Source organism: Dromiciops gliroides, chromosome 6 (assembly GCF_019393635.1).
Source record: "Dromiciops gliroides isolate mDroGli1 chromosome 6, mDroGli1.pri, whole genome shotgun sequence".
NCBI classification, from domain to species: domain Eukaryota; kingdom Metazoa; phylum Chordata; class Mammalia; order Microbiotheria; family Microbiotheriidae; genus Dromiciops; species Dromiciops gliroides.
Genome location: NC_057866.1, coordinates 105,382,478 through 105,454,566, shown reverse-complemented (window position 1 = coordinate 105,454,566; position 72,089 = coordinate 105,382,478). Strand labels below are relative to the sequence as shown.

The following is a 72,089-nucleotide window of genomic DNA, read 5'->3' as shown; positions in this document are numbered from 1 at the left end:
AGTGAAGACGACTTAAATGTTCAGCTACAATGTTATTTCCAGAAAACCTCTTCCCATTCACACATAAATATCACTCCCATAAAGCTGGAAGGGCCTTTCTTTGGGTAGGCCTCTCCCAAGGCAATTTGGTGGCAACTATTAGCAATACAAAAGTATCATACCTCAGCAAAATCAGGACACATCTCATTCTTCATCTGTCCTTTTCTACTGGGGAAAAAATTAATATCATTCCCTCAAAATTTAATACCTCATAGTTGTTTTGGAAGTAAATTGAGTTCTGAGGAAATTCTCTAGTAGAACTTGGAGGTCTAAGTAGAACTTAAATGACCAGGTTGGATATCCCAAGAACCAAGACAGTTAATTGTAACTATCTTCAAGGTACAACTCTTTTTTTTTTTTCCCCAAGGTACAAAGTTACAACTCTTAACCACACTGGCCATAATCACAGTGGCCTCTTCTTGCTAGATGGAGACTGACAATTTATTCTCTAATAGATCAGGGACTAGGGGTACCTTACCAAAAACAACCACCATCTCTAGAGACATTACTAAAAGACTCCTGGAAGTTCTGGAGGCTAATACAGGTCAGCTTCTTCTGTACTTTCCAACCTTAACTTCAACAAGATCATTCACTTCCAATCCTGAACAGTAATACCAAGCCTTCTGGACTGGGCCTGACTTGGGACCATTCCTTGGCAGTTTTTATTCAATATTAGAATGAAACAAGACACTTGTAAGTCATTCAACAGTTAACTAAAGGAGACTGACCTAGCTATCTCAAGAGAACAATATTCAATAAAGGCACGAATCTAGGATATTGCAAGGTGAATCAGCTCAGTGAAGTTCTGCCTCTGAGTTGCTCATCCTGGTCTACCTGGCCAAGCATCAGAACCCTCCTTGAGCTCCTCTTGGCTGTTTTGTAATCAATTAACCAGGAACTGATGGTGCTAATAGCCTAACCCTGTAGTCTTCTGAGTCAATCAAGTCTCAGGAATAGTTTTAATACCTTTTAAGGAAAAATGCTACCATAGGGGAAGCAAATTAGGCTAATTTTTCTTTAAAAGGTTGACACATAGTAGGCATTTAATAAATGCTTATTGACTTGACTTGGATACCTAGTCCTTGCATAAGATGTATACATGCATGTATATACATAGAGCCCAATATGCGTATGTGTCTATTTACACATATGTGTATATTCACACATATGTATGTATATACAGATATGTCTCCCAGGTATTTATGGATCCCAACATCCCATAGTATATTATGTATGCATGTGTATAAATGAACACATATATACTATGTATCCTAAGCATTCCTGTCATTTTATGAAAGACATATAATATATATGTATACATCATGCACATGTATGTACATATACATCTCTACAATATGTTCTATATTATAATATGTATGTATATACATATTATTTTTCAGTTGTTTCAGTCATGTCTAACTCTTTATGACCCCATTTTGGATTTTCTTAGCAAAGATATTAGAATGATTTCCTTTTTCAGCTCATTTTACAGATGAGGAAACTGAAGCAAATAGGGTTGTGACTTGTCCAAGTTCACACAGCTAGTAAATGTCTGAGACCAGATTTGAACTCAAAAAAATGAGTCTTTCTGATTCTAGTCTCTGCACTCTAACCACTGTACTACCTAGTTGCCCTGTGATACAATTTTTACACATAAATATGTATATCTATGTATATATACATATTGCATTGTCTTTCATAAATGACATTATATATGTATGTGTCTACATAACTGTATGTGTATCATATGTCTTTCATGAAATGACTAGAATCCTTGGGATCTATTTTCCAGCATGGTACAATTTTGCCTCAGTGGGATCTATGAGTCCAGATGGAAAGGATCCAAGAACAGATGGAAAGGCATGCGTTAGGTCTTTCATGGCCTAGGGCAGCCCTCAACCCAAACTATGTCTTACCTTTCAGATGTTGGTGGAATGGAATTCATCTGCTGAAAACATAGTATGAGATTTTTGCCAATCTCAGCAATTCATCTTAGAGGGTTGCCTGGGGTACTTGCTGATGGTCATATGGTCAGTAATCATGCTGCCTTTTCCAAAAATGTATGTTATCTTAACAATCAGGCTCGAGAGGAGAAGAATTTATGACAAAACAAGAGACAGAGAATATTATGAAGTGCAAAATGGATGATTTTGATTACATTAAGTTAAAAAGGTTTTGTACAAACAGAAGCAATGCAGGCAAAATTAGAAGGGAGGCAGAAAGCTGGGAAACAATTTTTATAGTCAGTACTTCTGATAAAGGCCTCATTTCTAAAATATATTGAGAACTGGGGGCAGCTAGGTGGCACAGTGGATAAAGCACCAGCCCTAGATTCAGGAGGACCTGAGTTCAAATCTGGCCTCAGACACTTGACACTTACTAGCTGTGTGACCCTGGGCAAGTCACTTAACCCTCATTGCCCTGCCAAAAAAAAAAATGAATGTAATGAAATCCTATTGTGCTGTAAGAAACAATGAGCAGGCAGATTTCAGAAAAACCTGGAAGGATTTGCATGAACTGATGATGAGATGAGCAGAATCAGGAGAACATTGTTCACTGTATCATCAACATTATGTGTTGATCAACTGTGATAGACTTGATTCTTCTCAGCAATACAATGGTCCAAGATAGTTCCAAAAGACTCATGACGGAAAAGGCTCTCCAAATCCAGAAAAAAAAGAACTGTGGAATATGGATGCAGATTGAACCATACTATTTCTTTTGTTTTTGGTGCTGTTTTTTTTTTGAGGCTTTTCCTTTTTGCTCTGATTCTTTTCTTATAATATGACTAATGCAGAAATATGTTTAATGTTATTGTACATATATAACCTATATCAGATTACTTGCTGTCTTGGGGAGGGAGGGAGGAGGGATGGGAGGGGGAAAAACATTTGAAACTAGAAATCTTATAAAAACAAATGTTGAAAACTATTTCTACATGTAACTGGAAAATAATAAAATACTTTTATAATTAAAAAAAATAAAATTAGTTTGCCATCAAAAAAAGAGCAAAATATATAGGGAACTAAATCAAATTTATAAGAATGCAAGTCATTCCCCAATTGAGAAATGGTCAAAGGATATGAACAGGCAGTTTTCTGATGAAAAAATCAAATCTATCTATTGCCATATGAAAAAAATGCTCTAAATCACTATTGGTTAGAGAAATGCAAATTAAAACAGCACTGAGGTACCACCTCACACCTATCAGATTGGCTAATATGACAAAAAAAAAGGAAGATAAAAAATGTTGGAGAGGATGTGGAAAAATTGGAATACTAATGCATTGTTGGTAGAGTTGGAACTGATCCAACTATTCTAGAGAGCAATTTGAAACTATACCTGAAGGGCTCTGGGGCCCTGCATACCCTTTGACTCAGCAATACCACTACTAGGCCTGTATCCCAAAGAGATCATTAAAAAGGGAAAAGGACCCACAGGTACAAAAATATTTATAGCAGCTCTCTTTGTGGTGGCAAAGAATTGGAAATTGAGGGAATGCCCATAAGTTGGGGAATGGCTGAGCAAGTTGTGGTATATGAATATAATGGAATACTATTGTGCTACAAGAAATGATGAACAGGCAGATTTCAGAAAAGCCTGGAAAGAGTTAAATGGACTGATGCTGAGGGAAGTGAGCAAAACCAGGACAACATTGTACATAGTAACAGCAACATTATGTGATTATCAACTATGATAGACTTAGCTCTCCTCAACAATACAATGATCCAAGACAATTCCAAAGCACTCATGATAGAAAATGCTCTCCACATCTAGAAAAAAAAAACTGTGGAATCTGAATGCAGATTGAACCATACTGTTTCTACTTTTTTGTTTTTTTGTTTTTTGAGGTTTTTCCCTTTTGTTCTGATTCTTCTTTCACAACATGACTAATGCAGAAATATGTTTAATGCGATTGTACATATATAACCTATATCAGATTAGTTTCTGTCTTGGGGAGGGGAAAGAGAAGGAAGGGAGGAAGAAAAATTTGGAACTAAAAATCTTGTAAAAACAAATGTTGAAAACTATCTTTACATGTAACTGGAAAATAAAATACTTTTATGATTAAAAAAATTGAGCTGATATTCAGTGTGTTGGTTAGTTTTGCTGAACTGCTTTTTTTCAGGAGGCCAGTTCATGATTGAGGTTAGAGGTGAATGAACTACATGGAGACCTTGGATGAACAAGTTATCCCTTTGGGTCAGCAGGATCAACTCAAAACCCCAGCTCACAAGGCCATGCTAATGTTCCTTAACCAGACCAATCAAAGGACATATCTTAAAGGAAAAGATAATTAAACAGCTTAGTGTCATGAGGAAAAGGTCTGGGGGTCCTTAGGCATTCCTCAGTAAAGAATTACACTCTCTCACACAGTCCAATTAGAATTAAAATGGTCTTTTATTTGGCGCTAGAGAAAGTGACCAAGGGTTACCCTTGGTAAGTCAAAGACTTCACTCCTGGGTAGGAGGGCTCAGAAACATTCTCCTCCAAGAAGAGAAGGAAGGCAAAAGCTTTTATAGAGGATAGATGGGGAGTCTACTTGAAAATGGAAAGTTCCTTTTTGGGGTGGGGTGAGAAAGCATGGATGCTTGTCATATTCCTGAGAGTCACTGGAAATTTTTTTGAAATGATGGTCCTCACATTTGGGGTTATCTCTGTCTCGTAGCTCTGGTCAGGTAGTAGCCATGCCTAATTGACTTTCCTGCTTTAGAATTTTATCTCCTCTTACTTCTTAGGTATCTGTGTCCCGATATCTAGTTGGTCTAAACTTTGGTATCTAAACTTTAACAGTCCCTTGATTCCTCAATATTTCTGTCTTGTTATCTGGTTATCTTTGGTTTTGTTTCTCACAGAAGAAATTTCTTCTGATTTATCCTAACCCTGTGTTATTAGCAAAAACAATTACAAGAAACTATCAACAAACCCCCACCCCCTTGTATGGTTACACTCTTCCCCTTATCACCACATCACCTTTCTTTACCTTTTTACCTTCAGCACAAGGAAATACATGTAGGGAATGTATGTTAAGGACATACATTAATCACACATATGGAGAGGGCATATTCATGAGACTATATATGGAGTCAGCTAGGGTAGCACAGTGGTTAGTTAGCTAAACCTGACATGGGAAGACCTGAGTTCAAACTCTGCCTTAGGCTAGCTGGGCAAATCACTTAACCTCTTTCAGGCTCAGTTTCCTCATCTGTAAAATGGGAATAATAATATCATCTACTCCCCAGGGTAGTTGTGAGGATAAAGTTAGATAATATTTGTAAAGCACTTTGTAAACCTTAAAGTGCTCTATAAATGTGAGTTGTTGTTGTTATCATTCAGGGTAACACACTCATAATGATGCATCCCTATTGGGACTCATCTCTCCATCTGAAGCCTTTATTGTCTTTTCCTTCTACTGAGGTACTAATGCCATTTGGCTGATTCAGTGTTATAATGGAACTGTGGGCTGCTGGGCCATTTGTATTCTGGTAAGAGAGTTTTTTGTTTTTTGTTTTTTGTTTTTTTTCCCCAGGCCTCCAGTTCTTTTTTTTTTTTTTTTGGTGAGGTCCAGTTCTTTTTGCACACATCAGAGGTATCTTATTCTTTTGTAATTTAAATCAAAGCTATAATTAACCTGTTACTCCATGGGTTCAGTCCTTTATTTTAGAATAAGAAAATTCCTTTAAAAGTCTTTCCATTCTCAGAATACCCATGGTGGTTCACAAAAATAACCATGCTAGGTACTAGTTTGGAGGGTCAGAGAAGAGCTAGCAATAAAATCCCTGTTTCTTTCCCTCTCTCCCACTCCCTCATGGTCTCCCACTCCCTGTTTCTCTTCCTCTTTCTACAAACACACACACACACACACACACACACACACACACACACACACACACACACACCTTTTGAAAATTTGAAGTGCTATATAAATGTTACAAATTAATCCTTTCATGGAATCCCTTTTGTCCACATATTGTTAAATGTATACATGTCTCCCTTAAAAAATCATAAGCTCGGAGCAGCTAGGTGGCGCAGTGGATAGGCCGGTGCCCTGGAGTCAGGAGTACCTGAGTTCGAATTTGACCTCAGACACTTAACACTTACTAGCTGTGTGACCCTGGGCAAGTCACTTAACCCCAATTGCCTCACTAAAAAAAAAAATTAATTAAAAAAAATCATAAGCTCAGGCAGCTAGGTGGCGTAGTGGATAGAGGACCGGCTCTGGAGTCAGGAGGACCTGAGTTCAAATCTGGCCTCAGACACTTAACACTTACTAGCTGTGTGACCCTGGGCAAGTCACTTAATCCCAATTGCCTCACACACACAAAAAAACAAACAAAAAAATCATAAGCTCCTTGAAGGCAGGGACCTTGCTTTTGTATCCTTCTCTAGGCAATGCACATGAAAGATGTTTAATCAGTATTTCTTGAGTAAAAATATACTGTGTGTCCTGTGAGGCAGGCTCTACTGGTTCTCACTTCCTAGTCTGGTTCTCTTTTCTCAGAATGGCATCTGTCTTAGCAGGCCAGCTTGAGAAGTCTGCTTCTATTGCAGGTGATTTCCTGTCAAAGTGCAGGTACCAAGGCAGGTGCCAAGGACTGGGCATGATTTAAGATAGAAGCCATAAGTGGCCCTCCTTTGGCTTGGAGTAATATAAAGACATTTCACCCTCTTTATCAAAGGTGGCTAAAGGTAAAGAAAGTGTTATGGGCCCAGGCCACCCCAGAAATTCTCTGGGGGGGTACATCAAAGAACCTTCTCCTTGAGAAACTAAACCAAAGGACAGACACACCTAAGGAGAAAAGTGGAAACAGATAGAGAGAGGGATCTAGCTTCAGGACCACCACCCTTCCTTCTTCATTCCAGTCTCCCTCACCCCTGGGAAGATAAAAGTGGGTGTGGCTGCTGCCTTTGTGGCAGGAGGAGAGAGATGGCTTGAGAGATCTGCAGCCACCCCTCACCCAATTCCCTGAGTCACCACCAGTGGGGGATGGTCCTCCCTCAATAAGGGAACTTTCCAGTAAGATGATCACCCCCATCAGTCCTCTATAAAAGTACCTGCCAGTCTCCTGCTGGAGGAGATTGGTATCTCAGAGACACGTTCTGTGCCATGCCTTCTCCCCATGAGAAGTCCAAGGATCTCTCTTGGTTTCCCTTCCCAAGCCCTAAATAAACTATTATCTTATTCTATTGGATTTGTGTGCCAGAGGGTTTGATTCTTTAAAGAGGAATTCCTAAGGACCCCAAACCCCTACCCCATCCCAAACTCCTAATCCCTATCCCAAACCCCCTCCCTATTTCCCCATAACAGAAAGGTAACTGAGATTCTATAACTATTATAATATCCTCCCTCCCTCCCCGTGGTCTGCCTGACACCAAATTCTCTGGAGGTGTTTCTGATTTTGATGAAAACCGACCTTCAAACATCATTTTAAAGTTTTCACATCACCCATATCCATTATCTCATCTGATCATTACAGCCGGGGGGTGCAATGGAAAGAGTGGACTACAAGGACCCGAGTTTGCATAAAGACTCTGCCCCCTACTACTTAACTTTTCAGGAGCTCAGTTTCTTCATACGAAAATGAGGGGGTTGGACTAGATGACCTCTAAAGTTCTTTGCAGTTCTAAATCCATGAACCTTTGATTCTGAGATCTCTGCTATGCGGGTAGCTAAGCACTGCAGGGGCTATTATTATACAGTTATGCTCGGTGGTCTTCTACAAAAGAGGGAGAAAACGCCAATGGCTCTTTTTGAACTCTCTTTTCTAGGTCTCTAGATTCTGGGTTGTCTGTAAAGGGGGAGAAGGAAGGGAGTAGCATTCGGTGGCTTTTGGGAGCCTAGGAGGGAAAGGACTTGGTTGGGGGCAGGGGATGGGGGGTGGGGACTGGGCAGGGTAAGGCCCTGTGTGTACAGATCAGCCCTTGTCTGGATAGATCTCTCAGTCAGTCCACATGTGTCTTCCTCCATTAAAGGCCACTTCTCAGTCCTTCCTCCAGGCCCAGCCCAGCCCAGCCCCACCCGATCCACACGTGGGTTCCAGCACGTCCGCTCCCAGCCCCCTTGACGTCAGCTCTTCTCAGACACATATAAGGCCCCGCCCGCCAGCCCGAGTCGCGCGAGTCCGGGAGCAGCAGTCTCACATCTAACTCAGAACTCCTCGCAGCCTGACCAGCAACCTAGGTTTGAGCTCGGGTATTATTGGGAAGCAAATGGGGCAGGGAGGGAACGGTGGAAGAGCAATCGGGAGATCAGCGAATCTGGCTCCCACGACGGGGAGGGACAGGGTCAGTTCTCACTTGCGGGGGTGGAGTGGTGGTGGTCTGACTTAGTGTGCTTTGGGCCTGGGGGTCCAAAGAGACCGACTCGACACTGTCCCCGACCAAGGCATGGGGCGGATCAGATTTGGCCTCACCCTGCCTGTCCAGGAAAGAGTTTGCAAAGCTGGGATGGTCTCTCGGTCTGGATCGTGCAGCCCACTCTGTTAAGGTTGCCATTGCTCCCTGGCCCCTGAGTGCCAAGCTCATCCCACTCCTTTCATTCCCCTGTGGTCAGCCCCTACTTTTCTTGTGTGCCCTTGCTCCAAGCCGGGCCTGCGAGACTGCACCTGGACGGAGTAGGAGTCGGAGACCGGCTGGGATTCCCTTTGGGCCTCAAGGCCACGTGGGGATGAATAGTCGGACCACATTAGTGACCGCTTTTTGTTCCTGTCCCACTGGCGGAACAGGGGACGGGCGGAAAGGCCTTCAGGGACTCGTTGGCCCAATGGCAGTCAGTCCTCCAGAAATTTGGGCAAGGGTGGTGTATTACCCCACCTCGGACGTGCACTGCCAATCCTGAAAGAGCTTCAGCTCCTTGGGAGGAGTCGGAGTACTAGGGGAAAAACCCAATTCAGCTTTCTCAGTCTAATCTGAGAGTGAGAGCTGCCCCGTGGCTTCCAGAGGCAAGCATGCTCAGTTTAGAGGTGGAAGCATGCTCAGAGGGTCAATGAGGTATTGGACCTGGGGCAGAGGCAGTACTAAGAGCACACAGAGGTGGGGGAGGGGGCCTCTAGTCTGAACCCGCTCCCTGCTGGCCGCTCGCAGAAGCTTTGGGCTCGGAGCGTCCTTAAGTCCCAGCAACCAAACAATCAATCAACTGACATGCATTTAAACGTGCCAGATACTGGAGCTCCAGAACCTGTGTGCCGGGAAGATGAGCTCTTTAATTGCAGGTTAATCCCCTTGGCGAGTGTTGCTTTGTAACGAGAGACTTGAAGTGAGGGACTTCTATTTAAGTTCTCCAGGAGGGTTTTCCTGCTGGACTGATTAAGTCCGGGAGGTCCATGGGCTAGAGTTTACCCTTTTCCTTAGAGGAACCGGCCCCCTTTACCCCGCCCCCCGCCTTTTTTCTTTCTTTTTTTTTTTTGTCTAGTGTAACTCCAATATTTTTAACCCCTAGACACAGAAAACCCAAGTCAACATTTTATATTATAGAGAGTCATTTCAAATAAACAAGTCGGTGGCTTTGAATTTTGCAGGCTGCCTTTATATTGTCAGAACTTCAGCAATGAATGTTTTTTTTTAGTCTTTTTTTTTCCACATCGATAATTATGGGTTTTCAGTATAGATTTGAGATTGACCACGCGATTTGGGTTCTAATCACAGCCCTGCAACTATGTTGCGCTGGGCAAGTCACTTAGTCTTTCCAGGATTATTTCTAGTGTTCTGTAAATGGAAGGTTAAACTTCTAATCTTGAAGGACTCTTGGAGTTTTGAGTTGGTTTAGAAATATAGTTTAAGGCTAAGCTGTTGGGTGTTGGGGCTAAACTGCTATGGAAGCAGTTTTTGCTTCTTGATCTTGCCAGTTTTGAACAAGATGCATTTGTCATCAAATAAGAACTCTTTGATTGCCTCCAGTGTGCCAGGAACTGTCTAAGGCTGTAAATGTAATTTATTATATTACTTTTCATAAGTTAATATGTAAAATTATTTACAATATACATACTACATTCATTCTATGTAGGGTTACTTTTCTTAAAGGATTTGTTATAAGGTTACATATAAGATATATGTGGTTATAGGTAACATTATATATGGTGTTATTTTTAACCACACTCGAAAAATGTGCTTCCTGTGTATTAGCTTAGCATTAGATACAACCACAAACTCACAAAATCCTAAAACTGTTAGCTTTTAATTGTAGCTATAGAATTGTATCTGAGATGAAGGATTAGATTTCAAAAGTCCCTTCTGATTCTACCATCGTAAAGGGCCCAGAGTCCTTGCTTATTTGCAAATACACTGTTAGGGGAAAAAATTTAATTTCCTCTTGACTGTTCAAAGCTGGTTCACTTCTTCCACAACTATTTATTTCTGAATTTCCTTTGCAGAATATTGCTTCACTATCAGCCTATATACTGTTGTGGGGTGTGTTGCAATAAAGAAATGATTGCTGAAGAATGAGATGGAGAGTTTATAGATTAGTTTATTATCCTCCTAAACCATTTCCTGGTTGTCCGTCCTAAGTCTAGTTTCAGCCTGCCAGATGTGTTTCACTTGTCTTCTACAATCTGACTTGTGGGGACGCCACTGATTGCTGATAGTCACTGCTTCTGCTTTGGAGTTTATCCAAAAGGAGTGGGATTTTATGGTTAGGGGGGAGGACTCCTTTGAAACCTACTGATTCCAATTCCTTTGTGGTGTCCTGGGTACACGGGTGGGGGTGGGGGCTAGGTATCTCGGGAAGCACTGGGGAGAAGAAAGCTGCCGGATTCTGAAATTGTGTGAAATTTGCTCTTAGCAAGAAAGACACACCACCATTCCCTTCCCTTAGGGCCTTTTCTTAATATCTTGGGAGATAGCGGACCTGGGGTTGGGGGTGGAGCTAATAGGGGGAGGGGGAGGGTTAGAGAAAAGAGGAGGTCCCAGCATAGACAACTTGCTGCTCATCCTCTTTTCTCTAACCCTTCCCCTCCCCTATTAGCTCCACCCCCAACCCCATCCCCACCTGCACAGGCGCAGAGGCAGTCACTTGGGTCTAGCCCCGAGGCGGGAGAGGAAGGAACAAAGATGCGCATGTGCAATGCTGGGGCGGGCTCCCTCCTGGTCCTATGCCCTAGACCGTTAATGGCAGTTCCTCTTTACTCACCCTGTTTCCCACATGAGCGGGCAGGCCGGGCAGTATATTGTCGGCCCTCCTATGCTGAGAGAACTGGAGTGGGAGTCCGTTTCAACTTCTTGGCAGAGACAAAGGCAGCAGTGAAATTCCTTTTAAAAAAGCTGTCCAGAGGTCCATGGGGCAAGATGACTTCAGGAGGCTACACTTATCAACAAACAACCTTTGTCTGTGTGAAGGCAAAGGTGAGGGGTTGGGAGCCTCTCCACTACTGGCCCCCAACTTCTACCTTTCATGTCCTCCTTCAACCTCGGTTTTTTTTCGAACTGGTTATCTTCCCCACTTCCCAGGGGCCCCTTGTTACAATCTCCATGCTTACAAAAGCAAGGACAGACTTGAGCAAGCCTGCCAATAGTTGGTCTAGTGTTAGTATGGTTAAGTAACTCATGATAATGTGATTAGCTCCAAGAGTGAAATTATTTGGGGTTTTTTGTTGTTGTTGTTGTTTTAAATTTTCATTCTCCCACACCCCCAGATTTCCCCCAAAATGGCAACTACTCTCAAGGATCAGCTGATTCTGAATGTCCTAAAGGAAGACCAGGTTCCCCAAAACAAGATCACTGTTGTTGGGGTTGGTGCAGTTGGCATGGCATGTGCCATCAGTATCTTAATGAAGGTAAGTAAGTCAGTCCTGCAAAGGGTCAGAGGCCTGACAGTCAAATAACTTTCAGTTCATTCATAGAAACGGTGCTATGTACTAGTAGGAGTTGATTAATTCCACCAGCATTTTATTAAGAGCCAGGTCAAGAGAAAAAGAAGGGTGGTTTCTGCCCACAAGGAATTTATATTCTTTTGAGGGAAAACAGCATCCATCTGCAGTTGAAAGGGTTTTCAATACCTTGCAAGGGAGTTTGCATTCAAAATTTTTAAGGGAAGGGGGTTAATATGATAAAAATCTACATAGTTTGTATTACCTGTGTAGATTTTTAGATATGTAGGTTTATTTTGTATAAAGTAACTAAGATTTTTTTGTCTAAACTAGAGTGAATTATACTATGTCCCATACTATAATTCTTACTCATTGAAACAGAACCTGCTGACAGCAAAAAGTGCCTCTCCCCAGCTAGGTGGCACAGTGGATAAATCACCAGCCCTGGATTCAGGAGGACATGAGTTCAAATCCGGCATCAGATACTTGACACTAGCTGTGTGAGCCTGGGCAAGTCACTTAACCCTCCTTGCCCTGCCCATAAATAAATAAATAGATAGAATAGACAGATTAATTAAATCTCAGTAGGCTTAATCAATAGAAAGTTAAAATTCAGATCATAACACTCTAAAATTGTTTGAAAAGGAGAAAATAGAGACATTTAATGTAATCAATTACACATTGAGTCCTCAATTTGAAAATGAGTTTGAGTTCTAAGTGTATAAACTAGCTATTTGGAGCTTTGAATTTTTTCCCATAGAAACAATGTTAATAAAAGGTAAATTGGGTTGCCAGAACAGCAAAAGACAATTGAAACATTGCTGCTGAATGGGTCTATATCATCCAAACACCTTTTATAACATTGTTTCTGTAGGAAAGTGGGTTCTGAGTCCCACTTGAAGATTTAAAAAACCCTTAATTCCTGTCACAGTACTAGTCATCAGGGAAGCAGTATGTCCCAGCAGGGGTAGAGGCCACTGGCAGAAAAAGGAAATTTTATACCCCGTGCAACAGAAGCTCCAAGGGTTTGGTAATACGGTTCTACCTCTGGGAGGTACATTGTAGGGTCTTCTAAAACTCTGGTTCCCATAACAGTGGCCATGAGGGCCCTGTGGGCAAGGTTCCAGCTGTGGATGGGAACTAGAGAGACAGAAGGAAAGCAGAAGCATATATAATTTGTAATTAGAAGTTATAATTTGTCAGGTTTTCCTATAGGGGAGGGCTAGCTTGTAGCTTGGATCCAGGTAGTAATATCTGGAAATCTAATAGCACCATACAACTTTCTCAGAGTACTTTAAGACTTCTTTTTCCGTACCTCTTCAACTCTTATTTATACTTATTTATACTTAACATTTGTATAACAATTGGAAGGGCCAGCTTGGTAGATCTGCTGTATGTAACTTGTGGTACACTGAAGCAACTTTCCAGAATCCAAGGTCATGATAGAACATCTATGTAGGATTTGAGTCAAGGGCCATTTATTCAGTAGGGATTTAATCAATATTTGCTAAGTTGAAAATGTCAAGGAACAATTTCCTGAGGGATTATGAGGAAGCATTTCGTCATTGAAAAGATGTATGAGAGAGAGAGCACGTGTGTGTGTGTGTGTGTGTGTGTGTGTGTGTGTATGTATGAATGAGAGAGAGAAATTTTTCTTCCATGTCCTTGAGGAATCTAGAAAATTACTTACTGAATTGAATTTTTTTAATTGAATTTGAATTGAAATTTTAATTGAATATATCTCTTCCAGGATTTGGCTGATGAACTTGCCCTAGTTGATGTCATAGAAGACAAACTAAAGGGAGAGATGATGGATCTCCAACATGGCAGCCTTTTCCTCAAAACGCCAAAGATTGTTTCTGGCAAAGGTAAAATTTTTTTAAACTGGATTTTACTTTTTTCAATTATGAAGTGTATTGCTTCATTCTACTTCCTCCTTGTAAAAAAGGAAAAAACCCTTGTAACAAACAGTCAAACAAAACCAACTCCCACATTAGCCACATCCAAAAATGTGTCTCCTTCCTGTATTAGTCCATCATGTCTTGCTATGTTTCATAATATAATTCACATGACCTAATTGCTGTTATCCTTGTGGAAAATAATTCCTTGGAGTTCAAAGATTTATATTTTTACCCAGAATAGGTGGCATTAGAGCATTTTGGCATTGATCCCTGTTTTTCCCTGTAAACATTTTGAATTGTTTGTCTGTGATGATTATATAATCACTTTTTCTCCAGATGATTATAGATTTCACATGAAATAAAATTTACCAGTTCTTACTGTTCTAAATGCCTGTCCATTTAATTATTTGTAAATGTTTCTTAGCTAATAATTTTCTTGCTGGGTTGACGTGATGTCAGTTTCACTTTGAATTGGAAATAGGAAAAAGTTATTTAAAATTTGAGAAAAGAAACTATGCACACAAGTATAAGACAATCTTTGTGGTTTGGCTCAAGTAGTAATGTAGAGTAAGGCATTAATCTTCAGTTGTCCCTTCCACATAGATCCCAAGGGTTAGGGGCTTCTAAAAATTCTGGCTCTCCCTACCAGAAAAGTCTGAATTTTTTCCCCCCTTTTATGGGGTGTTTAAAGTACCTTATTGTAAAATTTGGGTTAATGTTATACATTTATATACATTTCTGTGTTTCTAAACTCTTTCTGTGGCATCTGCTGGTCTTTGCATGTCTGTAGCTTCCACAAAATTCCCATTTAGTTTCTTATGCTGACTCCATATATCAAAACTGATGGGAAAAGTTGAGTTGTGGAAGGGGTAACTGTATTGTTTCCCTTTTCTTTTAGACTACAGTGTGACTGCAAACTCAAAGTTGGTTGTCGTTACTGCTGGGGCACGTCAACAGGAGGGAGAAAGTCGTCTTAATTTGGTCCAGCGTAATGTGAATATCTTTAAATTTATCATTCCCAATATTGTTAAATACAGCCCTAATTGCAAGCTGCTTATTGTTTCCAATCCAGGTAAGATTTATTTGACTTTTTTTTTTTAAACACATCTTTTAACACAAACTTAGCTAACATTCAAAATTGGTGAACTATACTATAATAAACCTTAAGAAAGTCAGTCACTGTAAAAATATATTTTAGGTTTATTTATGAGTTCATATTTTCCAATATTTCCTTAGTATTTTATTTTTGATTTAAAAAAGTTAAGCCCTGAAAAAACTAATACAGTTTCATGAAGTTCTTAGGAAGATGGTCTCATCATAAACGGTTACTTGTTTAAGGGGAAATTCTGGTGTTAATGTACGATGATTCTGTTATAATCTTTTATGCCAGAGTTACATAGGATTGTAGTAGATCACACCATTATATAACTGTTTGATACATTCATTGTACTATATAAATACTACTTTATATAGACACTGTGTGTGTGTGTGTGTGTATGTGTGTGTGTGTGTGTATACACACAGACATGATACTACATCTATAGATATAGATTCTATAGATACTGCTTTGAGGAGTATTGATTAAGCATGCTTTTTATCCTCAAAGCAATTATCTGTCAGAGGACATTAACATTTACAGTGTCTGTTTTTTCTTCACAGTGGATATTTTGACATATGTGGCCTGGAAGCTAAGTGGCTTTCCTAAAAACCGTGTTATTGGAAGTGGTTGCAATCTGGATTCTGCCCGTTTCCGTTACCTAATGGGGGAGAGACTTGGTGTCCATTCTTCAAGTTGTCATGGATGGGTCCTTGGGGAACATGGAGACTCAAGTGGTAAGGCTAAACCACTATTCCATAGAACTCGGCAAATACTCTAAAAAAAATGTCCAGGGTTCTATTTTAAATAACATTTTAAAGTTGCTTAAAACCAAATCTGTGGGGTCTTGTTTATCTGTAAGGAATGGTTTATTGAGAACTCCACCTTTTGTGAAGGAATGGGCTAAATTTTTTGCATTATTATCTACAATTTAGCTGATAAAAAGTGAAACTTTTACTTACTTGATTGCAATGGTCAGCAACACTGATTTATTTTTTACTTGAACTAGGTAGCTCTAAAAAGATCAACCTTGTAATTCAAGTAGGATATGATTTACGGACTAAATTCTACTCATCTGTCTGTCATAGCTGTTTTTACCAAAGAAACATAATGATGCAATGGAAAGAGTACTTGATTTGGATTCAGAAAAGAGCTAAGTTCAGACCTGGCTGATAATTACTTGCTGTGGGACCATGCATGGCAAGTTAGTTTATATCCTAAAGATCATGTTTATCCATATTCAAAAATGGTATGATAAAGGATTAGAAATATATTTTTTAAGTAATGAACATTTGATGGCAACAAAGATAATACATTTATTTAGTCTAATTGCATACAAATCATACCATTCTTGATTTTAAAAAGTGAGTATGTTGGCATACTATTATGTTTGTTTGGTTTTTTTTTGTGGGGCAATGGGGGTTAAGTGACTTGCCCAGGGTCACACAGCTAGTAAGCGTTAAGTGTCTGAGGCTGGATTTGAATTCGGGTACTCCTGAATCCAGGGCCAGCGCTTTAACCACTACGCCATCTAGCTGCCCCCTTGGCATACTATTATGGAAAAAGGATTATACAGCTTGCTTTTCTCTGAGGGTGTTCTCAGAATGAAATAGTGAGGTAGAATTAAGAGGAAATTATACAATTAAGACATAATTACTAATAGGATGCTTGGGAAATTTTGTATATATGGGGTGCTTCTTTTTTGTTTTTTAGTTCCTGTATGGAGTGGTGTGAATGTTGCTGGTGTGTCTCTGAAGAATCTTTATCCTGCTTTGGGAACTGATACTGATTCAGAGAATTGGAAGGAAGTTCATAAACAGGTGGTTGAAAGGTTGGTAAGGATCTCTTAATACTTTGGCAGCATATTTTATTTTTAATCTTTGTAAAACATGAAATTCTAATTTTCATTTGAATGATTTTATATGAAGAAAAGCAAAAAATCCAGTAAAATACTTTTTAAGAAATGTCAAAGCAAAAACACTTTTAATTTAACAAATCCATTTTATCAGTGATATCACCTCTGCCTTATCCATAAATATTCCAAAGATCCCTGGATCCATCATTGTTCTCAAAGGTCATCATGTAAAAGGAACAAGTAAACTTATTTTGACTTTTTGTACAGCATAGGTTTTATCCTCAACAGAAAAAAATATTCCTAGTTTCTCTGTCTCTACTACTATTACTGTAGGGTCATACTAATATTGATGAACACCAGAAAAAATGACTATAGCATGGAACAAGCACCCCAAATTTTCATTAAAATAGCTTATAAATAATGTCAGCAAAATCCTTTCTTTGAAAGCTGTTTGCTCAATCCCTCCCCCAAATCATGCAATAATTTCTTATTATTGGTAGTGCTTATGAGGTGATCAAGCTGAAGGGCTATACTTCCTGGGCCATTGGATTGTCTGTGGCAGATCTGGCAGAAAGCATTATGAAGAATCTTAGGAGAGTGCATCCAATTTCCACCATGATTAAGGTAGGTATCTGTTAACAGAAATAGTTTTAAGTAGAATTGGTATGCTTTGTTGAGTGCTTCTATATATGGGGGGAAAAAAAAGACTAGTTTTTTTGTGTGATTTTACAACATAGTGAGGAAATGTTTTATTTTGGAAGGATAATGTTCACAGAATGAGAGCACTGGAATACTAATATATTGACAGGGCTTTCCTCTGTCTTGGTTTTTTTTTGGGGGGGGGGTTGTGAGGCAATTGGGGTTAAGTGACTTGCCCAGGGTCACACAGCTAGTAAGTGTCAAGTGTGTCAAGTGTCTGAGGCCGGATTTGAACTCGGGTACGCCTGAGTCCAGGGCCAGTGCTTTATCCACTGCGCCACCTAGCTGCCCCATCTTGTCTTGTGAGGTAGGGAGTGTGAGGATTTTTATTTCCCCATCTTACAGATGAGGAGACTGTTCTGAGGGTAAGTGACTTAATTCAACTAGTAACTTTCTGATTCAAGTATTGAACCTGAGTCTCATGATTCCAAATCTAGCATTTTTTCCACTAGGCCTACAAACAGTTGTAGGTTTTAGTAATAGATATAGTGAGCATCTAGAAGTGAGTGGAGGCGATGAAAATTCTATCATACTCTGCTTGAGACCATGTGTGGAATAATGTATTCAGTTCTGTGTATCATACATTTTAGAGAGTATATGATAACAAGCTCTAGAACATGTCCAAAAGAAGGGGTTAGGAGGGGCAGCTAGGTGGCGCAGTGAATAGAGTACCGGCCCTGGAGTCAGGAGGACCTGAGTTCAAATCTGGCCTCAGACACTTACCACTTACTAGCTGTGTGACCCTGGGCAAGTCACTTAACCCCAACTGCCTCACTTTAAAAAAGGGGGGGGGGGTAGGATGATGATGATATTAAAAAGAAAGCCATCCAAGTATTGGTTGAAGGAATTGTTCAGTGTCATGTGAAAGGATTAGGCTTGTTCCACTTGGTCACAGAGATCAGAACTAGGACAAAGTTAAAGGGAAGTAGGTTTCAGTCCAACATGGATAAAATTCCTAGTAATAAGAGTTGACTAAAATAAAATAAGGTGCTTGGGGCAGACAGAAAGCAGAAGTAGTGATGGTAGTGAATTTTCTAGTTCTTCTATGGATTGTTTGTGAATGGGATTCCTGATTTCGGAAAGGGTTACAGACTATAGATGACTTCAGAGGTTCTCTTTTCAACTTAGGAATAATTAGTTATCCTTTCAAAGTCAGATGGTTATTGCTCAATATCTTCTTTTCATAGGAAACATTTCATTTGGGGTAAAAAAAAAAACCTGCTTGCAGTGCACAAAAAGAAAAATGTCTACCACTTAAAGACAATGTTAGGGTTATGTATAAACCTATCCTTTAAAATGTACTTTAAAAAGAAAACAGTGGGATTCAGTAGGTCTAATTAAGAACAGAAGGCAAAAACCACGTTTGTTTTATGTGGAAATAAAGTATAATAACAATGTTTGTTGAATAGATTGGGAAGGGTGGATAAAGAGGTTAATAGATTTACCTGTCGATGTTGATCTTGCCCACCTTCAAGCCCATCTTAGGCTAACAAGAACAATCAAACAATTCCAGCTGCCTTATTGCTTTTATATTTGACCCATTGGATAGAGCAGAAGACATCAGTGTGTAGTACAAAAGAAAATATGACCTCATTTTGTTTTGTAGGGCCTATACGGCATTCATGAAGACGTCTTCCTTAGTGTCCCCTGTGTCTTGGGGCAGAATGGCATTTCAGATGTGGTGAAGGTAACCCTGAACCCAGATGAGGAGTCCCGTTTAAAGAAGAGTGCAGATACTCTTTGGGGAATCCAGAAGGAGCTGCAATTCTAAAGTCTTTGAATGTGCTGCCACTTTACTGTCTAGAGAACATGACACTGGTTAAGGGATTAGGTATGATGCGCTTTTCATGTAGGTCAAATCTTTCCTCTGATTAGTGACACCAGAAATATAAAACCTATGAACACACTCTTCCTAACCTTAGAAATGGGGGAATAATACAGTGTGGCTACTTGTAAACCCTGTTTGCCTAGTGATGCTGGATATGTACAGTCTGGAAGTAGTTGTTAAACAGAGCCAGCACTGGCTCTCCAAACTCCCCCCCAGGTATATGACTGCCTGCCTTGTAGGTGCTGTAGGTTCTAGTAGGTCCAGAAGACAACATTCCTGGACATGAAACAACATACAGTAGTAAAACTTTGATGCATTGATTACCTTTGTGTTCCCTTCCATTAGGGCTCTCCAGCATGGCCCCATGTATCACCCTTCCAGAGGACCTGATTTTGTCTACCTATATCTCTCTCTCTCTCTCAATAGTTGTAAATTTCCATATTATATAAAAAAATCTATGTACAAAGGTGCAACTGATTCCTCAAGTGTCATACTAACCCTAATACTGAATAAACAACAAATAACTGATCACCTCTTTGTTGAATTATTTTATTCCATTTAGGCTGAAATGTTAGGGTTGGAAGTTTCAGGTGTTAGGATATATCAGTCCTGAGAAAAGAAAAAGACTACAGAGATTAAGGTTAGAGGTACATACTTAGGTCAGTCTTGGCACAGATACTTCAACAGATGTAATCTCATCAATGTAGGTACTCCTTCCCCTTCTGACAGTGTGGCTCACAATAAAGTCATGCCTTCCCCTCAGTTCTTTCTATGACCTTTTGAAAATCTGGGATCTACTTAATATGTTAGGCACCTTCTTTTGGATCTCTTGGTAGCATTTTTGTTTTGTTTTGTTTTTTTGGTGGGGCAGTGAGGGTTAAGTTAACTTGCCCAGGGTCACAAAGCTAGTAAGTGTCAAATGTCTGAGGCTGGCTTTAAACTCAGGTCCTCCTGAATCCAGGGCCAGTGCTGCCCTGTGAATTTTTTTTAAAGCATGTATCGTATGTGTGTATGTTATGACAAACTGCTTTAATTTTGACTCCTGTACTTCCCTTCCATTTGTGTAACTTTTTTCTTTTTTCTTTCCTTTTTTTTTTTTAGTGAGGCAATTGGGTGACTTGCCCAGGGTCACACAACTAGTAAATGTTAAGTGTCTGAGGCCCGATTTGAACTCAGGTACTCCTGACTCCAGGGCCAGTGCTCCATCCACTGTGCCACCTAGCTGCCCCCATTTGTGTAACTTTTAAAATGATTTTTTTTTTCATATCACTGCCAACCAACCCACCAAATACCAACCCATGTTTTCTGGTCATACCTTGTATATAGATGTTAGGTTTTATTAAGTAGGATTTTGGGTGTGGGCACAAGGCAGGGCACACTGGCTAGATAAATAATTTTTTACTACCTGTGTGACCTTGGGTAAGGGACTTAACCTCAGTCTCATTTTCCTCATCTATAAAATGACAAGAGTTGAACTAGATAATCATGGAGGTTCCTTTGAGCTATAGAGCCTGGGAACAAACATCAATTAGTCCACTTAGGCTAGACCCTGTAGTAGCTGTCTCAGAGTGTTAAACCTGCTTTGATTTGGTCTGGACAATGGGAAACCACTATAAAGCTTTACACAGTGGGATATAATTACACAGTCCTAACCCCACATCTTACCACTTAGCTGCCTGAATTGTAGCTCGTGTTGAGCAAAACCTTGGTTTAGAAGTCTTAAGATCAAGGGGCAGCTAGGTGGTGCAGTGGATAAAGCGCTGGTTCTGCATTCAGAAGTTCCTGACTTCAAATCCAGCCTCAGACACCCTGGGCAAGTCACTTAGCCCTCATTGCCCTGCAAAAAAAGAAGTCTAAGATCTCAAGTTTCCTGCAGCTTCTTTTATGAAGGCAAACTAGGCTATCTTTTGCCTCAATTCTTACTTACCCTTTATTGAATGGGTGTTGCATCAAACAAACAGACCTGGGAAAGATCTTAGTTAAAAAAGGCCAAGGTTTCCCACTGCATCCTGGGACATTGCCAGTCGTCTTGGCCTATGTCTTGCCACTGGATTCCGATGACTTGGAGGAAGGAATGAGGCTGATGACTTTGCACTACTGCCTCACTTAAATCCATTTCACCTGCAAGTCTTCACTGGACAAACAAGAAGCTTATGATCCTATAAATAGGAAGAGAAGCATGTTTGGGAGGAAAGATGATGACCTCAGTTTGGGATATCTGGAATTTGAGGTACTGGCTGGTAGGACATCCAATTGATCAATACAAGACAGGTTAAAACGTGAATCTAGGGGGCAGCTACATGGCGCAGCGGATAGAGAACCGGCCCTGGATTCAGGAGGACCTGAGTTCAAATTTGACCTCAAAGACATGACACTAGCTGTGTGACCTTGGGCAAGTCACTTAACCTGCATTGCTCTGCAAAAAACAAAAATTAATCTAAATTTAAGGAGAGAAATAAGGTCTGGGGATGGAGATAATTGAATCATCTGAATAAATGGTTGGAGTACAGGGTTGAATCAATAAGCACTTATTAAGTGTTAACTTTGCTAGGCACTGTGCTAAATACAAAGGCACAAAAGGTCTCTATTCTCTATCACATCACTTCGGACTTGCTGAAAGTTTATACCTCTCTGGCCTGAGCTACCTCGGAGATCTTTGAGGAACACAGCGCTCACACCAACAAATGAAGTGCCAGTGCTTCCAGAGAATACACATCAGAACCATATAAAGCCCCCAAATTCCCTATGGTAGTGCACAGAACTGGGCCCACAGGTGACATGGCCATCAAAAATGTTAGTGTCATTCTTAGGGTCCAAAGCAAAAGAGGTATCATTTTTCTGCTCTTCCCTGGTCAGATTATATTGGGGATATAACATTCCAGGTGAGCCATCTCCAAGAAACTGGGCATGTTTAACCTGAAAACAAAGCAATCTTCAGGATAAGTCTTCAAATAGTTGGAGGGGTATCACGTGTAAGACACTCTTTTTTTGGGGGGGATGGTGCAGAACTATAAGTAACTAGTGTAAGTCACTGTCAGATTTTAGCTTGCTATAAAAGATTCCAAACATAGGAGCTGTCTGAAAGTGGAAATGGGCTGCTTCAGGTGGTAAGGTTTAATTTTAAGAAATTTAGAACCCAACCTATTCCATCTCTGAGGTCCGGAGAGATGTCCAAAGACACATGAGTGGCAGAGTCATCTACATTCCAAGTCAGGTCTTGGACTCAATGACCAAGTGCTCTTCCCACAGCACTACAGTGCTGGATTTAACAGATCGAGTCTCTCAGCAGATGCACAAAAAGTCGACATCTACTATTTATTTGAATATTAATTTTGTGATTTATAGTTTTATGAACTCTATTATCAATTTTCTTCATCTGACAAAGTGATCTATAACTAAGCTTCTTAAACTGGGTTGTGAAAAATTTGGCAACCAGAAGGATTGAGTAAAAATTTCTTGGGGTAAAAAGGGGTCACGAGTGGAAAAATCTTAAGAAGCCCTGCTCTATGACATTACCCCCCCCAGAACCATCATTTCTGTTTCTCTCCCTCCTTTATCTTCACTTAAAATGCTTCTAAAAATTCCTTTCTCTTGGGTTCAAGGATTTCCATATAAATATTCTTTTTTTTACCCCAGGTTATAAAGAAAAAACATTTCATAACAAAAAAGTTTACATTTGCTAAAAAACAAAAACAAAAAACCAAAACCAAACAACCCAAACCTTTACCTTACCATAAACATTGTCAAAAAGGATTTCTCTAAGATCTCATTATGCTGGCAAAAGGCTAAATTAGCTTATGGAAATCATTTCCTGGAACATGATATTTACTGCTCTATTTAGAAAATAATTTGAAAGTTTGTAACAAATCATAAAATATTCTAAAACATCTATATATCTATCTATCAATATATATTTACCGAAAATTACTTTCTAACCCAATTTTTTCTTTTTTTTTTTTTCATTTCTATAACAATTATATGGTGTTTTTTTGTTTGTTTTTTGTGGGGCAATGTGACTTGCCCAGGGTCACACAGCTAGTGTTTGAGGCTGAATTTGAACTCAGGTCCTCCTGAATTTAAGGCCTGTGCTTTATCCACTGTGCCACCTAGCTGCCCCTATTATATGTTTTTGTTTTGTTTTGTTTTGGTGAGGCAATTGGGGTTAAGTGACTTGCCCCGGGTCACACAGCTAGTAAGTGTCAAGTGTCTGAGGCTGGATTTGAACTCAGTTACTCCTGAATCCAGGGCCGGTGCTTTATCCACTGCACCACCTAGCCGCCCCCTATTATATGTTTTTGATAGGCAGAATGTAATTGCTTTAAATTGTTTTACGATTTACAAAATTTGAGCATCTTCATTTTCTTGATTTCTTTTAGGCTTTAATGTTCTTTGCTGTTTGGTTTGCTGTTATTCTGTTTTGAACTTCTGGTAGATAGTACTCTTTTTTTGGAGGGGGGTGGTTGTTTTTTGCAGGGTAATGAGGGTTAAGTGATTTGCCCAGGGTCACACAGCTAGTGTCAAGTGTCTGAGGCTGGATTTGAATTCGGGTCCTCCTGAATCCAAGGCCAGTGCTTTATCCACTGTGCCACCTAGCTGTCCCCATAGTACTCTTTTACAGTATATTTTTATTCTAGAACCAAGAGTTCTTTTTTCCTGTGAGTTGGTATCCTCTTGGTTATTACCTTTTGGACCAAATTTCATTACCTGGTAAAGCATTATTTTCTGAAGCATTATTTTTATTCTTTTTTCTAGACTCTGGTTTGCATTATCTTTACACAGGGTGCTTCCTTCTCTTAGCAAAGCAAGTATAAATGCATTCTTCTTGACATTAATTCTAGGTCTCCTGTCAAATATTTTTATCTACATACTTTAAAATGTGTTTTTTTTGAACAAAGTATATGCTTACATTGGATTTTACTCAATTCCTATCCTATTGAGAATCAATGGTACCTGTAAAGTTAGACTTGTCACTTTGCTAAAAATTTAAGTTAACCTGATAAGAAGTAAAGGAAATAGAACTATGATAACAGAAAATTATATACAAAAGGACTATAACTATGTAAATAGAAAGAATAAAAACATTAAAATTGAACACAGTGCTAAAAAAAAGGACCCACAGGGCTCCAGAGATAGAAAAAAATACCTCCTATCCTTTTTGGAGGTGAAAAGATTATGGGTATATTGTCTGACTTTGATGTTTTGGTTAGTTTTGCTGATTTTTTTCTTCTTTTCAATAGCTATTTGGGCAGGGAAGAACATACTGGAAAATGCAGATGATATAAAAACAAAAGATAACAATTTTTTTGTATCTTTTTCAGGGCAATGAGGGTTATGTGATTTGCCCAGGATCATACAGGTATTAAGTGTCAAGTGCGTAAGGCCTGACTTGAACTCAGGTCCTCCTGAATTCAGGGCTGGTGCTCTATCCATTGCACCACTTAGCTGTCCCCCAATTTTAAAGTTCATATCAATAGTCTGGAGTATGCATTGTCTCAAACCTTTTCTAAGTTATTTGAATTCTGAGTTTGATGGGTTTTTTGTTTGTTTGTTTGTTTGTTTGTTTTAACTGCACAGCAACATTTATTGTTCGAACCTGGAAAAAACATCCCTTTTAAAATTTCACACAACAAAACAAGTTTAAAAACTTCCCTCTTTGGGGCAGCTAGGTGGTGCAGTGGATAAAGCACTGGCCCTAGATTCAGGAGGACCTGAATTCAAATCCAGCCTCAGACACTTGACACTAGCTGTGTGACCCTGGGCAAGTCACTTAACCCTCATTGCCCCACCAAAACCACACACACACACACACACACACACAAACTTCCCTCATCAAATAAATTATAATTTAAACAATAACTTGCTAAAGAAACCTTGTCACAACAACTTTTTAGGGCCTGATAAACACTTTAAGTTCATGGGGCCATTAAGAAATATCAACCAACTGACTCTTTTATAATCTGCAAGCCATTTTTCTACAAGAAGGAGTAACATTTCCTTGACTCAAGTAATATATTTAGAAAAGAAATTATGATTTTTTTCTGAGTTTGAGTTCTGAGACCAAACAACAAACAAAAACCCAACCTAAAAATACAGTCCTTGCTCTCCAGGCATTTTAATTAGAGATAAAAATTTGAAGAGGAAGATGTGCAGCTATTTTCTAGGAGGTGGCACCTGGGTGTGTGTGTGTGTGTGTGTATGTGTGTGTGTGTGTGTGTGTGTGTATGTTCTGGACTTAGCAAACACCAAGTAAAATGAACCCTTCCATATGTACCAAACTGCAAATTTGTTGCATACAGCTTGCTTTTCTTTTTAGTTATATATAAGTTCAGCATGCAACTTCAAAACTGTCCTGTTTGTGATTTCTCCTGGGCTTTCTTGTTTTTTTGTTTGTTTGTTTGTTATTTTGCGGGGCAATGGGGGTTAAGTGACTTGCCCAGGGTCACACAGCTAGTAAGTGTCAAGTGTCTGAGGCCGGATTTGAACTCAGGTACTCCTGAATCCAGGGCCAGTGCTTTATCCACTGTGCATTCTAGCCGCCCCCTCTTGTTTTTTTTTTCTGTGCATTAAAAAAAAAATGATTCAAATGACATTTTTCTTTCTTTTTAGGAAAAAATTCTACCTCTAACCTCCCCTCTCCCAACCAATTTCCTCCCTCCTTAATCCAAGTTGAAAAGAACAATCCAAACCCATGTAACTGTTTGGGGCAAACTGCCTCAGTTTACCCAAATAACTCGAGGAGACCACCAAGTCAAGCAGAAACAGATTTATTACATTCCTGCAGGAATGGGCAAACTCAATGCCTGAGTCGTGATAACCAATACCTGCCTTGACCTTTTATAGGAATGTTGGTCAGAGGGGAAGTCCCCACACACACTAGGGCGAGCTCACAATCTAACATCCAATCCTGTCTCACCCAGGGTGCGTGTTTAGCTCCTGATCAATGTATGGAGACATGCATACGTGTTCCAGGAACAAGGGGGAAAAGGGGAGGGGAACAAGGTCAAACTGAAGGAAGAGGGAACGGAGGAGTGACAGATGTTTCAGATCTCACAGTTTCTACTGACACCCCTCTCCCGGCCCCTGTCTCTAAAGATATTCAACTTGAATAACAGGAAGAGTCACTCAGGTGCTTCAGCATTGTTTTGTATTCGTGTTAATTTTAGAAGGATGACAGGGTTAAAATTTATCTTCTGCTATGTTGGGAAATCAAAGAAATAGAATAAAGAATAATCCACTGTTGGGACCCTAGGGTCAAGGGGATTCTGTTCTGAGAAAAAGAGACATGTCACTTAACATCTGGTCTCAACTCAATTGCTGCATCCTGTGCCGAGCCCTGTCCTTTCTTCTTGAGTCCCGAGTATTGAATTGGTGGGCAAACTCTCCGACCCACTCAACAGGGACTGGGGTTCTGACACATGATGGATTCCAGACAAAACTAATATGTAGCTGACAAGTGGGGAGACTGAGCAGAAGTAAAAATACTGTTAACTGGCAATAAAACTTAAAGGAGACAGTGAGAATTTGACAAGCAATAAACTTTTAAACTAACTATACTAGGGCGGGGCTGGGTACCTTCCAGACTCCATCCTCAGAGTTTAATCTGACTCAAATCCATAATCATCTCATACATAACCAATATGCACAAACAGAACAAATGCCAAAATGGCCAAGTCCAAAAATAGAAGTCTCATTCTTCACCCACAGTGCTACCCTACTCTCCTTAGTACTTAGGGGGCATCTTGGCTCATCACCTGCTCAATCATAATGGTTCTTAAATCTTTCAAAGTTGCTCATTTTTACAGTGTTGTAGTTATTGTATAAATTGTTTTGGTTGTGCTCACTTCTCTTTGCATCGGTTTATTTAAGCCTATCCAGCCTTCTTTGAAACCAGCTCCTTCTTCATTCATAATGGAGAATGATGTAATATTCCATTACAATCTCTGGGCCCTGCTCTAAAGGAAGAGAGGGTTCTGAGATTCTCCTTTAATGGAGTTCAGATTTCCAAAGTGCTTTTCCCTCTCCATTCTCATTTTGGCTAAACAACCCAATAAAGTAGGTAAGTATCTCCCATTCAGAAATGAAGATAAAGTGACATAGAAAGATTAATTCTTTAGGCTGCCTCCTTAAAGCTTCTGGATGCCCCTGTGGCCTTTCTTTTTTATCCTCAGCGCTTGGTTTCATAATCCCTGGAACAAAGTTGGCTCTTAATAACTGCTTGTTGATTTGGAAGGCCTGGGCTAGGGGGTACCACAACCCAAAAAGCACCCTTCCTCCAAGAAGCCAGCAGCTTACCTTCGCCCCCCATCACTCCACTGTCTCGGGGACTGCCAGTGCACCAGCTTGGAGGAAGCATGTGGAGACTCACAAGGGGCTCTCAGAGGAGGCGGCGGACTGTACCCAGGGGGGAGATGAAAGGGTCCCCCAAATATTCTAGCCTGTCGAGGAATGTGGCAATGTTCAACTGGGGGGCTCAACAACTAGAAGAAACCAGCCCAACTTCCGAGCTCTCGGGGCGTAGGGTGTGACGGTGGGGTGTGCCGCCCCCCCTTGCGCGGGCGCACTGGCGCACTGGCGCACGCACCTCCTCTTAAGGCGGGTCAAGTCAAGACTGGCTCTAAAGCTCGTTTCCTCCACGAGAGGCAGCCAGGGCTGTGCGCATGCGTGAGCAGAGTAGCGCGTGGCGGGTAACGGTCTTTCTTCGAAGGTCTTGTGCGCCCAGTTAGTCTGTTAAACCCGCCTCTCAGTTGGTGCCCGTGAGTTGCTGGTGTAGCGTCCGCCGCTGACCACCCGAGTGTCAGGAAGAGAAGCCCAGAGGGTGAGCGATGCCCAAGGGGCAGTGGGACCCGTATCATTTTGGCCAGCTTCTTTTGGCCCAGGACGGGCCGGAGGGGCAGGGCTCGGGAGGGCCTGGCCTCAGCGGGTGTGCAATTGATTTTGGGGGGAGGGAAGGCTTAGCCCACAGAAATAAAACTGTGATAAAATCCCGAGAAGCAGGCAAAGTGCCACTGACAGGCATTTATTAAGTGCCCACCGTGTACTGGGCTCTGCCAAATGCTGGGGATTAAGATGCCCCCCGCCCCCCAACACGAAACCAGCCCTTGCCTGAAAGGAGCGCATGGTTTGATGAGACCCAGCCTACAACTGTGGGGAGTCCTACTCAGGGAGAGGCTTGGATAGATAGTCCATCCTGGCTTCCATGAAGAGGCAATAACAGGAAATATTGTAAAATCAGGCTGGAAAGATAGGTTGATGCTGGAGAGTGGGACCCTTGAGTGCCACACTTGTGCTCCTAAAATCTTTTTTCTTTGTTAGGCAGTGGGAAATTTTTGAGTGGAACCAGAGCAGGATGTTAAGGAGATCACTTGGCAGTTTTGTGAAGAATGGAGTGTAAAAAGCAAGAGTTAGGAGACTTGTTATCATTATTCTGGGGTGGTTGCAGTGGGAAGGATGAGGAAGGTAGAGGGGAAGAATTTGAGGACTATTAAAGTAAAATTTTCAGAGAAAAGATGAATAGACTCATAGCTGTCTTCTAATTGACTACAAACCAGTTTGCCCTCTGACACGGTTATCTTCCCTTGTTTTGCTTATTTGTCCGTTGTTTTGTTCTTCCTTATATCTTTGGATATCTGGGATTTTTTTATACCGTTGGACATCATAGGCTTTTTAAATTTAATTTTTTGGTGAGGCAATAGGGGTTAAGTGACTTGCCCAGGGTCACACAGCTAGTAAGTGTCAAGTGTCTGAGGCCGGATTTGAATTCAGGTCCTCCTGAATCCAGGGCCAGTGCTCTATCCACTGCACCACCTAGCTGCCCCCATCATAGGCTTTAAACAGTTATTCAGATTAATATGTTGGATGGTTAATAAAAGTTTAAAATGTTGGTGACAATTTACTGATACTATTTAACTTATACTGTAAAACTGTTTGAAATCTCCCTTTTAGATTTACAAAATGGCATCAGTCAAAGAAATGCTAATTGAGAATTTTTTTAAAGAAGAGACATCTCCTCAAAATAAGGTCACCATTGTTGGATGTGGTGCAGTTGGCATGGCATGTGCCATCAGTATCTTATTGAAGGTAAGTGATAGACCTAGCATGAAGTAAAGTGGCACAAATGGTGGCACTTGATAATGTTGACAGTGATAAAGTCAGAGACAGCAGCGTCAGGAGTGTTCATGTGATTTACCAAAAGGTCTTATGGCCAAGGAACCCCTTTCCTGAGTTGTACTTACTTGAAGGGGGTTTATCCTGAGGAAGCCTGACCCCAAAGATGGGTATTACTCTTTTTCTCTGGTTCATTGCCCTCACCCTGAAAATAATTGGAGGAATCTCTAAAGATCTTAGGCAGGGTATACATATCTTAGGTCTCTCCAAAAGCAAACTGGATCCCTTCTAGAAAAGGCGCTGTTTGGGTGTTAGGTTAGTATTGTTAATTTCCTCTACCACAGAAAATGCTTAAACATTCAGAAGATCATTTCATGCCTTCTCAATGGGTAGGGAATGGGTAGAAGGAGCAAGGAATCTGGAACTAAAAATAAAATAAAATTGAATTTGAAAAAATTAAAAAGATCCCAAAGAATGTTCATTGGTTGTTGTTCTTTGTTCTTAAAGAGGACCAAAATGACATACATCATTTTGTTGGAGTCAAGGTACAGAGTATCTGACTATGGCTGATCAGACCAATACAAGTTTGGAAGGCTCTACCACAAGTCAGGCACAAATAGTCTGTGTGATAATTTGGGATAGAGATGTTTCTAAATTTGCACATCTCACACTTCTTTTGAACTACTGCAGTTGTTTTTCTTACAGAGCACAGCACCTTCTTTGATGCAGGCACACCATGTTAGGCAGTCCTGTGCCAATGCCTCCCATGTCTCACAATCTATACCAAAGTTTTTTCTGAGAGACCTTGAGAGTGTCCTTGTATCACTTCTCCTTCTTTTGTGTGTGTGTGTGTATTTTTTTTTTCTGGGGCAGTGGGGGTTAAGTGACTTGCCCAGGGTCACACAGCTAGTGTCAAGTGTCTGAGGCTGGACTTGAACTCAGGTCCTCATGAATCCAGGGCCAGTGCTTTATCCACTGTGCCACCTAGCTGCCCTTGTATCACTTCTTCTGACCTCCATGTGAGTGCCTGCCTTTTGTGAGTTCTCTGTAAAATGGTCTTTTAAGCAACCATATGTTTGGCATTCAAACAACATATCCAGCTCATTGGTGGCATACTCTCTGCAGGAGAGTCTGAATGCTTGGCAGTTTAGTTCAAGAAAGTACCTGTGTCTGGTACCTTATCTTGCTAGGTGATCTTTAGAATCTTCCTAAGACAATTCAAATAGAATTGGTTAAGTTTCCTGGCATGCTGCTGGCATACTGTCCCCGTTTCACAGGCATACAACGAGGTCAGAACGATAGCTCTGTAGACCTTGAGTTTGGTAGGCAGCCAAATACCTCTTCTCTCCCACACTTTCTTTTGGAGCCTCCCAAACACTGAGCTACCTCTGACAATGCATCTGTCAACCTCATCATGTACATGTACATGTACATCCCTGGAAAGTATACTATGAAGGTGAATTAACTCATTCACAACATTACAAATTTCTCTTATTTGCTGAAACTGACAATTCCCATGTATGGATGGTGTGATGCTGGCTGGTGGAGAAACTGTTTTCTTGGTATTAATTGTTAGGCCAAAATGAGCATAATTAGCAGAAAAATGATTCATACTTTGTTGCATCACAGCTTCAAGCTACATTGAATGAACAATCATCAGTGAACAAAAAGTTGTGCACTAACTCTCCCTCCACTTTAGTCTTGGGATATTGCTGCCATCAGTGCAGTAGTTGACCTTGATGTCATCTTCATCCTCATTGAAGGCATCTGACAACACTGCTGAAAACATCAGGCTAAAAAGCATGGGAGCAATGCACAGCCTTGCTTCACTCCTTTGGTGACTGGGAAAGCTAGAGAGCATTATCCGTTATCCAGAACCCGAGCAAGCATGCCATCATGAAGTTGATCTACAATACAGATGAACTTCTCTGGGCAACCAAATTTTGACATAATTTTCCACAAGCTGTCATGACTGACAGTATCAAAGGCCTTGGTCAGACCAATGAATGTTGTGTCTGTTCTGCTCCTGGCATTTCTCCTGGAGTTGTTGGGTAGCAAACACCATATTGACAGTTCCATAGCCCTTTCTGAAGCCACACTGGCTCTCAGGTAGATGACTGTCTTCCAGGTAAAGCATAATTCTATTAAGGAGGACTCTGGCAAGAATCTTGCCAGCAATAATTGAGGAGACATGCCTCCCCCCTCCCCCAAAAACCTGGGATTATTAAAGGACAGTCTATTTCCTTTATCTTTATAGAGATGGACAATGGAGGATCCTTGAAGTCCTGGAGGATAAACTCCTCTTGCCATATAGTCCAGAAAATTTCAGTCAACTTTTGTGTAAGCAGTGTATCCCCTGCCTTGTAAATCTCAGCTGAAATAGAATCAGCACCAGATACTTTGCCCCAGAAAATGAGCCTAATGGCTTTCAAAGACATTGGCTTCAGCATTGGTTGATGATAGTCTGTTGAAAAACTATGGAGGGGCAGCTAGGTGGCACAGTGTATAAAGCACCAGCCCTGGAGTCTGGAGGACCTGAGTTCAAATCCGACCTCAGACACTTGACACTTACTAGCTGTGTGATCCTGGGCAAGTCACTTAACCCCCATTGCCTCACCAAAAAAAAAAAAAAGCTATGGAAGTGGGGGCAGCTAGGTGGTACAGTAGATAAAGTGCCGGTCCTGGATTCAGGAGGACCTAAGTTCAAATTCAGATTCAGATACTTACTAGCTATGTAACCCTGGGCAAGTCACTTAAGTGACTTTTTTTTTGCCCTGGGGGGAAAAAAAAGCTATGGAAGTGTTGAGCCCATCTCTCTAGGATCATGTCTTTATCAGTAATAAATGTGGTTTTATCACCACTAAGTAGTTGAGATGCACCATAGGTCTTTGGCCCATAAATAGCCTTCAGGGTATCATAAAAGTGCTTTGGATTGTTACCATCAGCATATAAGTCAATTTCATCTACCTTCTTACTGAGCCAAGAATCCTGCATCTCTCTAAGCTTTGCTTGCACTTTATTTTTGATGGAGTTAAATATTGCCTTCTTGGAGACTGATGAATTATCCCGCTGGTAAATCCTGTGGAGTTCTCGGTTTTTGTTTATCAGCTTCTGAATTTCCCCACTGTTTTCATCAAACCAATCTTGATGTTTGTGAGTGTTCTGGCCCAGGTCAATAAATGCAGTGCTGTACACCAGATCTCTGTTTCACTGTTGCCAACTATGTGTTGGCTCAACTTTCCAAGTTAGCAATGAATTGTTAGTGCTTGGAGAAGTGCTCTAATCTGTTGATGTGAAGTCTTCTGGTAGTAGTCTTTCCTTTGGCTGTCACTTTTGTTGAATGTGAACATTTAGTGCAGTCCAGCACTCTGCACATTGCCCTCATCACCTTTTTATCCTGTCTCTTTATCTTACAATGACATTAGTCTGTTAAGTGCCAGTGTTTGCTTCGTGGGTGCATCCATGAAGTTTTATTGTGTTTAGGTAAATGGAAGACAGTGTTGGTGATGAGGTCATGAAATTCACAAGTCTTCAGTAGTAAGTACCCATTGCTGTTCCTGTTTCCAACTCCATTCCTCCCAGGGATTCCCTGCCTTGTCTGCAGTCTGTGCCTACTCTAGCATTAAAATCACCCAGAATTATAAGCTTATCCTCTTTCAGCACATTGATAATGAGGCTCTCTGGGTCTTCATAAAATTTTTCTTGAACCTAATCAGGGTTCATTATGGTTGAGAGCATGTGCACTGATGATGGTGGCATAGTGCTTTCCTGCAAGTGGCAGTTACATTGTCACAAGTCTGTTTTTGACTCCCTTTGTTAGGCATACAAGCTTGTTGACTAGATTACTTTTTTTTTTGGTGAGGCAATTGGGGTTAAGTGACTTGCCTAGGGTCACACAGCTAGTAAGTATTAAGTGTCTGAGGTCACATTTGAACTCAGGTCCTCCTGACTCCAGGGCCGGCGCTCTATCCATATCCACTGCGCCACCTAGCTGCCCCTGACTAGATTACTTTTTGATTACAAAACCTATGCCAGCTTCACAGTTCTCCCCTTCACTGAGACCACTCCAGGCTCTGACTTTGTAAGTGGGCCTTTATTTGCCAGCCTTGTTTCACTTAGGGATGCTATTTGGATTTGATACCTGCTGAGCTCTTTAGCAACAAGAGCTGTTCATCTTTCAGATTACTGGATTTTGTGTTGTCTATAAGCGTATGCACATTCTTTGTACAGATAGTGAGTGGAATCATCTCTGCAAAAGTGTTTGTACATTTTTTTGTGTTTCAACCACAGGCCAGGGTTGAATGGAGCAGACAAGGGCACCTTTTCAAGCCCCTTACTATGAAGTAAGTAGTGCAGTCTTTAAAAAAGGCTGCTCAGACAGCCAGGTCTTTAAAAAAAAGGTTGCTTAGACACTCAGGGGGCTGTCAAATTCTACTGCTGCTTCCATTGAGAAGATGACCCTGTGACATGGGCTGCCTGTGTGTAGGGTTTGTGGCTACAGCTCCCAGTGTATCTGTACCTGCTGCTTTATCACTTGCCTGTTGCCACAGAACTTTGAGATAGGTAAAAATTGGGGTTAAGTGACTTTCCCAGGGTCACACAGCTAGTAAGTGTCAAGTGTCTGAGGCCGGATTTGAACTCAGGTACTCCTGGATCCAGGGCCGGTGCTCTATCCACTGCACCATCTAGCTGCCCCCAATGATGTCTTTTTGATTCAAGCATAAATTGGATTTAAGTAATGTAAAGTTGCACGAAGTTGTCGGCCTCACTCTCTCTTCCAGAGTCATCAAAGTCTACTGGCAAAATAAAGTTAAGATGACTGGTGATGTCTTGAGATGACCTTGGTTTCTTTGATGTCTAACTAAGATCTAAATGTGCTGCAGCCCTTGCTTCATCCATCTTCATGGCCATTGGAACAAATGATTCTCAGCCACTCATTCCACCAGTGGAAGTCTTTTTTTTCCCCATTGAATTGGCTTTATTTATGGAGGAGAAAATACAGCAACAAGTTGAATCACAGAGAAACTTGAAAGTTTTCTTTTAACTTTACACTCAGTGTCTAGGTGACTCTTCATCCTGAGGATGGCTGAGGCAACCTAAATTTCAAAAGATCCAGGTTAAAATCCAAGAAGGTGTAAGTGTTGTAGTTATGGTGTTGAAGGTTCTTGTATGTAGTATTATCAAATAGCTCAGCATTTTCAGTCTTTTGTGGTGGCTGTTGCGTTTTAGACTTCTTTTGTTTTTCCTTTTCATTGCCTCCTGATTTTGTAGAGAGAAAAACAAAAAGCAAATTCTCGAAGCCCCCATGGTTTTAGTTGTATGGGCTTCAGTACCACCCCTTGGCCCAGTCCCAGAATACAGGAAAAGGCCATGGCTTTAAAGTTGGGGGGACTCTGGCCAAGGTTAACCCGTCCAGAGGACATTAGAGGGGCGCCCTCACAGCTACAGCTCTAGCTCACTTCCCCTTGCCTAGGTGCGAGGACGACTGGCCAATTCCAAACCGGGGGCAGGGACAGAGTCCGCCTGCGCACCAGTGGAAGTCTTAACATGCTTGGGGTAGATACCCCCCTAACTCATTAATAGGTTTGAGACTCCTTGGTTACCCTCAGCCTGGTTTAGCCTGTCTGTTAAAACGGTTTACTGGGGGGTGGCCACTGCACATGCTGTAGCTTCTTGGAGACACAGGTGAGAGTTGGGTGAATCAGGTGGACAGTAGCACTGAAAGGGGATTGGCAGCCCTCACACCATACTAGTCTTCCTTGAACACACCCTACACCCCCCTCCCCAAAAGAAGATCAGTTATTACAGGTCATAAAACATCTCAAAAGAGTTCGCTATACTCATGACACACCTCTGGAAAGGTAAAGGTAACTTTGTGGGATTGCTAAAATATCTGGGACTCCTATTTTATATTTAACTAGGATCTGTACTGTCCAAGCTTTTCACAAGGTTCATATCTCTTGCTCAATCAGTCAATAACTTTGGCTCTCTAGTCTTTCTGTTGCAGGGTTCTCAGAGTAGTGCTTTTCTCTGGGAAGTGGTACAGTTTGAAAAATCTTTTCCCATTGTGTAATGTCACTTGAGACCTCTTGGACTAACAAGGTAAGAAGGCTATAAATCCATTTCTCAGGATTGTTGTTCAGGGATCTGTACTCAAGGAAGGAGAAAGAAAGTAGAAGTGGCAGCCAGGGACTTAATGTCTCAGGTCTACCTATATAAATACATGTTCTTATATGCCACCTTTGGGGGGAGTAGAGGAGAGAGAGAAATCCCATCTACCCCCTTGCTTAAAGTCAAGAGAGAGAGAGAGAGAGAGAGAGAGAGAGAGAGAGAGAGAGCGAGCGAGCGAGCAGGGGATGCATTCCAAAAATCTTTCTGACTCCAGGTCCCACACTTTATCCACTGTGCTACCTAGCTGTCTCAATTAACGTTGAATCATGATTTTGGTCATATTCTATATAAGCTTATCTAAGATAATAGTCTAATTGGCCTCCCTGTTTCAGTTCCTTTTCCTTTCCAATTCATCTTCCACACATTTGCCAGAGTGATTTTTCTCAAATTCAGCCATGACCATGTGCCATGGGCAACTATCCAGCCATCCTAATCTCAGGTAGTGGAATGATATGAATGACTGACCCAACACAAGCAAAGAACTCCAAAATATTTGTGTAGTTTGTGAGGTTGTCAGTTCTGATTCTGTCCTAGTGCTGTGGCCTTTTCTTGTTTCCTGTTTTCTCTTACAAGACTTGGGGTGGGAGTAGAGTGTACCAGGTGAGAGTAGCATTGTGTGCTCCTTGGGAGGTGCTTTGTATCTATTAATGGGAAGGCCAGGGGCTACTTGACCAGTACAAAGCTTTCAGTTATGCAGGAAACACCTCTGCTGCCTAGTAGCATCCTCTAGTTCTCACATAGCTTGTAATCTTAGCTCCTCCACTTCTCCCTTGAAATTCTTTCTGCATCTGAGGTTCAGATTAAATCCAGGTAATGAAGGAAGGAAGGAAATAAGTATTTATTAAGTGCTTTCTATGTTCCAGGCACTGTGGTAAGCACTTTACAATATCATCTCATTTGATCAACAACTCTGAGAGGTAGGTATGTTAATCTCATTTTACAGTTGGGCATACTGAGGGATACAGAAGATGAGTGACTTGCCCAGAGTCACACATCTACTAAGTGTCTGCAGTCAGATTTGAATTTAGGTCTTTCTGACTCCATGCCCAATGCTTTATCCAATCTACTCTCTAGCTGTCTCAGGTAATGTGTACAGGCTTGGCCACAGCCTACCACACCATGCTGTTGCACCTGTTCAAGCTCAAGTAGCTCTCTATTGCCTCTAGGATCAAATAATTACATGGATTACTTGTGCCCAACCTGTGGTAGAGCATTCCAAACTCATCATAGTCTGACCCGCTACAGTTGGACACATAATGATGTCATTTTGATCATATTCGAGAACAAAAGACAACAACCAATGAAGCAGGAGCAAATAGAAACTCCTCTTTGGCCTAAGCCTTTCACAGCCTGGCCCCAAACTACCTTTCTAGTCTTATTTATACATTACTCTCTTTCATGTACTTTGTGGTCTAGACAAACTGGCCTTCTTTCTGTTCCTCACACAATACACACAACTCCTGTCTTTGTATTGAAAATTCCCTATGCCTGGATGCATTCTCCCCCTAACCTCTGGCCTTATAGGATCTTGTGTTCTATAAAACAGTGAAACCTCTGTAACCCTATCCCTACCAGGTACTTGTGTCTTCTCCCCTTCCCCATCCCATTACCTTGTATATCTTTTATCTGTGCTTATATATATGTATTGTTTCTCCCAATAGAATATGAGCTCCTTGAAGGCAGGAACTATTCCAAATTTATATTTTTATCCACAGAGCCTCATACCTAGCACAGTAACTGACAAATAGTAATACTTAATAAATGCTTACTGAATGTATAAAAGAAAGAGTGAGGTGTCAGGAAGGAGGAAAGCAGGAAGGAGAATATGGAAGCAAAGAGAGGCAGAGAAGAGGGAAGAGAAAAAGGAATGAAGAAAAAAACATGGGGAAAATGTTTTGACTCCCAGCCCAGTTTCACATTATAAATAGTTTGTGACAGCTGGCTTCTATGTTACTCAATTTGCTCAATCAGGCTAAAGTTGATTGGCAGCCACAGCTGGGTCTTTTGATAACTGGCCAGCCAGAAGTCTATATTGTTACAAGTCACTTCTTAAGAATAACCCAGTTTGCTTGAAGAGGGGAGGGGAAGCCAAACATATATTACCATATAAGAAAAAGGGAATACTTTTTTGCTGTACATAATCACATTCTACCTGTAAAGTGAAGTACAAATCAGATTTTTAAATATTAGATTGCCTTCATTTTTTTTTTTTGGTAAATAGGCTTTTTCAGGGGGCAGCTAGGTGGCACAGTGGATAAAGCACCAGCCCTGGATTCAGGAGTACCTGAGTTCAAATCTGGCCTCAGACACTTGACACTTATCAGCTGTGTGACCCTGAGCAAATCACTTAACCCCCATTGCCCCGCAAAAAAAAAAAAAAAAAGGCCTTTTCATATATTTAGGAATGAATTTAATTTACCATAAAACAAACATATTAAATCTTTGGTATAAAACTAAATTATGAGTTGAGGGAATTTTTCAGAAAGAAGTCCTTTCTGTGCCTTCTCTCCCATGCTTAGAATACTCTGCGCCTTCACCTCTGCCTATTAGTTTCCTGGCCTCCTTTAAGACTCAGCTCAAATCCCACCTTCCGCTAGAGGCTTTTTCCGCTGCTAGTACCTACACCACATACGTCTTGGATGTCCAGAGTTATTTGCTTTCTTCTCTCTTAGAATATGGTCTTGAGGATGAGGATCTTGTTTTGCCTTTCAGTATTGTCAGTGCTTAGCACAGTGCCTGCCTCATAGTAAGCACTTCAATGCTTATTGATCGATTCATTTATTATAAGATAAAAGAAAGGGTAAAGTTTGGGGAAGCTGTGGTGTAGAGGAAAATGAATTATTTCCAGTCTCTCAAAAAGGGGTTATTTGAGGATGGTTTCATTCTTTGTGTTTTTATCCCCAGTATCTACCATAGACCTGGAAGATAATCGCTATTCCACAGGGTTCTGCCCTGGCTCTCTTTTTTTCTCTCTATACTATTTCACTTGTTGAGTTCATCATCTCCTATAGATTTAATTACTATCACTACGCTGATGCTGACCAGATCTGACTCTTCTGTCTTGCTCTCCACAAAGCTCCAATCTCACATCTTCAGACAGCTCCAACTGGATGTCTAGTAGCCATCTTAAATTCACCATGTCCAAAACAGAATTCATCTTTTCCCCTAAACCTTCCTCACCTTTTGCAACATCCTCCTCATAGTCCTTCAGGCTTGCAGCATAGGAGTCATCTTGGACTCTTCACTGTCTCTCACCCCCCATATTGAATCTGTTGTCAAGGCTTGTGGATTCCCCTTTACATCTTTCAAATATGTCCTCTTCCCTCTTCTGACATCGTTACCACTCTAGTACAGGCCCTTTTCACTTCATTCCTGGATTATTGTAATAGCCCTGTGGTTTTGCCTGCCTCAAATCTCTTTCCACTCTAGTCCTTCCTTGATTTAGCCACTAAAGTGATTTTCCTAAAGAACATGTCTGACCATGTCACCTCATTACTCAGTATACTCCTATTACCTCCAGGATCAAATACAAAATATTCTATTTGGCATTCAAAACCCTTCCTAACTCAGCCCCCCTACCTTTTCAGTCTTTGTATACCCTGTGTCTCAGCATGTACTCTTTGATCCAATGACACCGACTTCATTGCTTTTCCACAGACAAGACACTCCTTTTCTTAGCTTCATGCATTTTTTCTTTGGCCGTTCCCTGGAATTTTATCTCTCTTCATCTCTGCCTACTGACTTTCCTGGCTTCCTCCAAGTCACCACTCAAATCCCACCTTCTACAGGAAGCCTTTTTCAGCCTCTTAATTCTAGTGCCTTTCCTCTGGTAATTATTTCCCATTTATCACATATATATCTTGCTTTGTATTTTTTGTTTGCGTGTTTCTCCCACTAGATTGTGAGCTCCTTGAGGGAGGAACTGTCCTTTGCCTCTCTTTGTATCCCCAGTGCTTAGCATAGTGCCTAGCATATAGTGGGTTAATAATTGATTATTGACTGATAAGATGTTTAATTAATACTCGTTGACTGATTGACCTTAACCAAAGTTACACACACACACACACACACACACACACACACATACAGTTTCTGGAGCCTTGGTGGTTTCTTATAATTTGGATATGTGTGTATGCTAAAGTATCTTAAATATCTCATCTGTTGACATCTCACTAATGATAATTTTTTTTAAATAATTTTTTTTTTGGTGAGGCATTTTTGAAATCATTGTTTGGGAAATTATAATTCAGTGTAATACTCAATATGAGCACTTTTTTGCATAGCAAAACTTATCCATTCTTTTTGTGTTTGTTTGTCAATATCTTTCTATTAATTATAGATGATCTACTCAATTGCACTAATGCCTTACCTTTGGGTCTCATTCTCATTATATGAGCAATCTTTATGCCATGTCTTGTACCCAAATCATAGTTGGTAATATGCTGAAACCTACTTATCTCCCTCAGGCACCTCTCTAATACTTTAGTCACTTGGAATTTTTATTGTTTTAGAACTTGTGGGCAATTTGTAGCTATATAGAAACATGAGATAATATTGGGATTGAAAAATGCGGTTTTGGGGCAGCTAGGTGGCGCAGTGGATAGAGCACCGGCCCTGGAGTCAGGAGTACCTGAGTTCAAATCTGGCCTCAGACACTTAACACTTACTAGCTGTGTGACCCTGGGCAAGTCACTTAACCCCAAATGCCTCACTTAAAAAAAAAAAAAAAAAGAAAAGAAAAATGTGGTTTTTTTTGTCAGGGAGCAGATTGGGATAATTCAAAGTATTATGTGATTTCCAAAATGCGGTCTAGTCTGTTCTTTTCCTCCTGTTCAACACTGGCCTGAGCTTGTCTATCTGCCGTGCCTGTTCAAGATACATACTTATAGACCAATTTCATTAGCTGCCCCTAAAATAACATGTCATAGTCTAAGCATTCATTATCTTTTTTAATCTGTGGATTGTTAAACTGACCTCATTTGAGTGTCCTTCACCAGCACTACCACACCCATACATATACACTATCCAAGAAGAGTACTGACTTTTAGCTCCTCACTGCAGAAGGTGAGCAGAGGATGTACATGCATGGTGAGGAGAGATGTAAGGGAAAAGGAAGAAGTTTCTTTTCTCTCTGCCTGCCGGGAGGCCATGGGGGAGAATACTCTTAAGAGCAGAAACCTGAATGGAAAGAGTAGGAAGTACCTCTCACCCTAAAAGAAGTAATGATAGAAGGGACTTTGATGCATCCCTATAGAGGGGGTGGGGTGTGACGGGAGCCCCAGAACAGGTGTCATTTTGGAAATAAATGAGCATCTTAGGAGAATCTTTCTTCCAGCAAGACTCATGATTCCCACGGCTACCTCCTTTTGGGGTCTCAGGTTCAATCCCTTGACAGTGGTTGAGGATAGGACACTATTAATCATTGACACATCAGCACCACATTATGTGTGATTTACCGTGTGCGATTTGTTATTCGGGATAGCCCAGTATTTAAAGTAAAAAACCACAAAGTAATCAAATAAAGTCTCTGCAAGAATAATTCTAGAGAATAAGAGTAATTTTTCAACCTTTCAGCCTTGACATGTCAGAACTTGTTCTAGGCCTTAACAGAGCAAGGTTTGTACAGCTGATTCTTCGGACCCTGGGAGACCGGCCAAGTATTGTCTCTGGAATCTGTTGCTGCTTCAGTGACCATGGCCCAAGTATGGGGAGGGGGAACTCAGTCAGAGGGGCAACAGAGAGCCTTCTGGGTTCTCCAACAACCTCCTACTCCAGGAGAGGGATATATAGGGCCCCCCCCCCATAGGCATCCAGGTGTGGGGGGCGGGGCGGGGAGGTATAGCTGATAGCTCTGAAGAGTCATGGACCAAATGGACAAATGGTGAATGTAAGGGCATGGAGCAAGACTGTACCCTATCATTTTAAGATAAAGAGTAACTTCTATACCAATATACTTCATCCTTCATGAATGAATATTTCTGAGAGTAAAAAAGATGGGAAAGGGAGAAGTAGGTGACATACATATTTACCAATATTTAATAGGGCAGAGGAGGAAGCAAATATTGTGTGGAACTTTACCTTATTGTATAATGGATGTGGAGTAAAGAATGTGTAAACATATGTTGTGAAGGCTCTGAACTTACTCTTCAGAGCTAAGTCAGCTATAGCTACCCCTCAGAATTCTAGGAGTATCCTTGAAGAGTTGGAATATATTCTTTTTTTTTTTTGCAGGGCAATGGGGGTTAAGTGACTTGCCCACAGTCACACAGCTAGTAAGTGTCAAGTGTCTGAGGTCGGATTTGAACTCAGGTACTCCTGAATCCAGTGCTTTATCCACTGCGCCACCTAGCTGCCCCCTGGAGTATCTTCTTAATGCTATAAGCTCAATTCCTCCATTCCAATGTGTCTTCCCCCAGCCTCTCCCTCCTTCTCCCATACACACTGTTAGCAACAATGATCACTCCTGAGTTTAGTTTAACCAAGTAACATCAGTTACTGAAAAGATACAGTAAGAACAGGAGTACAGAGTAGGGTGGCTTATAACTAACTCTTCTTTAAACCATTTCACTTTCTGAGAAGAGTGGACTCAAAGTATACAGTTTCTGCAACATTTGTCCTATTGGGTTCACTTCTAAATGTATATAGCATTTGAATTTGGCCTAGGTGCTGAATTCATTTTTGTCTTAGCTATTGCTGGACTGGGTCTCTAAGGTCATTCTAAAAACCTGGCATTAACTGTAATCTTGGACCTGCCTGACTGAATTCTGCCTCAGATACTTGTGTCTCTATGACGCTAGGCAAAAAAATCCACTCAAAGTTTTTCTTATCTGTAAAAGAACTTAGCTCATAAGGTTGTTATGAGGATTAAATGAGATAGTATTATGTAAGATGTTTTGTGAAATGCTAGCTATTATTGTTATTGGTGTTACGAATGGGTCCTTTTCTTTAATCTATTTGGATTATAGGTTATAGTCTGAGTAGCGGTATCTGTGAATCAAAAGGTATGCAAGGTTTAGTTTGGATATAGTTTCAAATTGCTTTTTAGAATAGTTGGACCAATTTACAGTTCCATCAGTAGTCTATTAGTGTACCTGTTTTCCTTCAACCTTTTTAACAGTTGTCATTTTCTTTTCTTTTTTGCCAATCTGAATGGTATAAAGTGAAACCTCAGGGATGTTTAATGTTCATTTCTGTAATAGTGATTTGAAGCATTTTTTCCATAAGGCTGTTGATAGTTTGAATTTCTTCCTTTGAGAAATGCTTACTCATATCCATTGGGGATTAAAGTTTTGTGGGGGGGGTTTTAAAAGAGTTAACAAAATTGATAAACCATTAGTTAATTTGAACAAAAAGAGAGGAAAGCATATTACCAAAGCAAACAACGAACAAAGCAAATTCAGTATGAACAGAGAGGGCATTAAATTATCTGAATCTACTGTATACTATTATATTAAAACAGAACTGAAAACTTAAAAGAAGTAGATGATTACTTATAAAAATATAAAATGCCAAAATTAGTAAAATGAGAAATAGAGAAGTCAAGCCAATTTCATAAAGAGAAATTGAACAAATTCATTGAGAAGTAGTATGGTATAGTAGAACATAGGACTAAGAGTCAGGAAGAGTTAGGTTCAAACCCCACCTCAGATACTATTAGCCACGTGACCCTGGAGAATGCACTTCAACTTTCTGTCCTTGTTTCCTCATCTGTAAAATGAGGGAATCAGACTTGCAGTATCTAAAGTTTATTCTAGTTCTAAATCTATAATCCTGTGATCTTATGATAAGCTATAACAAACTATCAAAATGGGGGAAAACCCTAAGCCAGAATGATTTATAAATTTATAAATGAATTCTATCAAGCTCTTAAAGGTAAAGAATAATATCTATTGTAAACATTTCTCAATAATTGAGAAAGGAGGTACCTTTCAGAACTCTACTTTATTCTTTAAAATATGGTCCTGATATCCAAAGTAGGAGTAAAACAGAGAAAGAAAATTATATCCAATATCACTAGTGAATAGTGATACAAAATATTAAATATTAGTAAAAAGGCCACCATATATAAAATAATTTATTAATAATGACAATAATGTAATTTTTGTCAGTGTTAGGAAAATTATACATGTAATATTTCACATTAACATAATTTTTTTTTAAAGTGAGGCAATTGGGGTTAAGTGACTTGCCCAGGGTCACACAGCTAGTAAGTGTCAAGTGTCTGAGGCTGGATTTGAACTCAGGTCCTCTTGAATCCAGGGCCAGTGCTCTATCCACTGCACCACCTAGCTGCCCCACACATTAACATAATTTTAAAAAAGAACCTTTCTTGGGGCATCTAGGTGGTGCAGTGGATAGAGCACTGGCCCTGGATTCAAGAGGACCTGAGTTCAAATCCAGCCTCAGACACTTGACACTTACTAGCTGTGTGACCCTGGGCAAGTCACTTAACCCCAATTGCCTCACCAAAAAAAAAAAAAAAAAGAACCTTTCTAAAATGTGATCATACATCTATCTAAAACAAAGAGCATTATTTACTATTATCCATTCTATGATAAAACTTTTTTTATAATATGGCTTTTGTATTTAGATCATTTATCCATTTGGAATTTGTTTTGGTCTGAGTTATAACATGGTGGTGTAAACTTAATTTTAGCTAAACTTTTAAGCCAAACTTTCAAAATTTCTCAGCAGTTGTTCTTATATTTTTGGTAACTCATTTAGCCTTTCTGGCTTTATTTTCTTTTATCTTAAAAATGGGGGCTTAGTAGATGTTTTTCAGGTCTCTTAAAATTCTAAATCTAATCTCTGATTACAGTTATGGGGGAAACCCTTATAACCAAAGGAGACAAGAGAATGTAAAGCACAAAATTGATTATATACATTTTTCTTTCTTTCTTTTTTTTTTTTTTAGTGAGGCAATTAGGGTTAAGTGACTTGCCCAAGGTCACACAGCTAGTAAGTGTTAAGTGTCTGAGGCTGGATTTGAACTCAGGTACTCCTGACTCCAAGGCCAGTGCTCTATCCACTGCGACACCTAGCTGCCCCGATTATATACATTTTTATAAAACTTCAAAAAGCCTTTGTACAAATTAAAATCAACCAAATTAGAATCAAAATAAAAGATATGAAATAGGAAAAAGAAGCCTTTACATTAAATGTCTAGCCTATAAAATTAGCCAGAACCTTTAGGAATTGAAACAGATATGTAAGAAATGAGTCCATTACTCAACCGAAGTGTTCAAGAGGCATGAATAGAAAGAAAACATAAAAACAATGGTCAATTGAAAAATACTCATCACTAACAATCAAAGAAATGCAAATTAAAATAATTATATCACCTCACTCCAAGCTTGCAAAGATGCTAAGAGATAGAAAAACAGATTATTGGAATGACTGTGGGAAGATAGATAAAATAATATGCATCTTTTTTGGAAAACAATTAGGAATTATGTAAGAAAAGTTGCTAAATTGTTGATAGATACTCACTCTGAAATTACCCAGTTGTTTAATATATTCCAAGGAGATTTTTAAAAAGTTACAATTTCATTTTATTTGCATATTAACATTGTGTTTATTTTCACCATAATTGTTTGTTTCTTCAGTTTCTTTATGGGATGTCCTTTTCTTGTGAGCAGCCTCCTCTTCTGATGCAGGAATAAGTTGTTCATTTTAACTCACAGTTTATATGGTTGTATCTTTAGCATCCTTTTCATACAGGAAGCCCTCCATGTGTGTCTGTGCATTCTGGGAGCCTCATTGCTCTGGAGGTACTTAAGCAGAAGAGGATCCACCCCCAGACTCTACCTTTTTGAGCATGTGCAACCAGAACTCAGCACTTTTTTTGCAGGTCAGCCACCCTGTATCCCACTCAGCTGCTTAGCTTGGTCATACCTATTAACTCTATCATTTTGTTGACCAACAGTCAATAAAATGTGTGACCTTAGTGTGATCTCATTCAGATGAGCATGCCCGCAATAGTGTGAACAGTTTCACTAAGGTTCTTGAAATGGACTTGGGGGTTTGAACTCCTTGATTACCATTTAAAATTATCATCTGGGCCAGCTCACAGGAAGGGGCTTCTCCTCAAGCAGATTGTTGACAGCATGAAATGCTGTTTTATGTTACTGTGACGTAAGTATGTTCTACATGCTTTGGACCTTATTCTTCCCACTCACACTGGAGAGTTGGGTTCCCAGAGCATGGCTTTAGGATTGGCCCTGATGGTTTGGGAAGTTATCCTTTTCCTGCTGTGGCTCATAAGCTCCCCTTCATTATCATTTATATTCATTAGTCAGCCCAATAATTACTTTTAGAAAGGGGGATTTTTTAAGGTGATATAGTAAGAAGAGTTAGTACAAAACATGCTCTGCCCCCTCCAAAATTTCCTCCCAGCATCTATGAAGTCTGGAGAACCAGGGCTCAAGCTGACAGCTTGTGTGACAGAGGGACAGCTCAAAGCTTCTGAAAGGCCTTTTTCCCCTTCAGGAAGTTCCTCTCAGGTATAGTGCAGTTTTTCTGTTGGCTCCTTGTAGAGCTTCAAATCTGCCTTGACTTATGTCTCATCTGTTCTTGGTTTCCAGTGTAGATACACTGCCTGCAACTGCAGAGCTGGAGATGCTACTGGAACATCAGTTGGAAAAGTCCAAATCCTTAAACCCTACAAAATTCATAAAAGTTCACCTCTGGCCAAAGGAGAAGGGGTGGACAAATGGGAGATTATGGGAGACTATGGCTGAGAAGGAGGTGTTTGTCTCTCACCTTTCCCCAAGCTACAACAACTCAGGGGATTGACTGGAACTGCTCTTTTTTTGAGTAACACTTGCCCAAATTTCAGTTCTGTGACTAGCTTGATAATTTATATGTTACCCAGAGGACATGCCCAGTTTTCCTTAGCCAATCTAAACACATGTCTTATGTAATAACTCTCTAATAAATCCAGTGGTTTTCAAGGACTTTTTTGTGCTCAATCTTTAATAATTGAGATATGCTGTCATTAAAGTATCAGAGTATATAGCATCATATCAATTACTTTAAGTGGGATGGGATACTTGATCAACCTGTTGACCCCTACCCTTTTATAAGGAATGACAAACTTGAAGAATTCAGAGAAACATTAAATGATTTGTAGGAAGGGACAACAGAGTGAATAAAGCAGAGTCAAAAGAATTACATACATGACTACAACAATATAAATACAGGTAATAAAATTCTTGTCAAGCTTTAGAACCAAAATGTCCTAATTAAAGGACATTTTTCTCCTTTATGTAAACAACTGATAAATTGTTTGGAAGGGGATGTATTTTGTGGGGTAAATTATTTGGGTGTATTTTGGGAAGTACCTTGTGTTAGAACAGAATATTAATTTGTAAATAAAACTGACCACTTAAAGAATAAAATATAAAAATTGTGAAAAGAGTAAATAGAATGATTTAAAATATGGATATATAAGTAAGAGTCCTAAACCCCATTTTATTTCACGTAATTTGGGAACCTCAACCTGGAATTTTGACATTGGCATTATTAGATTCAGTAACTAAGAAATTATTGGTTACTAAATATCTACCACCAGCTATAAAATTTAGTTGAACTCTTTTTTTTTTTTTTAAGTGAGGCAATTGGGGTTAAGTGACTTGCCCAGGGTCACACAGCTAGTAAGTGTTAAGTGTCTGAGGGCGGATTTGAACTCAGGTACTCCTGACTCCAAGGCTGGTGCTCTATCCACTGCGCCACCTAGCTGCCCCTAGTTGAACTCTTAAGAGAGCACTTTCCCTGGTTTTATACTATGCTGGCATTAGGTAGGGGCAGAATAAATCAGAGTTATTTATTATAATTCCAAGGTTATAAATTATTTAAAAGGACCTGAAATTTTTGCCATACTTTGTAGACATTTTGGGCTTATATAAATGCTTTTAACACATTGAGATAAAAGTAATAAAATAGCCAATTATTGTTTTTGCAAGTATTAAGAGAACTTTATGTGTCAGAAAATATGGACATTCTTATCCTGCTGGAAATCTAGTTAGGAACGTTAATCCTTGTAACTGACTTTTTATGTATTCTAGGGCTTAACTGATGAACTTGCTCTTGTTGATGTCATGGAAGACAAACTGAAGGGAGAGATGATGGATCTCCAACATGGCAGCCTTTTCTTAAGTACCCCAAAGATTGTTTCTGGCAAAGGTTCATTTAAATTTAGTTTCATAAACCAATCACATTATTGAAAATTACAAAAAATTAAATGTATTGCAATTATTTTCCTCCTAGTGTCAGTTAATTTGATTTTTATTTTTTACTCTCTTGGTGACCAGTGACTAACTAGGATTAGGAGTACATTTTATAGTTGTAGAAGACAGTAAAGGTAATATGAGGCAATTGCAGTGTTGTGAAAAGAGCATTATATTTGGAGTGAGACAATTAGGTTCATGGTCAGAAGACTAGGGTGTGCCACAACTGCATATGTTAGTGTATATATGTGTTTGTATATTTTCTTTTTTTTTTTTTGCGGGGCCTTGAGGGTTAAGTGACTTGCCCAGGGTCACACAGCTAGTAAGTGTCAAGTGTCTGAGGCCGGATTTGAACTCGGGTCCTCCAGACTCTAGGGCTGGTGCTTTATCCACTGCACCACCTAGCTGCCCCTGTGTTTGTATATTTTCATATTATATGTGTATGTATATACATGCATGTATACATATGTTTATATATGCATGTGTGTGATAGAGATCTAGATAGTTTTCTCTACCTGGGTATTTTTCTGTCTATCTATACTTGTAAAATTCTTGAGATCCCTCCTTCCCTCATTATATTTATCTATTTCACATTTATTTGTATTTATTATTTTATATTTTCACATGAAAATAATTTATATTATTAAAGAAATGATAGTTTTGTTGTGATTATATAATTTTCAGTTTGGGGTATGATTATTTTAAGAAAAACGTTGACAAGCATGAATATTGTTCAGAAGAAGGTGATAAGGATTGTGAAGGGTCTCTTAACTATGCCATACAAGTATTATTTGGAAGATATTTAGCTTGAAGAAGAGAAGGCTTTTATTGGGCATGAAAGCTGTCGTCAAAACATTTTAAAGGCTTTCAGAGCGAAGAGAAAGCACTTTTGTTTTACTTGGCCCCAAAGGACAGCCTCGAATACAGTGGGTAGAAGTTGCAGAGAAGCAGATTTTGCTTTCAATCAAGCATCTATTAAGTGACTACTGTGTGCTAGGCACTTTGCTAAACTCTGGGAATACAAACACAAAAAATTAAGCCAAATCAGTAAACATTCATTAAACGCTTACTGTAATTTAGACACTGGGCTAAGTGCTGGGGATACAAAAAATGGCCTTGCTCTCAAGGTCTACTGAAGGAGTCAGCATGCAGATAACTGTGTACAAACTGGATATATGTGGGGTAAATTAGAGATAATCTCAGAAGGAAGGCACTAGACTAGGAAAGAAGATGGGACTTTTATTGAGACTTCAGGTAAGCTAGGAGTCTAAAATAAGGAGGGAGAGAATTTCACGAATGGGGAAAGCCAATTAAAATCCTCAGAGTTGGGGGATGGAGGGTCTTATAGAAGGAACATTAAGGAGGCCTGGGTTACTGGATCTCAGAGTATATGGTATGGGGCGAGACATGTAAGAAATCTAGAAAGATAGTTAAGCATCAGGCTATGAAGGGCTTTAAAGGACAAATGGAGGAATTTTTATTGATAATAGAGGCAATGGGGGCAGCTAGGTGGCGCAGTGGATAGAGCACTGGCCCTGGAGTCAGGAGTACCTGAGTTCAAATCCAGCCTCAGACACTTAACACTTACTAGCTGTGTGACCTTGGGCAAGTCACTTAACCCCAATTGCCTCACTAAAAAAAAAAAAAAGAAAGATAATAGAGGCAATAAGGAACCTCTGGAGTTGATTGACTAGAGGACTGCCATGGTCAGACATGATTCATGAAGATCAGTTTGAAAGCTAATTGGAAGATGGATTTAGAGGCAGGGAAACCAAGCAGCAGGCTGTAAGGTAATAAGAATCTGTGCCAGGATGGCAGCAGTGTCAAAGGAAGGGGGAGGCATGTGGGGGTGATGTTATGAAGGTAGAAAAAACAGGACTTGGTAATTGATTTGGATATGGGGGAAGAGAGATTGAAAAATTGGGGATGACATCTAGGTTGTGAGCCTAGAGGACTGGGAGCTTGGTGGTACCCTTGATAATTCTCACTCTCAAGCTTATATCGTAACAGGGACAACAAGTGTGTATACATATACATACATACATGTGTGTATTGTTCGGTCATTCAGTTAAGTCCAACTCTTTGTGACCCCATGGACCATAGCACACCAATATCATGCATGGAGTTTTCTTGGTAAGGATAATGGAGTGGTTGGCCATTTCCTTTTCCAGAGGCAAACAGAGATTAAGTGACTTTCTCAGGATCACACAGGAACTGTCTGAGGTCAGATTTGAACTCAGGTCTTTCAGACTCTAGCACTTTATTGACTGAGCCATACAGCTGCCTCTCTATGTAATAAATACATGCAGAATAGATTGATAGATAAATAGAAAAAGAATACAAATAAATGTGAGATAGGTAAATACAGTGAGGAAGGAGGGCACTAGCTCTTGGGTGAGGGGGATCAGGAAACGCTTTCATTTAGAAGGTGATTTTTGAATTGTACCTTGAAGAAAAAGATGTTTTAAGGCAGAGATGAGAAGAGAGTACATTCCAATCATGGGAGATAGCCGGTGGAAAGGTATAGAGACAGTGGATGGAGTGTTGTAATTGAGAACATAAGGGGAAAAATTGTCAGTTTGCATGGATCATAGAGAATAAAAAGAAAAGTGATATACAATAAGAGTAGGTTAGTTAGTCACTTCATTTGGTGTTTAAGTTCAAAATAGTTTTAGGTATAAAGATGGAAAGCTAGGTTGTGGGTAGGTTGTGATGGATTTAAAAGTTAATATTTTATCTTAGAGGCAACACAGAATTACTGGAGTTTATTGAGTATTGTGGAATGACATGGTGAGATCTCTCTTGAGGAAAATCACATTGGCATCTATGAGAAGGGTGGACAGGAGTGCAGAGAGATACCAGGTATAGGAGACTATTATAACAGTGCAGGAAAAAGGTAATGAAAGCTTGAACTGAAGTGGTAGCACTGTGAGTAGAGAGGAGATAAAATAAGAGTTTTTAGGAAGGTAGAAGTGGCAAGGTTGACAACTCATTGGGTGTTTGTGGTGAGTAAAGGGAGTCTAAGACAATACTAAGATTATGAAGAACAGAAGATGTCTGAGAGAAATAGGAATGTTTGGAAGAAAAGGCAGAGCTTGGAAAGAAAGATGAGTTCTGCCTTGATATAAGGAAAAAATTCTTAACATTCAATGTGTTCAAAAGTAGAAAGGGGATATTTCATAAGGAGTTATCCCAAAAGGTCTCTGCTTGCTAGTCGAGGAACTCAGTATTCCCTCTCCCTCCTCTTCTTTGAGCAAGCTCTCCAAATGTCTAGAATGCATTTTTGCCCCTTAACTCCTTCAAGGGTCAATAAAGGGAACCCTCAGTCTTCTCTCCTTTCTCAGATTATCATGTGTTTACTTACCTGATTAGTGAGCAGTGACTGCTCTTCATTTTATTTTTATATTAGCACCCTGAACAGTTCTTTCCATATCTTGTTTTGGTTAGTGCTTAATGAATGGGTTTTGAATTGAATTCAATTGAAGATGAAGAAATGTCTACCAGATCAGAACAGTTGGATTCTGAATAGGTTAACTGCCTGGACGTACCCTGAATCTTATCCTGGAGGGAGGGAGGTCTTGAATACTATGCCCTAGAGTCTATGTCTATGGGTCTGTTCTTTTATTTTTATTTATTTTTGTGTGTGTGTGTGTGTGTGTGGAGGCAATCAGGGTTAAGGGACTTGTCCAGGACCACGCAGCTAGTAAGTCAGAGGCCAGATTTGAACTCAGTAAGAGGAATCTTCCTGACTCCAGGGCTGGGGCTTTATTGATTGCACCACTTAGCTGCCCCTTGGGTCTATTTTTTTTTTCTGGCGGGGCAATGGGGTTTAAGTGACTTGCCCAGGGTCACAAAGCTAGTGTCAAGTGTCTGAGGCCGGATTTGAACTCAGGTCTTCTTGAATCCAGGAATGGTGCTTTATCCACTGTGCCACCTAGCTGCCCCTCTATTTTTTTAAAAAAATTTTTTATCATTGTCTTGATATATTCAAAATCTGCAGAATATGGAAGCTTGCATGAACAGCTAACATGAAGGCTGAGTCAGGAAACAGAAAAATTTCTTCAGGCTAGGATAATAAGCAGAATATAATAAGACAAAATAGTGATAAATGTAACGTTCTTAATACAGACTGGAGAAAGGATAGATAGACAACTTTTCAGGTGAAAATAACTTTAGGATTATAGGTTTAGGATTAGAACTTTAGTGATTGGGGCAGCTAGGTGGCGCGGTGGATAAAGCACCGGCCCTGGAGTCAGGAGTACCTGAGTTCAAATCTGGCCTCAGACACTTAACACTTACTAGCTGTGTGACCCTGGGCAAGTCACTTAACCCCAATTGCCTCACTTTAAAAAAAAAAAAGAACTTTAGTGATTGTTAATAGAGGAGAAAACTGACACCCAGAGAAGTAAAGGGACTTAACCTGTCTGTCAGTGTTAGCATTCGAACCCAACTGGTAAGATGGTTTGTTTTCCATTTTGGTTAGATAAATACAGAAAAATAGAGCATGTGGGAATTTCAGTGTATTTTAAACTCATAGTGTGTCAGTGTTAAATTGCAGTCAAAAAAGCTAATGTTATCCTAGGTTTCATTAAGAATAGTTCTGGGGGCGGCTAGGTGGCGCAGTGGATGAAGCACCAGCCCTGGATTCAGGAGTACCTGAGTTCAGGTCCAGCCTCAGACACTTGACACTTACTAGCTGTGTGACCCTGGGCAAGTCACTTAACCCCCATTGCCCCGCCAAAAAAAAAAAAAAAAAAAGAATAGTTGTAGTGGAGCAGCTAGGTGGCACAGTGGATAGAGCACCGGCCCTGGAGTCAGGAGGACCTGAGTTCAAATCTGGCCTCAGACATTTAACACTTACTAGCTGTGTGACCCTGGGCAAGTCACTTAACCCCAATTGCCTCACTAAAAAAAAAAAGAAAAGAAAAGAAAAAAAAGAATAGTTGTAATATCCAGAACAAGACATATGATAGTCCCATTACACTTTGCCCAGGTTGGACCTCACCTGTGCTGTTTTGGTTCCATTTTAAGAAAGTCCCTTGGGGGCAGCTAGGTGACGTAGTGGATAAAGCACTAGCCCTGGATTCAGGAAGATCTGAGTTCAAATTCAGCCTCAGACACTTGACACTTACTAGCTGTGTGACCCTGGGCAACCCTCATTGCCCCACCAAAAAAAAAAGTCCCTTGGCAATCTTGACTAATTGAAGAGGAAGATGACAAGTAGTAAGAGGCCTGGATACAATTGGATACAATGCCTTAATCCTATTTAGTTGATGGACATTGGTCAATTTGAAGTAAAGATTTAGGTACGCTTGGGGGACATGATACTTATCTTTGAATATTTAATGGTAGTTATTTGGAAAAAGGATACTTTTGTTCTGCTTGGCTCCCAAAGTCAACTGGAATTATGGGTAGAAGTTTCTGTGAAGTAGATTTCAGTTCAATATAAAAGAAAACTTCCCAAAAATTAGAGACCTCTAAAAGTGGAATGGGCTGCCTCAGGAGGTAATGAATTCCCTATCACTGGAGGGCTTCAGAGTAGAGTGTCAATGTCCAACTTGTCAGGCATATTTTAGAGTGTGTTTCTATGTTTATGTTTATTGGACTAGATTACCTTTGAGGTCCCTTTTGATTTTTGATTTTGTGTTATGAGGGAGTAGTAAGAAAGTAGGTTGAAGCTTGATTATTGAATACTTGAATATTTGGTTTTGTAACATGTTACAGCTTGTAGTAGGATTTGCCTTGTTTTGAAAGTTCCCTGTACTTCAAAAAATGAAGCTATTGATGACAAAGGATAAATTGATACCATGCTCGTTAAGATGCTTAAATGGCAGAAAAGAAAGACAAACCTTATCCGAGAATAAGCAATGACAGTGACAAAAGTGGTTGAGGGAGAGGAAGCTGAGAGTAAGCAAAGTGCTGGGAAGAGAACATCCAACTTCTTCAGGGAGCTCAGGGGTATAGCTGGAGAGAACTTCAGAGACCATCCTGTCTAACTCCACCTTTTGCAGATGAGGAAACCAAGGCCTATGGGTTTTCTTTTTTCTTTCTTTCTTTCTTTCTTTCTTTCTTTCTTTCTTTCTTTCTTTCTTTCTTTCTTTCTTTCTTTCTTTCTTTCTTTCTTTCTTTCTTTCTTTCTTTCTTTCTTTCTTTCTTTCTTTCTTTCTTTCTTTCTTCTTCTTCTTCTTCTTTTCGGTGTGTGAGGCAATTGGGGTTAAGTGACTTGCCCAAGGTCACACAGCTAGTAAGTGTTTAGTGTCTGAGTCTGAATTTGAACTCAGGTCCTTCTGAATCCAGGGCCAGTGCTCTATCCACTGCGCCACCTAGCTGCCCACCTATGGATTTTCTGACACCAAACCCAGCCAGTTTTTTGGCTATACCATCCTGCCTTGGGGCCTGAATAAATTTAGGTTATAAGGTGCTGAAAACGTGTTGTCTGTGCTTGCAGAGCCACTGTCTGTGACCTTTGGGAAATTGGGTCCAAGGGCCAGGTCCGCAGAAGGGCTACTGTTTGACAGTGGTGTGGCATAAGCAGTGGCAGCCCAGGGACCTTACACTCCAAAGTCTTACATTCTAAAGACAGGGAGGAGAGTGGGTTCTTGTACACTAGGAAAAGGCATAGCAGGGATGTTTCATCTTTTGACTGTTTTTTGTTTTTACCTTTTATTTAGACTCCAAAGTATCAATCAATTCCAAGATAGTAATTATCACAGCAGGTGCACGCCAGCAGGAGGGAGAAAGTCGCCTGAATTTGGTCCAGCGTAATGTGAACATTCTGAAAATAATTATTCCTGATATTGTAAAACATAGTCCTAACTGCAAACTGCTTGTAGTTTCTAATCCAGGTCAGACATTTTACATTTTTACTGTTTAAAAAGACCTTTCCATATTACCCCTTATGAAAAGATAATCCAGGGTAACTTTCTTAAGAGATTTTAAAAAATTTTTGCTTCTTTTACATTGCTAACTTTGTTATCCACAGGGATCACATAGAACAAAAACATTCTCAATTTCAGAAAAGGCCTTTTAAACCAAAATTCTTCCTTTTTTTTACTGTGATTTTAAGGAAAATCTAAAGAAGGTCATAAAAATGGGATAAGAATACTTAGCCTACACTGAAGTCCTTCTCCAGTACTACATTTTGCACTTTCCTGCCACTGAAACTAGGCTCTTTAAGGACATTTATGTAGTTACTTGTAGGACCTATACAAGCTGGAAAGGCTTTGAGTATAGATCAGATGATGATGGCTGGCTGTCATTTGATAACCAGCCAAGCTGGCCATCATCATCTGGAAGACACCGGTTAAGTAACTTGCCTAGGCTCACACAACTAGTATCTGAGACAGAATTTGAATTGAAATCATTGTTGCTCTAGGCCCAGTGTTCTATCTACTACTGCCAGCTCTGCTTCATTGTGTGTGTGTGTGTGTGTGTGCCCACACAGAAGCACATGTTTTAATACATTCATTAAAATTTTTTTTGTTACAAATTCTCTCCCTTCAGCCCCTCCTCTACCTATTGCAAAACAAGCAGTATGATAGAAATTATACATGTAAAGTCATTTATGCAAAATATATTTTCATATTAGTCATGTTGCAAAAAAGCAATAAAAATAAAGTGAAAAATATACTTTGATTTGCACTCAGTTCATCAGTTCTTTCTTTGAAGATTTTTCTCTGAAGCATTTTTCATCTTGAGTTCTTTGAAATTGTTATAGATTGCTGTATTTGATCAGTGTAGATAAATCTTTTGTAGTTGGTCATTTTTATAATATTGCTTTTAATTGTGTACAGTTTTTTCTTGGTTCTGCTCATTTACTTTGTATCAGTTCATGTAAATCCTCCCAGATTTTTCTGAATCCATATGCATCATTTCCTCTAACACAATAGTATTCCATCACAATCATTTACCACAACTTGTTCAGTCATTTCCCAATTGATGGGCATCTTCTCAATGTCCAATTCTTTGCCACCACAAAAAGAGCTGCCAAAAGTATTTCCATACATCTGGGCCATTTTCCTTTTTCCTTGATCTCTTTGGGATACAGACCTAGTAGTGGTATTGCTGGGTCAAAGGGAATACACAGTTTTATAGCTCTTTGGGCATAGTTTCAAATTTCCATACTAACATAGTTCTCCATAGACCAGTCCACAGCTTTACCAACAGCTCTGACTCTGACTTACCAAATTCCTTTTACAATACAAATATGGTGATATGTAAACCAGGAAGAGTGAATACAAAGAAACAAAATTTTAGACCAATTTCTTTTTTTTTTTTCCTGCGATATCATCACGCTTAGGGGGGATTCTGACTTAGAGGCGTTCAGTCATAATCCCACAGATGGTAGCTTCGCCCCATTGGCTCCTCAGCCAAGTACATACTGAGCAGGATTACTATGGCGACAACCCCTCATCAGCAGGGTAAAACTAACCTGTCTCACGACAGTCTAATAGACCAATTTCCCTAATTAATATTAATGCAAAAATTGTAAATAAGGAGGTTACGGTAATATATCCCAGCGATCACACATTAAGACCTGATAGGATTTATGCCAGAAATGCAGGGCTGGTTCAATATTAGGAAAATTATCAGCATATTTGATCATATCAATAACAAAACCAGCAGAAATCATATGATTATCTCAACAGATAAAAGCCTTTGACAAAATAAAATAACCATTCCCATTAAAAACACTAGTGAGCTTAGGAATAAATGGATCTTTCCTTAAAATGATAAGTAATAGCTATCTAAAACCATCAGCAAGCATTATCTGTAATAGGGATAAACCAGGATCCTTCCTAGTAAGATGGAGTGAAGCAAGGATGCCCATTATTACCACTATTATTCAGTATTGTACTAGAAATTTTACTACAGCACTAGAAGAAAAAGAAATTGAAGGAATAGGCAATGAGGAAATAAAACTACCATTCTAGATAATTTGATAGTATACTTAGAGAATCCTAGAAAATTAAAAATATAGTTGAAATAATTAACAACATAAATCATCAGCATTTCTATATATCACCAACAAAGTCCATCAGCAAGAGATAGGAGAAACTCCATTTAAAATAACTGTAGAAAATAAAAAATACTTGAGAGTCTACCTGCCAAGAAAAACCAGGAACTATCTGAACACAATTACAAAAATTACAAAAAATGTTCACACAAATGAAGTCAGATCTAAACAACTGGAAAATATTACTTATTCAGTGCCATTCCAATCAAATTATCAAAAAAGTATTTTATAGAGCTAGAAAAAATAACAAAGTTAATCTGGAAGAACAAAAGGTCAAGATTATCGAGGGAATCAATGAAAAGAAAATGTGAAGGAAGGTGGCCTAGTTGTCCCAGATCTCAAACTGTATTATAAAGTGGTAATCATCAAAACAATCTGGTACTGGCTAAGAAATAGAGTGATGGCTCAATGGAATAGATTAGGTATACAGTACACTTGTAGTAAATGACCATAGTAATTAGATGTTTGATAAACTTTGATCCAAGCTTTTGGGACAAAAAACTCACTATTTGACAAAAACTGTTCTGAAAACTGGAAAACAGTATGGCAGAAACTAGGTATAGACAAACATCTTACACTGTAAGGTCAAAATGGGTACATGATTTATCTTTTTTTTTTTTTTTTTTTTTTTTTTTTATAGTGAGGCAATTGGGGTCAAGTGACTTGCCCAGGGTCACACAGCTAGTAAGTGTTAAGTGTCTGAGGCCGGATTTGAACTCAGGTACTCCTGACTCCAGGGCCGGTGCTCTATCCACTGCGCCACCTAGCTGCCCCTACTATCTTTATTTTTTAAATATTATTTTATTTTTTCTAGTTACATGTAAAGATAGTTTTCAACATTCATTTTACAAGATTTTGAGTTCAAAGTTTTTCTCCCTCCCTTTCCTCCCCCTTCCCCAAGATAGCGGGCAATGTGATATAGGTTATATATGTACAATCACATTAAACATATTTCTACATTAGTCATGTCTTGAAAAAAGAATCAGAACAAAAGGGGAAAACCTCAAAAAACCCCATAAAATTAAAAAGAGTATGGTTCAATCTTAATTCAGATCCATAGTTCTTTTTCTGGATGTGGAGAACATTTTCCATTATGAGTCCTTTGGAATTGTCTTGGATCATTGTTTTTACTGGGAAGAGCTAAGTCTATCACAGCTTATCATTACACAATGTTGCTGTTACTGTGTACAATGTTCTTTTGGTTCTGCTCACTTCACTCAGCATCAGTCCATTTAACTCTTTCCAGGTTTATCTGAAATCAGCCTGCTCATCGTTTCTTATAGCACAATAGTATTCCATTACATTCATATACCACATCTTGTTCATCCATTCCCCATTTGATGGGCATCCCCTCAATTTCCAATTCTTTGCCACCACAAAGAGAGCTGCTAGAAATATTTTGTACATGTGGGTCCTTTTCCTTTTTTTATGATCTCTTTAGGATATAGACCTAGTAGTGGTATTGCTGGGCCAAAGAGTATGCACAACCCCATAGCCCTTTGGGCATAGTTCATGATTTAGACATAAAAAGGTGATACTATAAGCATATTGGGAGAACATGGAAAAGTTTACCTGTCAGATCTATTTATAAGGGAAGAATTTAGGACCAAACAAGATACAGAGAGCATTATGAAATGTAAAATGGATAATTTTGATTATATAAAAATTTTTTAAGTTTTTGAACAAACAAAACCAGTGTAACCAAAATTATAAGGAAAGCAAAAACCTGGAAAAAAATTTATAGCAAGTATCTCTGATAAAGGCCTCATTTCTCATGTATATAGAGACTGAGTCAAATTTATAAGAATAAAAGTCATTCTCCAGTTGAAAAATAGTCAAGGAATATGAATAGGTAATTTTCAGACAAAGAAATCAAAGCTATCTATAATCTTAAGAAAAACTGCCCTGAGGTGGTACTCTTAGGTCCACCTCACAATTATCAGACTGGCTATTATGACAAAAAAAAAAAAGAAAATAACAAATATTGGAGGGGATGTGGGAAAATTGGGACATAAATTCACTCTTGGTGGAGTTGTGAACTGATGCAGCCATTCTGGAGAACAATTTAAAACTATGCCCAAAGGGCATACCCTTTGACCCAGCAATACCACTACTATTCTCAGTAATACAAATGATCCAATACAATCCCATAAATACTATACACCTCCAGTGAAAGAACTGATGGTGTCTGAATACAGACCAAAGTATACTCCTAACCTCCCTTCTTCTGTCCCTCCCTCCCTTCCTTCCTTCCTCCACAAAATGACTATAGGGAGGGGAGAAAGGAAGAGAATTTGGAACTCTAAATTAAAAAAAAATAATAAATGTTAAAAATTGTTTTTACATATAATTGGGGAAAAATATATAAAAAAGTAGCTCTGCCTCATGTTACTATGAAACCGTATAGGAAAATATAAAAATGATTGTGTTGTATTTTTTCACTGTCTTATTGTGCTTTATTATTGTCACTGACATTACTATATGACAAATAATCCTTTAGTTTGTTAATTTTAACCATTTTTTACTGTTAACAAATCAGTATGAATATAGAACATTGTTAGTTCAGAAAATAAAACTCTAAAAGCAAGGTTGGATGAATGTCTTTCTGAGATGAAGTCTGTTTCTAATATGAATTTTCTGTTTTTAGTGGATATTCTGACATATGTCACCTGGAAGCTGAGTGGTTTGCCCAAAAACCGTATTATTGGAAGTGGAACTAATCTGGACTCTGCCCGTTTCCGTTTCCTAATTGGGAGTAGGCTGGGTGTCAATCCAACAAGCTGTCATGGTTGGATTATTGGGGAGCATGGGGATTCTAGTGGTAAGTAAATACTACCTTTGTTCTACAGGCCTTCTGAAAGGTGATCTCTTTAAGGATTGGACTAGATTATTAGATTCAGGCTTACATGGGTTTTTCCAATTCCAGGAAATATTTAAGGACAGGATAGATTGCTAATTGACTGGAATGACTTGTTAGGAAATTTACCTTTCAATAGGAGGTAAACAAAAGCAGTATTTTTCTTTAAATTTGGTTGGGGGAGTAAGAATATACCAATACTCATCATGCCTCCCCTTGTAACAAAGTTTAAAAACAAAAAAGCAGTTCAACAAAATCAGCTGACAAACAATATGTCTTAGAGCATTTGTGTCAAACTCAAATAGATATGGATCCCTAGGACTAAATATTCATGTAGAAAACTACATATCAACATTATCTATGTTATGTTGTGTTTTTATTTTGTTAAACATTTCTCAGTTACATTTTAATCTGGTTCTGGCTTCACTCTGGAGTTTTGCCAAAATAGCCACAAGTTTGACATCTCTGTTTTACAGCATATAGAATATTCTATGCCCACAGAATACATTGAAGGGAGAGATGTCTTTTTCAATTTTTTCAAAGCAAAGCTTGATTTTTAAATTGTCATCATTATTTAAGTAAATTGCATGATTCATGTCTTTGCAAAAACATGTTTTTTTCATATTTGACATGTTGTTTTTTTTTTATTTTACCAGACCCTTTTTTCCAAATTACATGGAAAAATAGTCAAGGGATATGAGCAGTTAGATAGGTCTGCATTCAGACTCCATAGTTCTTTTTTTTTTTTTGCATTTTTATTTAATTATTTATTTTTCCCGTTACATGTAAGGATAGTTCTCAACTTTTGTTTATACAAGCTTTCCAATTTCAGATTTTTCTCCCTCCCTCCCCCTCCCCTAGACAGCAGGTAATCTGATATAGGTGTTATATATGTATATATATATATATATATATATATATATATATATATATATACACACACACACACATAATAACATTAATCCTATTTCTGTATTAGTCATGTTATAAGAGAAAAATCAGAGCAATGATGAAAAACCTCAAAATAGAAAAACAACAGCACCAAAAACAAAAGAAATAGTTCCATAGTTCTTTTTTCTGTTTGTGGACAGCATTTTCCTTCATGAGTCTTTTGGCATTGTCTTGGGTCATTGTATTGATGAGAAGAGCTAAGTTTATCACAGTTGATCATCACACAGTGTGGTTGATACTATGTACAATGTTCTCTTGGTTCTCATTTCACACAGCAACAGTTCATGTAAGTCTTTCCAGGTTTTTCTGAAATCTGCCTGCTTATCAATCCTTTTTTCTTTTTTTCTTTTCTTTTTTGCGGGGCAATGAGGGTTAAGTGACTTGCCCAAGGTCACACAGCTAGTAAGTGTCAAGTGTCTGAGGCCGGATTTGAACTCAGGGCCTCCTGAATCCAGGGTCGGTACTTTATCCACTACACCACCTAGCTGCCCCCTTATCATTTCTTACTGCACAGTAATATTCCATTACATTCATATACCACAAGTTGTTTAGCCATTCCCCAAGTGATGGGCATCCCCTCAATTTCCAATTCATTGCCACCACAGAAAAAGCAGCTATAAATATTTTTGTACGTGTGGGTCCTTTTCCCTTTTTTTATGATCTCTTTGGGATATAGACCTAGTAGTGGAATTGCTGGGTCAAAGGGTATGCACAGTTTTATAGCCTGTTGGGCAGAGATGTTTTATAAATATACTTTTCTAGCATCATTCTAGGTATTATATGGGGCACAAAGAATATAAGATATAGTCCTTGCCCTTATTAAAAAGATTAGCTGGAGGAACAGAATGAATGTATAATAAACTCTTAGAAAATAAATAAATATGACATTTTATTCCTGACTAGAAGGTACTAGATGGTAAGAATTGATTGTAGGCTTAAGAGGGCTTCATAGAAGAGAAGAAACGAACTTAAGCTGGACCTTGAACAGGTAGGATTTTCCTCAGTTGATAAATGGCCAAAGGATGTGAATAGGCAATTCCTTTTTTTTTTTAATTTAAAAATTTTTATTGATGTTTTTATTTTTTACATTATCATAGTTTTTCCTTGTATCCCTCCCTCTTCCCAAAGGGGAAATTACAACAAAAAAGCAACAACAAAGGTGAAAATATTTATTCACATAAAATAAATAATATTTTTAAAGACAAAAAAGAAAAAGAGGAAAAATTGGTATAATCAATTAATACATTGAAAAAGTCTAAAAACATGGCAACGTGTAACATCTCCTTGAAGAAGAGAGGATATCCCCTCATATTTTTTCATTTGAATCCTGCTTGATCATTTTAATTGTGCTACATTCACTTTTGATTTTTGTGTATGGTTCTTTACATTTACATAGTTATACTTATTGTTTATATTGTTTTCTTTGTGCTATGTTTACTTCATTCTTCATCAGTTCATGTTGATCTTTCCATACTTCTCAAACAGGCAGTTCTTTTTTCTTCCTTTTTTAAGAATTAAACATTTATTTTTTTAATTTGAGTTTCAAATTCTCTTTTTCCCTCTAGCCTCTCCCCAACCCAATGAGAAACTAAGCAGTGTAATACCCATTATACATGTGAAGTCACACAAAACATATTATTAGAATAATTGGAATCATATAGCTTTTGGACCATCTATAAAGATTAACTTAGCTATTATTATTCTAAATGTGACCCCTTTGTCCAGTGAATAAGTAGATATCTTACCAAAGAAACTGAGTTATATCAATCCTGACATTCTTATAAAGAAAACAAGAAGAGAAAAAAAATTGCTGTTGAGTGGCACCTAATTAGGAACGGAATGGCTTATGAAGAAATGAGCAGGACATGACTTTTTATGAGTGAAACAATTAGGCTGACAGGAAAAAGGGTAGCTTTTGAAAACTTGTGTCCTCCATTAGAATCCCCAAGCACATTACATATACTACTTGTGACGAGTTTATGGGAAGACATGGGCAAAAGGAATTAGTCATCAAGCTTGGCCCTGAAGAGAAGAGAAAATGCATTATCCTTTATTCTTTGCAGAGGGGGTATGGAACAGCATATATACTGTCACACAGTTAATGCAGTTTTGCTGAATTTTTTTCCCTCTCCTTTATTCTCTATGGGATGGCTTTCTTGAAAGTAAGGGTTATATTTGGAAATAGGGGTGATATAAAAAGAAAGTACCAATACTTTTTTTTTTTTTTAGTGAGGCAGTTGGGGTTAAGTGACTTGCCCAGGGTCACACAGATAGTAAGTCTTAAATGTCTGAGGCCAGATTTGAACTCAGGTACTCCTGACTCCAGGGCTTGTGCTCTATCCACTGCACCATCTAGCTGCCCCCCAATACATTTTTTAAAAGTTATGTAGCATAGGCATCTGTGGATGGGTTGATGAAATCATAGATCTACTGGAGTATCTTAATATTTGAGCTTAATAATAAGGGCCAGCATTCTTTATCTCTGAAGATACCACACGAAATAGAAAAGCCCTTTAAAGATGGAAGGACACTTAAGTAGGTTGAAATTATTGAAGTCACATGAATAAATATGTTAATTATAGGATATATTTCTCTTAGTGCCTGTATGGAGTGGAGTGAATATTGCTGGTGTTTCCCTGAAGAAACTACACCCCAGTTTAGGAACTGATGAAGACAAGGAACACTGGAAAACTGTTCATAAACAGGTGGTTGAAAGGTAAAATTATAGTTAAAAATTTCCTAGTTCTTGAGGTGCTTGAAGGGAAGAGGAACCATTTTTAATTTTGTGTGGTGTGAGGTAGTAGAGAACAGTAAGAAGGATCATCGGGGGCAGCTAGATGGTGCAGTGGTAAAGCAGCGGCCCTGGATTCAGGAGTACCTGAGTTCAAATCCGGCCTCAGGCACTTGATACTTACTAGTTGTGTGACCCTGGGCAAGTCACTTAACCCTCATTGCCCCACAAAAAAAAAAAAAAGAAGGGTCATCAATTAGGAGGCTATTGGAATAGTCCTGGCAAGAAGGAACAGGATACTAGCAAGATACTGACCACAAGAAAGGAGAGAGGATGAATTATCAAGAGATCTTGGCTGTAGTACTAGTAAGAGTTAAAAATTCATTGAAAATATGGAGAGGAGAGATGGAAAAGTCAATACTTTGGTGCATGTAACTGGGCAAATTGATAGATGGAAGTTACAAAGATAAAAAGAAAGCCAGAAGAGGGTGGTGTCATGGAAACTAAAGGAAAGGAAAGAATGGTTAATAGTAGTAACAATCCATATAGCACTTTATGGTTTGTGGCACTGTAAAATATTATAGAATAGTTAAGGAGAACAGAAAAAAGGGTATTATATTTGGCAACCAAGTGATGTTGTTATTTACCCTAGAGATAACTGTTATAATAGAGTAGTAGAAATAGAAGCCAGATGACAAGGAGTTGAGAAGATAAAGGAAGTTTGACATAAGAGAAATGAGAGATGGGAATGGATAACAGGGTTCAGAGGTAAAGGGTTTTTGTTGTGATTTTTAAAAGTTGAGTGATTCCTGAGTATGTTAGGGGGCACAGGAGGAATATCCATCAAAGAGGGAGAGATGAAAATTGTAAGAGAGGAGGAGATTGATGGAGAAAGAAACCAGAGGAAGCAGGAAGGGATAAAATCAAGGGCAAAAATAGAGAGATGGGATTTTGTAAGGCAAGGTAAGAATCACTCATTTATATAAAGTTTTTTTTTCTTTTTTTTTCTTTCTCCCGGGGCAATGGGGGTTAAGTGACTTGCCCAGGGTCACACAGCTAGTAAGTGTCAAGTGTCTGAGGCCAGATTTGAACTCAGCTATTCCTGAATCCAGGGCCAGTGCTCTATCCACTGCGCCACCTAGCTGCCCCCTCATTTATATAAAGTTTACAGAGTTAACTCTTTTTTAGAGGCAGGAAGAAAGGATTATAGACAATAATTATACATTTATTTAGTTCTTGCTATATGATAGGCAACAAGGATTCACAGACGGAAGTGAACTTAGATTCTACTTGGAGGAATACAACTTGTCCAGAGATAAATGAATACAAGAGATATGTGTGTGTGTGTATGTATGTATGTATATGTACATATGTGTATACATATATACACACACATATATATCTATACACACATACACACACACACACACACACAATAAATACCCAGACTAAGATGTGGAGGAGCATTAACAACTATGTGGCGCTTGAGTTTAGTCATCAAGGGTGCCAAATGCTCTAAGAGGTGGAAGTGATAATGGAAGCAAGAAAACCAATTAGGAGATTATTGTGGTCTAGTCAAGGTTGTACACGGGAATAGTGAGAAGGGAGCTGATGTGAGAGAAGCTATAGAAACTACATTCGGCAAATTGATTGGATATATAGAGTAAAAGGAAAGTGACGAATCTAGGATAATGCTGAAGATGCAAATCTGAGAGACTTGAAGAAAAGTAGTACCTTTAACAGAAATAGAGAAGTTTAAAAGAGGGATGGGTTTGAGCAGAAAGATAATAAGTTGTTTTAGACACATTGAGTTAAAGATGTTTGTGAGATAATCAGTTTGAAATGTCCAGCAGGCAGTTGTGCTCAATGAGTAGTACTGTTTTTGTTTTGTTTGTTTTTTTGTCCCAGATTGCACTTGATATACTGTATTTCTTACCATTGTAGTGCTTATGAGGTTATCAAGCTGAAGGGTTATACTTCGTGGGCTATTGGCCTGTCTGTGGCAGATTTGGTAAGAACTATGATGAACAATCTTAGAAGAGTACATCCAGTTTGCACCATGATCAAGGTACTTGAGAATCATTATGCACATCTTCCTGACTTCATCATTTTTTATAATTGTAGTACTTTTCTGCTGTTCACTCATACTTGAAATTTTGAAGTCATCTTTCATTCTTCCCTTTTCTTCTTCGGATCCAACATTACACCAAGGCATTAAACCCCATCAGTTGTATCTCATAAGTAACTCTGTTCTCTTTTCCATTCCTATTACTACCACAGTAGCTCTGTTTTTGAACTATTGGAATAACCTCCTAATTAACCTCCTTCATTCTCTCTCGCTTTTCTTATATGCCATTACCACAGTCATCTTCGTAACACCACAGCTGTGATCACGTCACTCCTTTGCTTAAAAGCCTTATGTGACTCCCCATTAGCTACTGAATAAAGTCTAAGAAGTTTGACCCTGGTATTAAAAATACTTCACAGTTTCTTATCTACCTTTCCAAGCCTTCATGTAGTCAACTGTTTCCTAAAATGTGTCCCATCATTTTTGCTTCTGCACCTTTGCTCACACCATTACCTATATATTGAATTCTTTCCTCCCACAATTATACCAGTTGAAATCCTACCATCTTTCAGAATCCAGTTCAAATGCCACCTTCTCCATGTAGATATCTCATATTACCCCAGCCAACAGCTTTCTAAGTTCAGTGAGTTAGAGTGTGATATGGCAAGTAAAAAAAATGTGATCTTTGGTGATGCTAATCAGTCATAGGATCCTAATTATGGAGATGGAAGGGACTTTAGAGGCCATCTAGTTCAACTCTCATTTTATACATAAGGTTGAATGACTTGTACAAGGTTTCACAGGTAGGTAAATGGCAGAGCCAGAATTTGAACTGGGGGATTTGTGACTCCAAGTTCATCACTCTCCACTGTGCTGTGACATCCACCTCAAGAATAAGAGACCTGGGGGCAGCTATGTGGTGCAGTGGATAGAGCACTGGCCCTGGATTCAGGAGGACCTGAATTCAAATACGGCCTCAGACACTTAACACTTACTAGCTGTGTGACCCTGGGCAAGTCACTTGACCCTAATTGCCTCACCAAAAAAAGCCAAAAAGCAAAACAAAACCCCCAAGAATAAGAGACCTGGAAAATCACTTGTGATTTAGCATTTTTATTTCTGGATGCCACGTGTTAGGGATTTTGATAAGCTGATACATGTCCAGAGGAGATAACTGAGATGGTGAGGGAGTGAAAGACCATGATAACCAAGGATAAGCTTGAAATAAGTGGACATGTTCAGCTTAGAGGGGAGAAAACCTTCAAAGGGGAGATGATAGCCATCTTGTTGAAGATAAATCAGTCCTGTTTTGCTTGACCAGAAAGCTGATTTGGAAGTTATAATGGATAGAAGTTACACAGAGGTAGATATTGAGTGTAGAAAAATTTTCTAACAATTACAGCTGTCCAAAAATTGAGTGGATTGCTATAGGGAAAGTAGTTTTTTCCCTTTAGTTGGAGGTCTTCAGGCAGAGTCTGGGTGATCACTTTTGGGGGATACCATAGAAAGGATTAATATTATTTACTAATATTTCATATGTGGGTTGGACTAAATGACCTCTGATTTCCCTTCCATTTATACTAGTTCATACTAGGGGAGTATAATGTTAGTTTAGTAGATAACTCTCCTATGGTGAAGACCTTGCTATTTGAGCTGTCTCTGTGTAGTTGAGGAAGGCATTATGTGAAAGGAGTTGTTTGAAGTGATTAAATGTTACAAAACTCCCTAAATCTTAATATTATTAAACAGTTCTAGCAAAAACAAAAACCAAACAAAAACACCCCAAATCTTTCATTTTGCTTTTCAGGGCCTATATGGAATAAATGAAGAAGTATTCCTTAGTGTCCCTTGTATCTTGGGGCACAATGGTATCACAGATATAGTGAAGCTGAATCTGAATTCTGAGGAGGAACAACATTTAAAGAAGAGTGCAGATACCCTCTGGGATATCCAGAAAGATCTGCAATTCTAAAGCCTTTTAATGTGCCACTAGCAGACAATTTGAAAATAGTTAAAGGATTGTATATGATGCACTGTTCAAATAGATTAAATATTTCATATGATCTGTGATTAAACATTAAGAGTAAAATAGAAATGTAAAACCATGAGCAAATTATTATCTCCTAATATTAGAAATGGAAAATGGTAAAGAGACTTCTGTTTTTTTCCCCCTTCCAATATGTTAAAACCTGTTTTTTGTCTGTATTGATGCTCAATGACATTTTATCATTAAGTAGATAAAGTAGATCTAACCTCTGGGGTACCACTACCTGCTCCTTATGTGTGTTGCAATCATCTCAGTCCAGAAATTTCTCCCCACTTATTAGAGAATTTCTGGTTTCTTGATACAAAATACCCAAGTTAATACTTTGGTCTTTGCTGTCTTCAATTACATACATTGTAGTCTAAACCATTTTCGACAGACTCCCTCCTGACACACAGAGCCTGGATCACACTGAGGGCTCTTCACTTTTTTCTGTCTGGACCTTTTGGAACTTCAGTATATGAAGCCTCTATATAGATGAAACATGGGGACGTCAACATTTAGCACTCAGAATCACTGAATCTCATAGTTGAAAGGCACCTTTGAAGCCACCTAGTCTAGCCCACACCTGAATAAGAATCCTCTCTACACATACCTGATATGTAGTCATCTGGCCTCCTGTTAAGGGGGAACCCATTATCAACCAAAGCATTCCATTCCCCATTTGGAAGATTCTTTGCCTCAAGTCTGAACTTTGTAATTTCTACTCATTGCTTCAAGTTCTACCTTCTAGGGCTAAGTACAGAAAGTCTAATAATATCTTTTCCACATTATAGCTTTTTTCACACTGTCACACTGATTGATTTTTGTCAGTTTGACTTATGTCACACTGATTTATACTGAACTTGCAGTCCACCAAAATTCTGTTGACTGGCTATGTCTCCTCTATCCTATACTTGTTAATCGATTTTTGAGCCCTCTTTAGAACCTTTCTATTATCTCCATTAAATTCGGTTTTAAATTTAGCCCAGTGTTTTAGCTTACCAAGATCTTTTAAAATCCTGTCGTATATAATCACTTTTAATTCTTCTAAAAATTTGGCAATCTTGCCATTTAAACCTTTATCCAAATCATCACTTAGAATGTTAAATGACCTAGCACCAACAGTGGATCCCTGGAACACTCCACTGAAGATCTGCATTCAAATTGACATCAAACCATTATAAGTCTTTGGATCCAACTACTGGAGCAGTTCCAAATCCATCTAACCATTGTACTGTTTATATCATTCCATACAAGAATAGCATGAGGTTGTGAAATACTTTGCTAAAATCTAAGTAAACTATACAGCACTCCTCTGATGTACTAGTTTAATAACCATGTCAAAAAAGGAAGTATAACCTGTGCTTAATAAAGTTGTCAGTTTCTTATGATCATTTTTCTATTCACTAATTGTTTCCGTAACATTCTAGAATTTTGCCAGAAATCAAGCAGGTTTTCATCTTCTTTTTTAGAAAATCAAGATATTTGTCCGCCAATCATTTTCCACAGTTTTTCAAAGACTGTTCCAATAGTAACATCTGCCAGTTCTTTCCATAGTTTTTTCTGAACAAGGTAACTTCAATTTATCAAAGACCACTAGGTACTCTCGCTAGCTTCTTATTTTGGATACTCACTCCCTTTTAGTTATTTTTGTTCTTTCATTTCCAGACCAAAGATTTTCTTCATGCCAGAGAAAAGTAATATGATTTTTATCTGCTGTCTTCTCTTTATCATCACTTTGTCAGTAGCCAATCTTTTTTAAAAAATTAATTTTTTTTTTTTGCGGGGCAATGAGGGTTAAGTGACTTGCCCAGGGTCACACAGCCAGTAAGTATCAAGTGTCTGAGGTCGGATTTGAACTCAAGTCCTCATGAATCCAGGGCCAGTGCTTTATCTGCTGCGCTACCCAGCTGCCCCTCAATCTATTCTGTACTTTTATGCTCCTTTATTTTTTAACCCAATAGGGCTTTAAATTTTTCAAAAATTATCGTTAAGTTTTTTCAACAGCCTCATGGCATTTTGAGCTTTAGCATTTCTGACACTTCTTACAGGACTATAATTTTGTATTTATCTTCTGTTAACCTGCCTTTCCATCTTTTGTACATGTCATTTTAAAATACAATTTAGTTTGTAAGTTCCTTGAATATTTAATGTTTTTAGATAAATTTCCTACTTCCTCCTAACTGGAATTTTGTTCTGTATAGAATTTCATTCTTTTTCTTGAGAGTTTCTCAGTCCTTGTGTGATAACTTTTCCTGTAGAATTTTAAGCAATTGAATCCTATCAGTCCTTTGTCAGAACACTTTCAACTTGGTTCTCTCCAAACTATTAGAGATTGTTCTTTTTTTTTAGCATAAATTTTTTTTGTTTGTTGCTTTGGTTTTTTTGCCTTTTTTTTTTGGCAGGGCAATGGGGGTTCAGTGACTTGCCCAGGGTCACACAGCTAATAAGTGTCAAGTGTCTGAGGCCAGATTTGAACTCAGGTCCTCCTGAATCCAGGGCCAGTGCTTTATCCACTGTGCCACCTAGCTGCCCCTCTTTAGCATAAAGATGAAATGGTCACTTCCTTCCAAGATTCCATCTCCTCCAGCAACTAGTTGTTCCTTTTTGTGCAAATGAATTCCAGAATAGCATTTCTGTTCATTTTTTCCCTCCCCTTTTGAAGGATAAATTATTAAGGGAAGTCAAAACATTATTACTTGCTCTTCTTTTGATAGAACTCTTACTAGGTGGCTATAACTGAAGTCCATTACTATATCATGCCTCTATTTTGGGTTTGTGATGTTTCCCAAATTATTTTTTTTCCTCATTCTATCCAGGTGGTCTGTATTATACTTTGACCAGCAAGCATTTGTTAAGCACCTACTCATTTCCAGGTACTGAGGATTCAAAGATTAAAAATGAAAGAGTTGCTTCCAGCAAGGAACTTAAATTTTGTTGGGGGTGACATATTTAAGTATATATAAAGGAGACAACATACTGGACAGGCAGTTTATACACTGGGGCTGAGTTCATTATCTTTATTGGTATTTTCATATGCAAATGAACCATTCAAAGACTCATATGAATATAAAATATCTCTCACATCTGATCCCTTCTTTCCATATAGACACACAGCCACCACCCTAATTCATACCTTCTCATCTTAAATGTTACAGTAATTTCCCAATTGCTTTCTGTGCCTTGGATTTCTTCCCTCTTCCAGTCTGCCCTCTACATAGCTTCCAGAAACTCCCTATTTCTTTAGGACTGAATACAAATTTCTGTATTTAAAGATATGTGTAACCTGTCCCAGCAAGCTTTTCCAGCCCTATTATTCATTATACTACAGTATTGGATTGTATTAGGTTGTGTAATGATGACACTAGTGCTATTATTTCTGCTTTACTTGGCCTTCACTCAAATATTTCCCACCATGTTTCTCTAGGATATCCTCATGGAACATTCCCTCTGAGATATTCTTTCAACTTGCATTCATATTCAAGAGTTGGGTCTCCAGAAGGGCAGATAGTCTCAGGTTTCAAAGATGAACTATATGGTACTCCCTTCTAAAACTATAGCTCAAGAGCCCCAACCAGTGTGTTTCTCATTAGTAGCTAGCTGGTAGACTCAGCTGGCTTTTAGCAAAGTCATTTATTTGGATGGCATGGCAAGAGCAGTAGTTAATTCTTTCTTCCCATGTAAACTTGAGGTGTACTTTACCACTTTTGGAGAGAGTGGGCACAAATTTAAAGTACCATGGTAGTGAGGCACATGTGTAGGAAACAAAATGTGGCTAAGGCAACTCACAGCTCCAGAAGGTCATTGCTTCAGAGATTGTGATTGTATTAGATAGATTGTTCACTGTCCTCACAGGATTTGGCATCTCTTTTGGACAAGGTCAATTTGCTGGACTCAGTTTGCTTAGTCAATAAACATTAAATACCTACTATGTACTAGGCACTGTGCAAAGCACTGGGGATACAAATATGAATAAAGATAGCCCTTGCCCTCAGAGAACTAACCTACTAGTGGGAAAAGACTGCGTTTAATAAAAGCTGAAAAGTTGGGGGAGGGGAACTGGCAGACTTATGGAGGGCTGATTTATGGAATTAAAGCAGGAAAAAGCAGCTGGCGGGAAATGGGGAGAAAAATTGTTTAGTCCCCTTGCTGGTATAGAAGTACTGCAGACCATGGCCTTGCCCTCTAGAGTCCAGTCAGAGGGAACTAATAGATGCATGAGGCAGATTCAATCTTACAGAATGAGATTTCCCCATGATGAGTTTCCTGGGGAAGGAAGTTCAAAAGCAGTGAGGCTGGTGAGAAATGGAGACAAGATTCTTGGTCAAGAGGTGGTAGTGGTCTCCATCTTCAGCTTCAGGCTCAACTTTGATCCCTGGCAGGAAAAGAGCAGTGACCCTCAGCCTAGGACTTGCTTTCCAATTCTTTCAAAGGGACTCAGCCCTAAGGCTTGTCACCTCGCTGGCAGAAGATGGGTGAGCAGATATTTAGCCTTTTTTGTCCACCTGTTGAACTACAGGCCTGAGTATCCCTTAAATATTGTGAGTTTATAATGTATACGTCAACTTCCTAAAAGATCTTTGACCTTTACCCAGAATCAGAGTTGAGGTTGTCCTTCTATTTCCAAGCTATTTTCGACAGAACAATTTACTGTTGTTACAACATTGCCCCTCCTCTTACAGTAAAGTTCTCTGACAACCCAATAACAGCCAGTAT

The 72,089-nt window shown here is 39.2% G+C and overlaps 2 protein-coding genes across 4 annotated transcripts; both read left to right on the top strand.

The window, feature by feature from the left end:
* Positions 1-8,080: 8,080 nt before the first annotated feature.
* Positions 8,081-19,751, top strand: LDHA (lactate dehydrogenase A). 2 transcript variants are annotated; one of them, XM_043970907.1, is made up of 8 exons: positions 8,081-8,221; positions 11,670-11,810; positions 13,594-13,711; positions 14,643-14,816; positions 15,404-15,577; positions 16,554-16,671; positions 17,196-17,319; positions 19,001-19,751. In XM_043970907.1, the coding sequence occupies exons 2-8, from the start codon at positions 11,682-11,684 to the stop codon at positions 19,163-19,165; spliced, it is 1,002 nt and encodes a 333-aa protein (XP_043826842.1). In that variant the 5' UTR covers positions 8,081-8,221; positions 11,670-11,681; the 3' UTR covers positions 19,166-19,751. The 2 variants fall into 2 exon arrangements, with proteins under 2 accessions (XP_043826842.1, XP_043826843.1); XM_043970908.1 differs by having other exon boundaries at positions 8,140-8,233.
* A 9,413-nt stretch (positions 19,752-29,164) lies between these two features.
* Positions 29,165-67,319, top strand: LOC122731142 (L-lactate dehydrogenase A chain-like). 2 transcript variants are annotated; one of them, XM_043971042.1, is made up of 7 exons: positions 29,165-29,299; positions 47,563-47,680; positions 54,396-54,569; positions 59,388-59,561; positions 63,147-63,264; positions 65,224-65,347; positions 67,155-67,319. In XM_043971042.1, the coding sequence occupies exons 1-7, from the start codon at positions 29,174-29,176 to the stop codon at positions 67,317-67,319; spliced, it is 999 nt and encodes a 332-aa protein (XP_043826977.1). In that variant the 5' UTR covers positions 29,165-29,173. The 2 variants fall into 2 exon arrangements, with proteins under 2 accessions (XP_043826977.1, XP_043826976.1); XM_043971041.1 differs by lacking the exon at positions 54,396-54,569 and having other exon boundaries at positions 29,174-29,299.
* The last annotated feature ends 4,770 nt before the right edge of the window (positions 67,320-72,089 follow it).

What these genes read in the sequence shown, in the direction of transcription:
- LDHA (XM_043970907.1), top strand. Translation starts at nt 11,682, where the DNA reads ATGGCAACTACTCTCAAGGATCAGCTGATTCTGAATGTCCTAAAGGAA. An exon ending in CCATCAGTATCTTAATGAAG is followed by an intron (nt 11,811 to 13,593) that starts GTAAGTAAGTCA and finishes TATCTCTTCCAG; the next exon opens with GATTTGGCTGATGAACTTGC. An exon ending in AAAGATTGTTTCTGGCAAAG is followed by an intron (nt 13,712 to 14,642) that starts GTAAAATTTTTT and finishes CTTTTCTTTTAG; the next exon opens with ACTACAGTGTGACTGCAAAC.
- LOC122731142 (XM_043971042.1), top strand. Translation starts at nt 29,174, where the DNA reads ATGGCATCAGTCAAAGAAATGCTAATTGAGAATTTTTTTAAAGAAGAG. An exon ending in CCATCAGTATCTTATTGAAG is followed by an intron (nt 29,300 to 47,562) that starts GTAAGTGATAGA and finishes TATGTATTCTAG; the next exon opens with GGCTTAACTGATGAACTTGC. An exon ending in GGAGCATGGGGATTCTAGTG is followed by an intron (nt 59,562 to 63,146) that starts GTAAGTAAATAC and finishes TATTTCTCTTAG; the next exon opens with TGCCTGTATGGAGTGGAGTG.